This window comes from Cryptomeria japonica, chromosome 8, assembly GCF_030272615.1.
Source record: "Cryptomeria japonica chromosome 8, Sugi_1.0, whole genome shotgun sequence".
Lineage (NCBI taxonomy): Eukaryota > Viridiplantae > Streptophyta > Pinopsida > Cupressales > Cupressaceae > Cryptomeria > Cryptomeria japonica.
In genome coordinates this window covers 142583548-142655636 of record NC_081412.1, presented here as the reverse complement: position 1 = coordinate 142655636, position 72089 = coordinate 142583548, and the positions used below count along the sequence as shown (strand labels likewise).

The following is a 72089-nucleotide window of genomic DNA, read 5'->3' as shown; positions in this document are numbered from 1 at the left end:
GTCTCCTCAGTCGAACCAGAGTCTATGATTTTCTCAAAAATCTGAGCATTGAGAATTAAGGGGTCATCCTTTGTTGCCCTAGTCTTATCCTTCACATATTCATAAATCAACAGAATGAGACCCTGGTGCTGGGTTTTTTAATATGGTCAGCCAAGCTCTCGTTAAGAGAAGAAGCAAGATAGAAGGGCAAAGAAATTTTCACGCCATGGCAGAAGTGGTTCAAGATGGCGAAGTGATAATTGTAAATTTTCATAAACCTACCATCCACAGTTAAATATTCCATTAATGCCTTAAGAATTTTTTGCCAGAAAGGTTTTACCTGTTGGGGGGTGAAGTAAGATATATTATCCTTCTTCTCTAGGTTGCTCTTCTCCTCCTCTGTCTTAGGGAATTTTTTGAAGGCCTCAGCGGCGTACTTTCTATCCCTATAGAATTTGGTCCCCTCCATCTTGAGCCCTGTAACCTCCGAGATCAGACTTTCATCAATGTGCCAGATTTCCCCAAACAGGGTAGCCCTGTTATTGCTCTAGCTTTTTGCGAACCCTTGAGAAACAAAGCTTCTACTACCATGGAGCTTCTCCATATAATCCATGAACCCATGTCGGTGGAGCCTTCTCCACACCTTCCTTTCGCTCCTCCAGTGCTCACAGTCGGACGGTTCATTCCTATTAAGGATGCCTCCCATTCTGCTTTCCAGGTCACAATCACCTCTGTTACAACTCTCAGCCCACAATGCTGGGTCCTCTAGGTCTGAAATCATTGTCAGAAGTAATAGGACAACTAGCAATAACATGAAATCATCATTAGAAGTAACTTATGTGAATCACATAGAAATGGGGGGAACAACAGAGGGAACAACATTTGTAGGGGGAAATTTGAATTCGAGAAATGGAGGGAACAACAAAGCTGGGTCCTCTGGGTCTGAATCCACTGCAGCTCAAGGACATACAACTGATGATGAGGATGGAAGACATGATGGGAACCCACAAACATGGGACCCTCCTCCCGATCCTAAAAATTTAAAAAACATGCCAGATTCTTGCCCCGAGGTGATGCAGGTTGATTTAGGTACTACCAAGGAGGGGCGAATACCTAAACCATGGAATAGCCTCTTCGCTAGACATGCCTCTGGTAAACTGACAGGTAAATCTTCTCTCCCCTTTGTGAAAGATATATTAGACAATAGAATAGGTAAACTTGTGATTGAGGTTCCTGATTTGGTTATTGATCATAGCATTTCTTTAATGACTCTCTCTTTGGTGGGAAAATTTGTCGGACCCCAACCTAATATTGAGGATGTTAGATCCTTTGTTAAAAGAAAATGGAGAATGAAAGGATAAGCTGAAGTTTCTGCCCTGCCAAGGGGTTTTTTTGTGTTTTCTTTTTCATGTGGGGAAGATTTGGAAGCAGTTCTAAGTGGAGGCCCCTAGATGTTTGGTAAATCATCTCTTTCTATTAGAAAATGGACCCCTAACATGGAACTAAATGATTCCTTTTTTGAATCTGCCCTGGTGTGGGTTAGACTGCCTAGACTACCATTGGAATACTAGGTGGAGGATTTTTTCTCAGGAATTGCTAACTCCTTTGGGGAGCTTATTGTGATAGACCCAATGATTGCAGCTCACAAGAGACTTGTGTATGCATGCATCTGCGTCAACATTTCCTAGAATATGGATCTCCCAAGTACCGTTGATATAAATTCCAAACTTGGGTTATGGGAACAAACCATTGAATTTGAATCTCTCCCTTTTGTGTGCTTTTCTTGCAAAAAAGCAGGTCACTGGGCTAAGGCTTGTCCCAACAACCCTAAAAGACCTATGATTAAAGACAAAAATATTAATAAACCGGTATGGAAAGAAAAAAATAACAACAAAGTCTGCAATAAGGCAGAAGAAAAAAGTGGAAATCTGACTTCAGAAAATCAGGAAAATGAATTCAGTGACTTAACTAAAGACCCTACTATGAAGGGGAACAAGAAGAATGAAACTAAGGAGTTTGAGATCAAAATAGGTAATACCTTTGAAGCCCTTCAGTTGCAAGAAAAGGAGGATGAAATCAGTACAGAGACCCTTGAGGATGGTGAGATTGAGGATATCACTGACTCTCATCATGAGGAACGATATGAACCCATGTCAGAGAAAGAAGAACCCTATTTAGGGAAAGAGCTTCAGGAACAGGAAATAGAAATGAGAAGGAGAAACAAGTTTGGATCACCACAAGCAAACTTAAATGCCTTATTCCAGAACATAGAAGTAAATATGACCACTTCACCCCGGAAAAGAGAAAAGCTTTGGAGTAACATACAAGATGAATCCAGGGCAAAACAACAAGAAGAAAACATGATAGAAAATGAAAAGAAAATTAAGACCAAGAAAACAGGAGGTCCTAATGGAGTAAAAACCAGAACTAGATCTAAGGCAGATTTTGGGGCATCAAGATCCCCACCAGGACGCAAAACCATGAAATGGCACAGGGACTAGGAGAGTAAACAAAACATAGCTGATGGAAGGCAGAGAACTATCAAGGAGTCCTGCCCCTAGGTCTCAAAATGAAGGTAATATCATGGAACATCAAAGGCCTAAACGGTCTTAATAAATAGGATATATTAAGGAATCTTATTCGAGATAAAAATCCAGATATTATCCTGATTCAGGAAACTAAAATGAGCAAAGAGAAAGTGGAGAAACTTAAGTTTTTTAAAGATGGGGGAGTCTGTGGCAGTAGCTCAAATGGCACCTCTAGAGGAGTTGCTATATTCTGTAATAAAAGCACAACTTCTAGAGATATGATTGATGAGGATGGCAATATTCTATCCTTAAAAGCTAGAAATATTTTTGATGAGAAGGAATTTGTTATAACTAATATCTATGCCCCTAATTCCAAACATGCTAGAAGTAAATTTTGGGGAAAAGTTCAGCAAAAAAGGAAAAATTTCTCTATGAACAGTTGGATTGTAATGGGAGATTTCAATACTCCTTTGCAAGATAGAGAAAAATTTGGACGTAGTCAAGCTCAACCTGAAAGCAGATTTGACTTGATGGACTTTATCAATGACAATGCTCTCATTGACTTGGATCTCAGTGTTGCCTCCTACACTTGGTCAAACCAAAGAGATGGCGAAGATCTTATCCAGGTAAGACTTGATAGAGCTCTTCTCTCTAATGATTGGATTCTTTCTCATAGTTGTTCCCTTTCTATCATTAATAGAATTGGATCAGATCATTATCCCATTTCCTTTGTTGCTGAGAACTCTAAGCAAAATCAAAGATTCCCTTTTTGCTTCAAAAAGATGTGGATATCCCACCCCAATCTTGAAAAGTCCATTGCTGAATGGTGGAATCTTGATATTAATGGAACAACCATGTATAAAGTTGCCAAAAAACTTAAAAATGTCAAAACCAACATTAAGACTTGGAACAAAATGGTCTTTGGTGATATTTTTGATTCAAAGAAAAAGCTAAAGGAGGAACTAAACCAGATTCAAATCTCCATCCAGAAAGAGGGCTACACAAAGTATTCCAAAGCAATGGAAGATAAGGTCCTTGACAACATTCATACCATAATTTCAAGGGAAGAAATATATTGGAGACAAAGATCCAGGGCTATATGGCTGAAGGTAGGGGACATAAACACTAAGTTTTTCCATATGACTTCCCTAAAACATAAGGCAGCAAATAGAATCACCAAGTTAACTGTTGAGAACAACACTCTGACCAAATAAGGATGAAATCAAGGATGAAGTTGTTAGATTCTTCAAGAAGCTCTTATCTAGTAATGAGGATCTTGATCAGACCCATCAACTCAATCTGGTCAACAATATTCCTAATATTATAAACTCTTTTCAGAATAAAACCTTTGCTGCCATCCCGTCTGCTAAAGAAATAAAAAAAGTTGTCTTCTCCTTTCAAGGGGATAAAGCTCCGGGCCCTGATGGATTCCCTATGTTTTTCTTTCAAGAATTTTGGAATATTGTGGGGAAGGATACGGTTAATGCGGTAAAAGAATTTTTTGGATCCAGAAGAATCCTTAAGGATTTGAACTCCACTTTTATTGCCTTATTCCCCAAAGTTGCTGGGGCGGATTCTATGGGAAAATTTAGGCCTATTAGCCTATGCAACTCTTTCTATAAAATAATATCCAAAGTGATGACAACTAAAATGTTGGCGATTCTTCCCTTCATCATATCTGAAGAGAAAAAAGGATTTGTTCCTAGTAGACAGATTCTTGATTCAATCATTCTTGTTCATGAGAACATACACTCTCTCAGCCCTGCAAAGAAAGAAGGTTTCTTGATAAAGTTGGATTTGGCAAAGGCTTATGATAGAGTTGAATGGGATGTTCTATTTAAAATCATGGGGGCTTTTGGTTTTGATGGTAAGGTTATCAAAATAATCAGAGAACTAATCACTACTCCAATGTTCTCTATTTTGGTTAATGGATCTCCTACAATTTTTTTTAAAAACTCTAGAGGGCTAAGACAAGGAGACCAAATATCACCTATCCTTTTTACCATTCTGGCTGAAAGTATGAGTAGAATGATTCATAAATTGAAACAAAGCAAAATTATCAAAGGTCTTCAACCTTTTTCTGCCAATGTGTTTTGCACTCATCAACAGTTTGTTGATGATACTATCATCATGGGATATTCTTCAGTCAAGGAGGCTGAAGCCTTCAAAACTACTCTCAACTCCTATTCTTTGGCAACTGGTCAACTTGTTAATTAGGACAAATCAGCTATGTACTTTCTCAATACTCCAATTATAAGACAACAGAGAATAGCCAATATAATTGGTTGTAAAGTGGACTTGCTGCCTTCTACCTACCTGGGTCTTCCCTTAGGGATGGCTCCCCCAAATTCTTTTTGGAATATGATCATTGATAAAATTAATAAGAGGCTTGCAGGATGGAAAGGTTCAATGTTATCTCAAGCTGGGAAAATGCAGCTCCTCCAAGCAACTCTTCAAAATCTCCCTGTTTATGCCCTTAGTCCGTGTTAATGTTGCCTTGCTGAGTAAATATTTCAATGGATCAATTGTAGCAATCAAATTAATGGAGTGAGATAGTAGACATGGTCGTAATTTTTGAGAAGCAAAAACTACAACCAATAATGCTTTTTTTTATGGTGAATAGTTGATCTCGTATCCTACTAGTGTTATGTTGATGTATTAGATAGCTTGTTCTTTTCCTTCATTATCTTGTTGTGCAAAAAATACTCCTAATGATGCTTCTGATAGTTTTGATACTTAATATAAGTACATATCCAATAGCCAACAAGATGAGAGGGGGGGTGAATCATACAAACTTAATCTTCCATAAAAACATCAGATTCAACCTTGGTAACATATACTTCAGTAATAAAACCAAAACTGTTAAACATGCAAACTCAAAAGCATATAAACATCATAAACCTCTTAACACCAGATTTAACATGGAAACCCAATTAGGGAAAAACCACTGTGGGATTTCGGACCCACTAAGAAATATACTCTTCTAGAGTATGCTCAGTTAAAAGCAAATCTTGTTAAAGATTACAAACACATTGCTAGATGTGACCCGGTTAAGGGATTTCCCTTAGATCTGTTAGGATCTTCACCTTGTTAGAAGTGACCTTGTTAAAGGATTTCAAACACTCAATCAGAATGTCACCTTGCTAGAGGGTTTTACAAATAAGACTGTTAAGTCCACTCGGTTAAGAGATTTTCTATCATTTTCACAAAATAACAGTAATAAAATCTATCTACAACTTCACATCTAAAATGCTAAAGAAGATTCCTATTTGTTCAATACAATCTAGACATAGAACTAATCTTGTCTATCTGTTGGGCTTCTATACTTTGTTATTCTAATAGGTCTTCAAGCTTCTATGCTCGGTAATCACTATGTAGCATCCCTGTGCATACACTTGCCCACATACATTGTTTATCAACAGTTTCCTATTTATAAACAATTAGGTAACCGCTTAATCTCCTTGATCACATTTCCCATGATCAATCATAGCCATCAGATCTTTGATCTTGTCCAGGTTCAATGCATCTTTCGATCTAAAAATGTTTTACCCTGCCTTGGAACTTGTATATTAGTCTTGGAACTTGTGCCAGGGTATTGCAGTTCAATCTGAGCTATAGATCTTCATGTTGACTTTCCATTGCCTTAGATTCATTAACAAACTTCATCCACGGCTCACCAATCATTTAATTAGTTCCAGCTCATCACCTTCCTTCATTAAATACCGCATGTAAACATTTAATGCATTCTATTATAGTTCGGTTACAACTCGGTAAGAACTCGGTGAATACTAAACTTTACTCGGTAGACATTCTGCCTTCATTAACTGATATCAATAACCTTAGTGTTTACCGACTAGGTTCCTTAGGGTTTACCGACTAGGTTCTTTGCTTGATAACATAGTATAGTATTAACATTTGCAATTTACAACATATGTATGATGTTAAAACAATCTAAAACATCATGATCTCATCATTGTCTGACTCGGTACTAGTTGCCCATTGAATACCTTATTCATCATATTCTTTCCTATGTCTTTTGCCAACATCTATATATTCTTCAAATCATACTTCTCAAGATATGGCAACATCATACTGAATTAGAAAATCAATTTCTTGACATCAATGACAAAATAATAATATCAAGATAGTAAACATCCTTAATCAGTTATATCCATAATCATCAGCAACCTTCTCAATATCCTTATGAAATGCCAACAATCTTTCATTGTCTGTTATACTACTATATTGCCAATAGCTTCAGTGGTTGATACATAAAGTAACAATGGTTTTCCTGGAATTGGTGACATTAGAATGGGTGGTTGTATGAGATATGCCTTGATCTTGTTGAATGCGTCCTCACATTGATGGTCCCACTTTAAATGAACATTTTTGTGCAATAAATGAGTAAATGGTTGACATTTATTTGCTACTTGAGCAACAAATCTTCTGATTGATTGGAGTCTTTCTTGGAGTGATCTTAATTGATTGATATTTTTGGGAGATGCCATTTCCATGATTGCTTTTACCTTAGCTGGATCCACTTTGATACCTCTAGCTAAAACAATGTATCCCAATAGATTTCCGGAAGTGACACCAAAGGCACATTTCTTAGGGTTTAATCGTAGCTTGTATTGTTCTAACCGATCAAATATCTTTTCTAGTATCTCTATATGTTCTTCTCTATGGTATGATTTAGCCAATATGTCCTCCACATAGTCTTCCATGAATGTATGCATCATGGCATGAAATATAGTTGTCATAGTTCTTTGATATGTAGCACCTGCGTTCTTTAATCCAAAAGGCATGACGTTCCAACAGAAAGTACCCCATGGACATGTGAAAGTTGTTTTTTCTTGATCTTTGGGGGCTATTTTGATCTAATTGTATCCGAAGAAACCATCCATTAAAGAAAACATGGAGTATCCAACAATTAAATCTACAATGATGTCAATGTTAGGCAAAGGAAAATAATCCTTTGGACATGCGTTATTAAGATCTTTGAAGTCTATGCATATTCTGATGCTTTTATCTAGTTTTGAAATAGGAACGATGTTGGATACCCATTGAGGATAAGCTACAGGTCTGATGAATCCGACATCCAATAATTTCTTTAGTTCTTCTTTAACTAGGAGAGCAATATGTGGATGCATTTTCCTTAACTTCTGTTTAACTGGTTTGGCTCCTAGACTAACATTTAAGTGATGCATAATAAGCTTTGGATCTAACCCTAACATTTCTGCATAGGACTAGGTGAAACTAATTTGCCATCGTTTGAAGAATTCCACATATTGTTGCATTTCTTGCTCAGACAAAGAAGTCGCTGGATGAAGAATCTTTGGTTGCTCTATCGTGCCAATGTTAACTGCCTCTATTGGTTTGATCAAAATGGATGACCTTTCTTGATAGTGCTCAGGTAAAGTGTCAAATCTCCCATCTTCTGGCACCTTGAGGAGGTTTTCACCGTTAGATGCATCCTTTGTTTTTACTTTTTCCCGATCTAATGTTGCCAAGAAATGGTTTTCAGCATTAGACTAGATATTCTTTTCTTTATTTTCACTTTTGCGACTAGTAGATTTGGTACCCACTTGACTGGAAGATGCGTTGTTGAAATTCCTGGTGAAAGTTGTTACAGGTTTGATTGCATTAATATATATAGATATGGCATGGTTATTTGGAAAGGTATCAATGGCAGGATGTCCTTCATTTCCCAGTCCATAGGTTTAGGAGGAATTAAGGATAATGGATCCTCATGTTGAATTATGTCAAAGATATTAGGGGTCATGATAGAGATGTCAGAGCTTTCAATATGTATTTCCATGTCTAGAACGGTACTCATCAGAATGACCTATACAAGAAGCTCCTGATTGTCCTCAGTTAAGTCCATGTCAGCCGAATGTGATTTTGATTCAAGTAGGCCAGTTCCTAACATTTGTCCTGCATACGTGTGAACTATATAGACTCCTACATCTTCTTTTTCTCTTTCAATTTCAAGTTGCTCTTGTTTGTTTTTCCATGATAGAAAATATTCTTCGTTCCCTCAATGTTTTAGTGGCATTTGTTTTTCCATGTTTGATAAAATTGATGCAAATGATTGTTCCTCGGATTGTGTGCTTGAAGATGTTGCCTCTCTATTATGAGGAACAATGACTTCTTGAGCTGATTTCAGATTACTACAACACTGAAATAGATTTGAATCTGTTGAGATCGTGATTTCCTGCCCACTGTAGGGAAACTTTAAGCACTCATGGTATGCTGATGGAACAACTTGTATGTCATGTATCCAAGGTCTTCCCAAGAGTATGTTGTATGATAAATCTAAATCTATAACTTGGCATGTTGTATCTTTCTGCAAAGGTCCCACTCTGGTGGGTAACATCACAATTCCTTTAGAGGAACATTCTTCTTCATCATAGGCTTTAATGGTGATCTTTTTCCAGGGATCAACTGCATCTTCTGAATAACCTAGAGCATGGACAAGACTAAAAGAGAATATGTTTAAGCCAGCTCCTCCATCTATTAGGACACATTTAACTCACATCTTATGAATGATGACTTCGATATGCAAGGGAGCGCTATGGGGATGTTGCAAGGACACGTCGTCTTCTTCGGTGAATGATAAGCAATGAGGGGTTGTGAGGTGTCCCACCATGGTTTGGAATTGATCGATATCAAGATCTGTGGACACTGTCGTATCTACTAATGCTTGTTCAAGAATTTATTTGTGTGCAGGTGAAAGCTTTAAAAGTTCTAAGATGGATATTTGTGCAGGTGTTTTCTGTAATTGATCCACTAGATTGTATTGTTTGGTAGTGGATGATGTGTTTGTCGTAGGACCCGGAAAAACAACTTTTTCTTTGCTTCTTGTGATAGCATGAGCAGGTTCTTGATTTTGATTTTCTTTAACTACAATCACGTTTACCACATTATCATATGTATGAGCATAGTTTACCTTTTCTTTACCCTTGCCATTATTTGTCGTTGATGATTCACCTTTCTCATATTTTGGAAGTGGAGTTTTAAAAGTTGTATGAGATTCATTTGTTGTATGTCCATCCACAGTTATTACTCCATTATCAATCAAATCTTGGATGACATGTTTCAACCACTGACAACTATCTGTGTGATGTCCCTTGTTTCAATGGAAATCGCAATAATGGTTATCATTCCACCAAGGTGGTTTTATTTGAAGTTCATAGTTCCTTTCTTCTGTTAAAGTGATCAATTTGTTTGCAAGAAGTGTCTTTAGTGCTAACCCAAGGGGTTCACCAATGTTTGTAAATTGCCTTCGAAAGAAATTTTTAATAGTTGCTTTTTGGTGATGGTTGTTTCACTGAGCTGCTGCTGAGTGAGTGGATAAATTAAAAACCAGTTTCTTTGGTTTCACATTGTTTTGTTTTTTTTCAATAAAAGTGGATTATTCCACTAAACTTTTTTATAGTTATCCACTATTCCATCGTTGATGACATTGAGTGGATCAATTAATTAATCAAAGGGGACTATTGAAATGAACCTATTAAATAAATCCTTAGATTTATTAATAAGTAGATGAAAAGGGAGAATTTAATCAAATTGTTGATGAATTCAATTAAATTGGGGAGTAATTAAATAATTGCTTATTTAATTAATCATCTTCAGACCATTTTTAGGTGTATACAATAACTATTCAAATAGCATGCTAGCTTTTTCAAATTTCTTAAATATTATTAGGTCATGTGCAACAAGATGGGGCACAAAAAAGTGGCCAAATGGCAAAAAAAGCCCAAAGGTAAGAAAAACATGTACACGGTTTTAAGAAATTCAAATACAATGTACATGTTATGGCTTAGATTATACCAAGCCTTAACAAGTGCATGTTATTTGAATAAAAAATAGGTACATTTTTTTCCACATACATATTTTTTTGATGCAAAGTTTAAAGAAGAAAAAAAAATGTCATTTCTTCATACCCATGACCCACATTTTGTGTAGAGGTTTTCTCACCCTAAATTGAACAAAACACAAACCCAGTAAATGAATATTTGCACCATACCTTCAGGATACCATTTTGTAGATGAGATAAGCACTATTTTCTTGTCCATTAGATTAAAAATTGTTTGCATTTTAAAAAATTGGACTGTTATTGGTTAATTTCAATTTTTTTGGTGACACTAGATGATTAAATATACTACTTTGATTGATCTTTTTCTAAAAAATTAAGTAGTAATTAGGATGTGTATAGGGGTTCTTAATGCCATTGACACCAATCACTAGTTTATTTTAGGGTGGGATTCCTGTAATGGTAAAAACAGGTTTGAATTGCATTTGGGAATTCAGGATACCTTTCACAATTATAACACTTTTAAATTGTCATTGGAAACTATAAATTTTGTTCACCAGACCTTGATTAGGATCTTTATTCACCAATGCCCCATATCTAAAAGGGAGATCACTGAGAAAAGTGCTAGTAATCCATGCGTAGGACAAATTTGGGGATAGGGACAAGCATGATCCATTAATACTTCATCTCTAGAAGGGAGATCATTGGAATGAATAGAAGGTTATGTACTATAAACAAATATTTAAAGATATCTATCTCTTCTACTAAAATGTAGGACAATATTTAGGACATGGGCAATCATCAACCCCATCGTCATCTTTTAAAGCTTTTAAGAAAGCAAGGCATGACATAAACGTTTCTAATATTCCCATTATGACAGATAAATGATAGTATTTAAGAAGATGTAAACAACTACATGGACTAAATGTAAGTACACAAGCAATAAATTTTGGAAATGGTTGCAACTAGAATCTAAAATTTTAATCAAAAAGAACTTAGATCTAAAAATATAAATTAAAAATTATATAAAATATAAGAATATTGTTTCACAAAAATGATATGTATGGAAATGAGATCCTATGCCTATGGTTGTAAACTAAGATCTCAAATATCTCTATTACATAAACTTGGAACATGAATAGGCGTAATTGTAGTCCTAAAAGGAGAGCTAGACACTTAAATTTGGTTCATTTGTTGCAATGGAATTGAGATTGTGAAGTGTTTGTAAATGAACTAGATTAAATGATAATAAATTGACAACCCTCAACAATAACAATGAAATACTTTGTGTGTTTTTAACATTACTCCTAATAAGTATTTTAGGATCTTGCTAGTCCTAGATTTCATACTTGATGTTGTGTATGCTTCATGTGTGTTATCAACATTGATCATATTGCTCACTTTGTACTTTCCTTTTATCTTGATATTGTAAATTGATAATATCTTAAATCTTGGAGGCTACTGTCATGCAAATCTTGGAGTCATCTTGTCTCTTAAATGTCTTGATGAAATAATATTTGGCTTCTCTATACTTTATTGAGATTATGAGCATAGGTTGAGACTGTTGATAAAGTGTGGGCTATATGTGGTTTAGCAAATTATATCCTTTTACAATTTCACACCTATTTTGCACCCACTTTGGCAATTGTGGCTAATTTATCACAAATTGTTCTTAGTTTCAAGACCATTTTCCTAAACTTGGTGCATTTCCTATTCATGGCTTTTTTCATGGATAATTTTCCCTTGAATAGGGTGTTGGGCACCCCTATCTAGGAATTTTAGACTCAAAATTTAAAAGATGAATGTTAGCTATCATTGTAAAGAGTGAGAACTTTCCCTTCATTGTTAGCCTTCCCTAAAATTAAATATGAAAAGTTTAAGTTGAATATATATACAATTCCCTCTTTCATTTAAAAATTCAAGTCTTGAGAAGCATTCAAATATATCCTATGAGAACATTCAGTCAAATAATTCAAATATAGATATGTAATAAAAGAACAAAGTATTTAAGCATACAACTTAGTTACAACAATCATGGTCAACTTCATTGCATTTCTCCATGATGAAAGCATGCATTATTATTTTCTAGCAACCTCAAGCCTCGTGTGAGACTTCATATTAATGGTTTTATACTTGAAGTAATATTTATTGAATTTTAGCATTTTCATTACTATCTAACCCTTGTCTTTTTAAAGACATGCACTCTTTTTATCATCAAAATTGTTGTCGACATGGGAACACCAACATGAGGTTTGACTTAGGCAAGCCCTTACACAACACAACCCTTCTATCCTATTTTTAATTTGTGTAGGTTCAAATTTGATAGTGAAAGTGGTGCAATAGCTCAAAGTAGACTATTAATAGTTATAGGTGTGATGACTTTTAAATGAACAAAAAATCTCTAACTAAGGTGCTCAACACCCATGTATAGTTGTTTTAAGATAATTTTTTGGGAGATAGATTTATAGGGCCTCCTGATTACATTCCTACTCCTCTCTTTTAGTTTTAAACATATTTAGACTAGGTTGTCAACACCCATGTCTACCACTTTTGTCTTTTCATTTCATATCCAAGTTTCTTTCTACATTTCCTTTCTAGATTTGGTTTATCGTGTTTATTTTATTTTGTGTAAGTTACCATAATCATTAGAATCAATCATTTTGTTATCACTAACCCTAGATCTTATAGACACGTAAAATTGTCCTAGCCTAATTAAATAAATATTTTATTTATTTATTTCACTAATAATCTTCTAAACATTTCCCCATTTCAATAAATATTTTATTCATTTAATTGACCCCACCTCTTCTATTAATTAAATAATTTTTTATCTATTTAATTAATTCATTAGCTTTTTCCCTCCATGACACTTGTCATTTATCTCTTGATTTACCTTTAACCGCTTCTTTCATATTTTCCTATTGTATACACCTAAAAATGGTCTAAAGATAATTAATTGAATACGCAATTATTTAATTAATACTCCCCCTTCCCAAATAAATTGAATTCACTAAGCAATTTGATTAAATTTCCCCTTTCATCTACTTATTAATAGATCTAAGGATTTATTTAATAGGTTCATTTCAATAATCCCCTTTAATTAATTAATTCCCTCCATCCAAAAACATTCTTCTAATCCTAATTAATTAAAACAAATCAAATTCATGAGTTGTTGAAATTAATTATCCTTTTCCTATTATTTGAATTTTTAAATTCAAATTCTCCTAATTTCTACCAGTCCTAAATATAACCATTCCTAAACTTAACCCATTCTACCTACCACCATGTCCCCTTTCATCTAACATCTTCTAGAACCTTTGTGACACTTGTCACTAAGTGTTCCCTTTCATCTAACTCCTTCTAGAAGCCTCTTGACACTTGTCGCCATAGATATGACAGATGTTCCCTTTAATCCAACCCCCTTTGCCAACTTCCACCAATTTAACCATTGATATCTTCAAATCAATCTTGACCGTTGATTCTTTCCACCTCACCCCTAGCCTTGGAAAATCCTATAAGTAGACCTCATTTTGAGCAATATGGATCCCATCTCATTTTCATCTTATGCATTGTTACTATAGGCATCTAGCTTCTAGCTTATCATCTTTAGCAATGTTATCATGCTTAATATTAGCTTAATTGCATCTTAATCTTAGTTCATTTTATAGATCAATCATGAACTCATATAGCTTAATCATGCTATTCTTGCTAGATCATGCATTTTCATCATTCAAATCCTCCATCTAAGTGTAGTCAAGTCATTGGAATATGCATAATCAGATCTGAGAGCATTTTTCATACTCGCATTTACTAGGAGGCAATAAGTCGATTAGCTATGGTTTTACATTTCTTTGATTTAAATCTTCTAACCATTCTTTTAATGATTTATTGAGTGCATTGTGTTTGCAGGTACAACTACATTTCACAGAGCATGACATTTTAGCGCCCACCGTGGGGCCGGAATCATCTCTTTTGGCCTCTTAATCTTCAGCAAAATTCATCTCTATCCGACTTTGTTTCAGAAATTCGTACGAGTTACTTTTCCAGCTCGTACGAACTTCCTTTCAGCCTAGGACGACAGGCCATCCTAACTCGTACGAGGTGCTTCTTCTATCGTAGGAAACCCTTTTACTCATTGCAAATTGCTGATAATGTGTCGTACGAGATCATTTTTATTGTCGTACATGAGCTAAATATTTGTCGTACGAGTTTCTGCTTTAGAATTTTCTGATTCATTCTAACTCATTCCTATCTCGTATGAGCCTGTTTGTATTCCTGTGTGAAATCTAAATTTGTGTCGTACTAACTGGAAATTTGTGTCATACGAGTCTTTGGCTCTATGATTTTTAACAAGACTGCATGTTAGGGTTTTCTGATTTTAATCTGAACTTCACTAATGCTAACCGTGACTGATTTGTGAGATTTTTGGCAGCCTAACTCTTTTCTGTAGGACGCTTGTCAAAGACATAATTCAAAACATAAATGACTACTAATGGATCTATTTTGCAGGTTGCCTATGAATTCAACTAAACTTTGTGTATTCATTAAAGTTTTCTAGGCACACTTCAATTTTGCTAAAGGAAATGAACTATCATGTATTTCATGTATTTGATGATAGGCGAGTATGCTCTCACCTTTCTTAGGTGATCAGAAAGATAGACTCATCTTTTGCTTTCATTAGTGCATTTCTTTAGTAGGCTTGCCCTCCCGAGGACTAATAACTCTTAGCCCTTAAGGCTGGTGAGAGGGGAACGACCTAAGTGGGAACAGCTAACGCCAAGTAATCCAACCCACTATAAAATAAATGTGTTTTTGATGAAAATTAAAGCAACGACAGTGCTCGGGAATAGCTCTCCTCCGTACCTTTGGGTATATCAAACCTTGGTTTTCAAGGCTGGGAGACCTCTTAATTGACTTTATACCATGACACGTCGAATGGATCCCTTACTAGTGTTGGTTAAAATAGAAGCTACCTGATTCACCTCCAAAAGGGTGATAATCTTTGTGCAAGAGAGATAGTAACTCTCCCAAGACACTTTCCATATCGTGCCCCCATTAGCATTTGGAGTCGGATAATACGACATTGAGAATCCATTGCATAAGACTCAACAACCATACTTTGATTAGCTATTGGGTGTGTACCTAAGTTAGCAAGCAAAGGTTTTCATTCTCAGCTAACTTCCTTAGGGTTTAGCATGCTTGGAGTCACTTATCACATCATGCGTTTGTTGTGTATTCATCCCTAAATCAACAAATTAGATATCTAAAAAACTGGAAGACATAAGCAAAACATTAAACTTCAATTATCAAAATTTCAACCAAACAAACATTTTTTTATCTCTATCTGGTTATTTGTTGTACGAGTTAGGATCTCTATTGTACAAACCTATTTGTACAAAATATTGTGTCGTGCTATACAACATTTGGTGTCGTACGAGTCAGTTGTTTTGTCGTATGGTTCAGAAAAGTGTGTCATATGAGTTTCTTCTTTTTACATGAAAACTTCTTCTTTGTCGTACATACTCATATCTTGTGTCATTCTAAGTTGCATATCATGTCGTACGAAACTCTACATTTGTCAATCCAGAGTTGTGTCCTGCATGCTTGTTTCAGATTTATCATTTCTGCCTAATCAATTTGTAGTAAACATAAACACCTATTATTTGTTAGTCTGTGCTTAGATTGTCATCTTGGTTCACTTGGTCAAAGTTATCACCCATCAAAATCAGACTCTACAAGATAAATACCCCAATATTTTCAAGTGCTCTCCCCCAACAAGTTCAAGATCTAAACATCTCAAAGTGCATTATCACCCTCTTTGATAAACTGATCACTCAAACATAGTTTCTCATCAGGATCAATCATCCTTTATCACAAAACTGAAACATTTGGTCAGGATAATCTTGTCCCACATTGTAGGATATATTGTTCCTACTGGACTTGGTTCTTATCAAATCACCATCATTGCACTCCTAAACCGAAGATCGAAAAACTTGCAAACTTTTAAACACTTGAATTCTCTTTTAGAGTCATATCACGCTATCACACTCACCTTGATTGGTGATCACTTATCAAAATAACTTTTAGACAATCAAACCCCTAAAATGGAAACATAAACATTTGAAATAGCAAAAAATCATATCAACATGACATACCAAAGCAAAATACAATTAACAAGTCAACATATCAGAGCAATCAAACAAGTTCAAAATCAAAATCCAACTATGTTAAAACCTCACAAGGATTTAAATACATCTCAAAAGAAAGGTGGCTCTTTTATGCACCTCTTAAAGAGGTCCCTAAAGGATTTGGCTAAAGAATATCAAAATTGTGCACCCATGTCTAACAATGATCCATCCATCCATAAGAAAATTGACTCTCCAAAGGCATCTATTCCTACACCTCCTGAAAGCTTGCAAGAATCTTCCATAACATCATTACCAATTACATCCAAAGATGAAGTTCCCCAAGGGATATCCATAATTGCCATCAAACCTATTTCAGAGGATCCTATTCAAATCTCATCTCCTTCATATCCAAGCATTAATTCATTGCAGAATCCTCATAACATTTCCTTGCAAATTGAAGTCCTCATTCAAAGAACGCTTGTTAAACGTGTCTTGATAGATGGGGGAGTTGGCTTGAACATTTGCTCCATGAATCTTGTTTGTGCTCTAGGCTATTCAGAAGATGCAACTGATCCCGAGAAAAGGATAAAAATCAAAGCATCTAGTGAAGAAGAACATTACTCCAAGGGAATTGTGATAATACCTATTAGAGTGGGACCCTTGCAAAAAGATACAACATGTCAAGTTTTAGACTTGGACCTACCATACAACATACTCTTGGGGAGACCATGGATTCAGGACATACAAGCTATTACATCAACATGTCATCAATGCTAAAAATTCCCCTATAATGGATAGGAAATCACAATATTAGCAAACTCAAATCTATTGCAGTGTTGTAGTAATATGAAAACAACTCAAGAGGTTAGTGTTCCATATAATAGAGAGGCAGCATCTTCAAGCATACAATCCAAGGAACAATCATTTGCATCAATTTTGTCAAACATGGAAAAACAAATATAGCTAAGAGATCAAGGGACCAAAGAATATTTGCTATCAGGGAAAAACAAACAAGAGCAACTTCAAATTGAGAGGGATGAAGAAGCAGATATAGTAGTCAATGTAGTTCATGCGTATGCAGGACAAACATTAGGAGCTAGCCTACTTGAATCAGAATCACATTCTGTTGACATGGACTTAACCAAGGATGATCAAGAGTTTCTTATGCAAGGTCATTCTGACGAGAGTACCATTCTAGACATGGAAATACATACTAAAAGCTTTGACATCTTTATCATGACTACTAATATCTTTGAAACTATTCAACCTGAATATCCTTTATCCTTAAGCTATCCTAAACCTATGGACTAGGAAAATGAAGGACACACTGACATTGATACCTTCTTAATGACCATGCCATATCTTTATATCTTAATGCAATCGAACCCACAACAACTTTCACTAAGGATTCCACTAGGGTATGTTTAGGTCAAGTGGGTGTTAAATCTCCTAGTCGCAAAAGTGAAAATAAAGAAAACAATATCGAGTCTAATGTTGAAAACCATTTCTTGGCAACATTAGATCAGAAAAAAGAAAAAACAAAGGACGCATCTAACGGTGAAAACCTCCTCGAGGCACCAGAAGATAGGAGATTTGACACCTTACCTGAATGTTATCAAGAGAAGTTATCTATCATAATAGCACCAGCAAAGGCAATTATCATTGGCACAACTGATCTATATCCAACAATCTCTTTATCAGAACTAGCAAGGCAAAAATATGTGAAACCCTTCAAAAGGTGGCAAATCAATTTTACCTGTTCATATACAAACATTCCTGGGTTTGATCCATATCTTACAATACATCACCCAAATATCACTCTAGGAGCAGACATCAATAAAGGAACACCACATGGATTAGGAGTAGGAATTCTATTCATCACACCACAAGGTCATACAATCTCGAAAGCATACAAATTAAGCTTTCCGTGCACAAACAGTATAGCAAAATATGAAGCTTTAGTTATAGGTATCAAAATGGTTGTGGAATGGAACATAAAACAACTTCAGGTCTTTGGAGACTCTCAACTTGTCATTAATCAAATCAATGATGACTATCAAACAAAAGATGACAAACTCATGCCTTATAAAAAGATGGTTGATGATATCGAGAAGTACTTTGTAAAATAACTTTTGAACAGATTCCAAGAAATGACAACAAAGCAGTAGATGCCATGGCTACACTTGCTTTTGTATTACAGACATAAGAAAATCAACAGCGTTATGAATTCCTAGTTGAAGAGTTGTTTCATCCTGCCTTTAATTATCCTAATTCCCAAACCATCTGTCAACTTATTGGACACAATTCCTCCCGCTATGGCCAGACTTACACATACCTGAAAGATAACATCTTACCTCCAGATTTATCGAAGAACCAAAAGAGAAACTTTATTTGCCAATCCTCTCATTTTACTCTCATCGTGGATACCCTGTTTAAACGAGGTCTAGACGATACTCTCTTAAGATGTCTCGAACAAGAAGAATCTGAGAAGGCCTTACATGAAGTCCATAACGACATTTGTGGCACTCATTCAAGTGGTCTTACCCTTTCGAAAAAACTCATATGCTTGGGCTATTATTGGCCGACTATGGAACGAGATTCTTTTAAAATAGCAAGAACATGCAAACAATGTCAAATCCATGGGAACTTGATTCATGCACCAGCACAAGAACTTCACGCTTTAGCAACGTCCTGGCCTTTTTGTCAATGGGGTCTTGATCTGGTAAGAAAGATAAATCTTTCTTCATCAAATGGGCACAAATTCATCCTTGTAGCTACAAAATATTTTACAAAATGGATTGAAGCGGTACCTCTCACAAACATCACAGGAAAACAAATTGCTGCATTTATCTTGAATTATATCATCTGTCGCTATGGAATACCAATGACCATTATCACTGATAATGGGCGACCATTCAAGAATCGAGATGTACAAGAGCTATGTGAGAAGTTCAAAATCTAGCACAGATTCTCCACACCATATTATCCACAGGGAAATGGGCAGGTAGAAGCATCTAACAAAACTATTCTGAAAATCCTCAAAAAGATAGTGAATGATGATGGAAAAGATTGACATATTCAACTAAACCCTTCTCTATGGGCTTACCGCACCAGTATCCACACATTGACATGTGCCACACCTTTCTCTCTTTTATATGGATCAAAAGTCATGTTGTCAATCGAAGTAGAGATACCCTCTCTGCGTGTATCACTAAAAGGTCTCATCCCAGATTTAGAACAACGAGTATCTAGACTACAAGAGTTAGAAGTGATCCATGAACGAAGACAAAATGTCTTTGATCATCTAAAGGTATATCATCAAAGAATGTGCCGAAGCTATAATCATAGGGTTAAACCACAAATCTTTCAAGTTGGAGAACTAGTGCTGAAAGAAAATCCATGCAACTAGGCAGGTTGAGAAAAGAAAGGAAAATTTGAACCAAACTGGTTAGGTCCATTTATGGTCACAATAGTATTTGGATTAGGAGCATATCAGCTATCAACATAGGACCGCGACCAACTTGAGGAACCCATCAATAGCATGCACCTGAAGAAATTCTATGTCTGAAAAATCAAAAAAAATAAAAAACAGTGAAAAATCAAAAAAATAAAAAAAAGTGAAAAATAAGAAAAAATAAAAAATAGTGAAAAATCAGAAAAATAAAAAACAGTGAAAAATCAGAAAAAATCAAAAATAGTGAAAAATCAGAAAAATAAAAAATAGTGAAAAAAGTAGAAAAATAAAAAACAGTGAAAAAGCCGAAAAATAAAAAATAGTGAAAAATAAAAAATAAAAAACAATGAAAAATCAGGAAAAAAAAAAAAGAAAGAAAAAAATCAAATATCAGAAAAAGTGCAATAAAAACAGATGGTGAAAACTTGGCAAACATGCGCTATTTGTTAGCTGGATCTTCCATCTATCAGTTCATGCATTTTTCCGCTTGCATTCATTTTCCATCAGCGCTATCCATCATAAGCTTTTGTACATACTCAGGCATCGTAGCTACTCTCTCACCATGGTTTGGATCATTGGATATATCATAACAACTTTGTTTCTAGGCTTGGGGCAAAATCCTACACTTAGCTGGGGGCAAAAATCTGGATCATTTTGAGCTAAATCAAATAGGTAGAACAAATAGTTAGACAACTCTTATCAAGCAAAAATTGAGACACATCCAACATTGAACACGAGATCAAACTATCAACTATCAAGCTATCACAAAATCAATCTAAGCACATCACACATTTTTCAGTGGATGATATCTTTTTGGATAATGATTTTAACATGATTATTCAACTTTTCTATAATTGCTTTTCGCTATCATGATTTCTGAGTGACTCCAGGATGTCATTGACTAGAGGAACAAGGAAGAAACATGACATTTTTCTTATCTGTTGTCTGAAAATTAATCATTAATATGTGCAAATTTGTCTCGGGACATGATCATCGAAGTATCATTGAAGACATTTCCGATTTGCATATTGAAATGGTGAATACTGCCTGTTTTACACAAGCAACACTCAGGTCATCTCGGTTCAATTATACCTCGATGCTTGTGCTAACTAGCTATATCAAAAATCCAGGAAAGAAGTGCTCAGGTCATCATGGTTTGATTATACCATTGATGTTTGCACTCACTTCCCACATTTCAAAAGCTCAATGATGACAAAAAGGTAAAATAATCTAGTGACTAGTCCGGTAGTAGTTTGCATATCATTGCATTTTATTGCATTTCATTCTTGCATGCAATCCTGCATGCTCCTTTTATCCAAGGTTAAATCTATTGCAGGAATCATCAAGTATCATGACAAGTGTATACGCAATCAGAATGATGACTCATATATCTTCAGATATTGTCGACCCAACAAAAATCTTATGCTATCTTTCTCAACAGAATCAACAATCAACATATTCACAAATTTCTACATCTTGATATCAACAAACTGTCAATTCTTTATCTAATCAACCTTATCAAATCAAATCAATCAATCAAACCTAATCGATTCTGATCATGTCTTATATAGGATGTATCCTTCCTGAAACCAGACGATCTGATTCTAATTCATGTCTTATACAAGATATATCATTCCTGAAACCAGATGTTCTGATCATGTCTTATACAGGATGAATCCTTCTTGAAACCAGATGCTTTGATCATCATTGTCTTATACAGGATGAATCCTTCCTGAAACCATACTGAATCTCGATCTTATCAATCTAATCAATCAAGATTTTTCAATCTTACCAATCAAATCAATCAAGCTAATCGAAGAACTCGCATTTTTATCAAAACACAGTTGCAAAAATCAAATCAAATCTATCGGGATATCAATCTCACAAAAAATCCAACAATCAATTATCTCAATTGATCTCCCAAGGGGGCATCATCATACTGGAATTTAGCAATCAAGAGCTGGGGCATCCTATCAAACAAATATCAGTATCAAAATGAGATTATTCTTTGAATCAACATGTCATCGCACCCCACTTCAAAGAGGGGCAAAATGTATACACCTAAAAATGGTCTGAAGATAATTAATTGAATAAGCAATTATTTAATTAATACTCCCCCTTCCCAATTTAATTGAATTCACTAAGCAATTTGATTAAATTTCCCCTTTCATCTACTTATTAATAAATATAAGGATTTATTTAATAGGTTCATTTCAATAATCCCCTTTAATTAATTAATTCAAATTAATTAATTCCCTCCATCCAAAATCATTCTTCTAATCCTAATTAATTAAAACAAATCAAATTCATGAGTTGTTGAAATTAATTATCCTTTTCCTATTATTTGAATTTTTAAATTCAAATTCTCCTAAGTTCTACCACTCCTAAATCTAACCATTCCTAAACTTAACCCATTCTACCTACCACCATGTCCCTTTTCATTTAACATCTTCTAGAACCTTTGTGACACTTGTCACTAAGTGTTCCCTTTCATCTAACTCCTAGAAGCCTCTTGACACTTGTCACCAGGGTAAGTGCACCAAGTTGTGGTACCAAAAAGGTGCCACTTCTTACTTTTTCATAAAAATGCGTCATTGGCATGAAAAGGTCGTCTAAACCTATGGGTTGGATGCCCAAGGCAAATCCAACCCAAAGGGTTGGTATTCTCCCAAGCAAACCATTTGGCGAGCACCAAATATGGTGCTCGCCCTATTTGGCACTCGCCAAATGCAAAATTTTGAATTTTCACATTTGGCGTGTGCCAAATTTGGTGCTCACCAAATGTAAAATTTGAATTTTCACATTTGGTGCACACCAAATTTGGCACTCGCCAAATGTGAAAAGTCAATTTTTTGCATTTGGTGAGCGCCAAATGTTCAGCATTGTCCAATGTGAATATTTTGTGAGGTAGTAGATTTTTCAATCTTGGCACAAGTTAAATCCACCCCTGAAGGAGAATATATACATGAAATATAAAATTTAAGTATATCTCTATAGGACTTATAATGTAGATTCTAGTTTTTAGAGGATCATATAAAATTTCAAACTTAGTCAAATTTCAATAATTGACATGTCAAATTTCAGTAATCAACATGATCCCATTTGCATTCTTTAGCTATATATCTCACTCTCTTTATCTTCCCCAAACTCTAGACCTATCTCTCTCCCTCTCTTGTCTCTCTCGCTTCTTTATCCTCGACTCTCTCCCTCTCTCTTCTCTCTCACTCCCTTATTGTTTCTCTCCCCTCCCAATCCTTTCTCTTGGTCACTACCTATCCCTTTTATCCTCTCTCTCCCCATACCTAGGGTTGTCCCTCCCTCACTATTCACCTCACTGTCTCTCCCTCCCTATACTATTACCCACCTTTCTCTCCCCCTCTAGGTTTGTCACTTATCTAATTGTCCACCCTCTAGTTCTCTCCCTCCCTCTCCACCTTTCTTTTCCTTCTCCTTACCTCTATCTATTTATCAACTCTCTCCCTCTCTTATCTCTCTCTCTCTCCAAACCTTTTTATCTCCTCGTTCTCTAGGTCTCACAGTCCCTCCATGTCTACCTCTTTATCCATCTCCTCTTACTCATCTCTTTGTTCTTCTATCTCTTCTATTCTCCCTCCCCTCTCTAGGTCTATATCTTCCTTTCTTCCTCTCTCCCTCTCTATCTCCCTCTCCCACTCTCTCATCTTCTCTCTTCCTCTCTTATTATCTATCTTCATTGTCTAGGTCATTACCTCTCCATCCCACCCTATCTCCCCTCTGTATGTTTCTCCCTCCCTTCCTCTCCACCTATCTACCTCTACATATAGGTCTTGTTACCCACCTCTCTTTATCCCCCTCTATCTATCTCACTCCTCTCTGGCCATCTAGGTCTCTCACCTATCTATATTCCCCATCTATAGTTATCTATGTCCCTCTCTACCTCTCTCTCCCTCCTCCTTAACCCTATCTCTTTATGAACTCCCTCCTTTTCTCTTCCTCCCCTAACCTCTTTATCTCCTCCTTACATAGGTCTCTCACTCCCTCCATGTCTACCTCTCCATCCATCCCCTCTTACTCCTCTTTTTTTTTTTTTTTTCTATCTCTTCTATTCTCCCTCCCTCCCTTCTCTAGGTCTCTCCCTTCATAGAATACCATATGACCCCTTAGGACACCATATGCCCCTAACGACACCATATGACATGCACTAAGGGGTCATATGGTTTCTTAAGGGGTCATAGGGTTTCTTAAGGGGTCATAGACCACCATATGACCCCTAAGAACACCATATGACCCCTTAGGAAACCATATGGTGTCGTTAGGGGTTATATGGTTTCCTAAGGGGTCATTGAACACCATATGACCCATTAGGACACAATATGACCCCTAATGACACCATATGACCTTTAATGACACCACGACACCATATGACCCATTAGGACACCATATGGTGGTCTTGGGGGACATATGGTGCCCTAAGGGGTCATAGAACACCATATGACCCCTTAGGACACCATATGGTGGTCTTGGGGGACATATGGTGCCCTAAGGGGTCATAGAACACCATATGACCCCTAACGACACCATATGGTGTCATTAGGGGTCATATGGTGTCCTAAGGAGTCATATGGCATCCTAATGGGTCATAGAATACGATATGGCCGCTTAGGACACCATATGACCCCTAATGACACCATATAAGCCCTTAGGACACCATATGACCCCTAACGACACCATATGGTGTCCTAAAGGGTCATATGGTGTCCTGAGGGGTCATATGGTGTTCTATCGCACCCTAGGACACTATATGACCCATTTTAACATCCTAGTACATGACATGACCACTTGTGACACCATATGACCCCTCAAGACACAATATGGTGTTGTTAGGGGTCATATGGTATCCTAAGGGGTCATATGGTGTCGTTATGAATCATATGGTGTCCTAAGGGGTCATATGGTGTCATTAGGAATCATATGGTGTCCTAAGGGGTCATATGGTGTCGTTAGGAATCATATGGTGTCCTAAGGGGTCATATGATATTTTATTACCCATTAGGATACCATATGATCCCTTATGACACCATATGACCCCTAACGACACCATATGGTGTCATTAGGGGTCATATGGTACTATGGTGTCGTTAGGGGTCATATGGTATCCTAAGGGGTCATATGGTGTCGTTAGGGATCATATGGTGTTATATGACCCCTTAGGACACCATATTACCCCTAACAACACCATATGGTGTCCTAAGGGGTCATCTAATGTCGTTAGGGGTCATATGGTGTTCTATGACCCCTTAGGACACCATATGGTGTCGTGAGGCGTCATATGGTTTTGTATGGGGTCATATGGTGTCCTAAAGGGACATAGAACACCATATGACCCCTTAGGACACCATATGGTGTTTTTAGGGGTCATATGGTGTCTCGAGGGCTCATATAGTGTCCCAAGGGGTCACAAAACACCATATGACCACTTAGGACACCATATGTTGTCATTAAGGGTCATATGGTGTCCTAAGGGGTCATAAAACATCATATGACCCCTTAGGACACCATATGTTATTGTTAGAGATTATATGGTGTTGTATGGGGTCATATGGTGTCCTAAGGGGTCATAGAACACCATATGACCCCTTAGGAAACCATATGACCCCTTAGGACACCATATGATGATGTTAGGGGTCATATGGTGTCTTAAGGAGTCATAGAACACCATATGACCCTATAGGATACCATCTGACCCCTTAGGACACCATTTGGTGTTGTTAGGGGTCATATGGTGTCCTAAGGGGTTATAGAACACCATATGACCCCATGGGACACCATATAACCTCTAATGACACCATATGACCCCTTAGGACACCATATGGTGTCATTAGGGGTCATATGGTGTCATGTTGGGTCATGCGGTGTCCTAAGGGGTCACAAAACACCATATGACCCCTTAGGACATCATATGACCCCTTAGGAAACCATATGACCCCTTTGGACACCATATGGTGTAGTTAGGGGTCATATTGTGTTCTAAGGGGTCATAAAACACCATATGACTCTCTCATATATATTCCTTACTCTCTTATTGTCTCTCTCCATTCTCAAGGTCACCATCTCTCTCTCTATTCTTAAGGGGTCATATGGTGTCATATGACCCTTTAGGACATGATATGACCCCTTAAGACACCATATGGTGTTATTATGGGTCGTATGGTGTCATAAGCGGTCATTAGGTGTCTTATGACCCCTTAGGACACCATATGACCCCTTAGGTGTCTTTAGGAGTCATATTGTGTCCTAAGGGGTTATATGGTGTCCTATAAACCCCCAGGACACCATATGACCCCTTAGGTGTTGTTAGGGATCATATTATGTCCTAAGGGGTCATAGCGTGTCATATGAACCCTTAGGACACCATATGATCCCATAGGACACCATATGGTGTCTTTATGGGTCATATGGTGTCCTAAGGAGTCATATGGTGTCAGATGAAGGATACCATATGGTGTCCTTTATGGGTCGTATGGTGTGCTAAGGGTTCATATGGTGTTGTATGACCCCTTAGGACACCATATTGTGTTGTTATGGGCTATATAGTGTTTTAAGGGGTCATATGGTGTCCTATGACCCCCTAAGGGGTAGTTAGAGGTCATATTATGTCCTATGACCCTTTAGGACACCATATGACCCCTTAGGATACAATATGGTGTCGTTATGAGTTGTATGGTGTCCTAAGGGGTCATATGGTGTCTGATGACCACTTAGGGCACCATATGACCCCTTAGGATACAATATTGTGTCGTTATGGGTCATATGATGTCCTAAGGAGTCATATGGTGTTCTACACCATATGATGTCCTAAGGAGTCATATGGTGTAGGACACCATATGACCCCTCATATGGTGTTGTTATGGGTCGTATGGTGTCCTAAAGGGTCATATGGTGTCCTATTACCCCTTAGGACACCAAATTGTGTCATTATGGGTCTTATGGTGTGCTAAGGGGTCATATGGTGTTATATGGCCCATTAGGACACTATATGACCCCTTAGGACACCATATGGTGTCATTATAGATCGTATAGTGTGCTAAGGGGTCATATGGTGTCATATAACCCCCTAAGGGGTTGTTAGGAGTCATACTATGTCCTAAGGAGTCATATTGTATCCTATGATCCCTTAGGACACCATATGACCCCTTATGACACAATATGGTGTTGTTATGCATAGTATTGTGTCCTAAGGGGTCATATGGTGCCCTATGACCCCATAGGACACCATATGACCCCTCAGGTATCATTAGGGATCATATTGTGTATTAATGGGTCATATGGTATCCTATGACCCCTTAGGACACCATATGGTGTCATTATGGTTTGTATGGTGTCCTAAGGGGTCATATGGTGTCCTATGATCCCTTAGGACACCATGTGACCCTTTAGGATACCATATGGTGTCGTTATGGGTTATATGGTATCATAAGGGGTCATATAGTGTTCTATGACCCCTTAGGACACCATATAACTCCTTACGTGTCGTTAGGGTTCATATTGTGTCCTAAGGGGTCATATGGTGTCTTATGACCCCTTAGGACACCATATGACCCCTTAGGTGTTGTTAGGGGTCATATTGTGCTCTAAAGGGTCATATAGTGTCCTATGACCCCTTAGGACACCATATGACCCCTTAGCACACCATATAGTGTCAATATGGGTCATATATTGTCCTTAGGGGTCATCTGGTGTTCCGTGACCCCTTAGGACACCATATGGTGTTGTTATGGGTTGCATGGTGTCCTAAGAGGTCATATGGTGTCCTATGACCCCTTAGATGTTGTTAAGGGTCATATTAAGTCCTAAGGGGTCATATGGTGTCATATGACCCCTTAGGACACCATATGACCCCTTAGGTGCCATTAGGGGTCATATTGTATCCTAAGGGGTCATATGGTGTCCTATGACCATTTAGGACACCATATGACCCTTGAGGACATCATATGGTGTCGTTATGGGTTGTATTGTGTCCTAAGGTGTCATATGGTGTGCCCTTAGGGCACCATATGACTCCTTAGGTGTTGTCAGGGGTCATATTATGTCCTAAGGGGTCATATGGTGTCTTGTGACCCCTTAGGACATCACTTGGTGTTGTTGTGGGTTGTATGTTAAGTAGGAGGGGAGAGAGATAGAGAGGGAGAGAGAGAACTATAGAGGGGACATATAGATAGGCAAGAGACCTAGATTTAGAGAGGGGAGTGAGATTGATAGAGGGGGATAAAGAGAGGTGGGTAATGAGACCTATATGCAAAGGTATATAGGTGGAGAGGAAGGGAGGGAGAAACCTAGAGAGGGTGGGTTGGAGAGTTAATGAACTAGACAATGAAGAGAGAGAATAAGAGAGGAAGAGAGATAATGAGAGAGTGGGGAAGGATATATAAATGGAGAGGGGAAGAAAGGAAGGGAGAGATCTAGAGAGGGAAGGGAGAGAGAAGAGAAGAGATAGAAGAACAAAGAGATGAGTAAGAGGGGATGGATGGAGAGGTAGAAATGGAGGGAGTGAGAGACCTAGAGAATGAGGAGATGGATCCAGGTTTGGAGAGAGAGATAAGAGAGGGAGAGTGTTCATAAATAGATAGGGGCAAGGGAAAGGGGGAAAAAGGTGAAGAGGGAGGGAGATAACTAGAGGGTGGACAATTAGATAAGTGAGAAACCTAGAGGGGGAGAGAGAGGTGGGTAATAATATAGGGAGGGAGAGGTAGTGAGGTGAATAGGGAGGGAAGGAGAGCCCTAGATATGGGGAGAGAGATGATAGAAGGGATCGGTAGTGAACAAGAGAAATGAGTGGGAGGGGAGAGAAATAATAAGAGAGTGAGAGAGAAGAGAGAGGAAGGGAGTCAAAGATATAAATTAGGGTACAAGGAAGGGATGAAAGGTAGAGAGGGTGGGATATACCTAAAGAGGGGAGAGAGAAGTGAGAGAGATGCAAGAGGGAGAGAGATAGGTGTAGATTTTAGGGAAGATAAAGATAGTGAGATATGGATCTAAAGAGCGCTAATAGGAGAATGTTGATTACTGAAATTTGACTAAGTATGAAAGTCAATATGATCCTCTAAAAACAAGAATCTACATTACAACTCCTATAGAGTTGAAACCACTCTCAAACATCCTACCAATATATACATGAAATATAACTTAAAGTGACTTATACTTAAATATTATATTTCATGTATATATTCTCCTCTCATGATGGGTATAACTTGTGCCCAAGTTGAAAATTTTGCATCACAAAACCTTCAATTTGGACAATGCAAGACATTTGGCGCATGCCAAATTTGGGGCTCGCCAAATGAAAAAAGTTGACTTTTCTCATTTGGCGCACGCCAAATTTGGCGCGCGCCAAATGGGAAAAGTCAATTTTTTTCATTTGGCGAGCGCCATATTTGGCGCTCGCCAAATGGTTTGCATTGGTAACTACCAACCCTTTGGGTTGGACTGTACTTGGGCATCCAACCCAAAGGGTTGGATGACCATTTCAGGCCCGAGACATGTTTTTAACAGAGGATTAGAAAAATTTCACATATTTTTGGCCGTGCTCTCCATCAAGTTTGCATGTGTTTCAATAAAACTGAAAAAAAATACCATAGAGACCTCGATCTCTCTCTTAGCTATCCAAGCATGTAATTATTTTCACATTTTGATTTCGTTAAGGCTTTCATCTATAATTTCATTTGTTAGTGTGTTCGTTTTTGGTCAAAAACCAACATGCACTATTTTGGGTATAGTTTTTTTACACGTTCATCGGATTTTGAAGAAACTTACATTTTTAGAAACTAGACTCCATTCTACACAATTTTAAAAAAAAAAGTTTTGATTTTTGATTAGTTATCAATGATTTTAGGGGGGAGCACACTCAAATTTCTGTTTTTCAGGATGTGTCCACTTCAAAAATTAGTAAAAAATCATATACTCATTAAAAAATTAGCTGAAAAATCTGGCATAAACTACAAGGTGTTAGTTAATTTCTTACTGAAACGATTTTAAAAATTCAAAAAAAAAGTTAACATTTTAGGGGGGCCACAATAGATGCTATGTTATGTTTTTTGCATAAAAACAGGACCACTTTTTGTGGCCCCCTTTTTTGAAGCCCTTAATCTCCACCATTTTCAAAAAAAATTAGTAGTTTAGAAAGTAGACTCGAAGCACTCCGACTCTTGTTCTTGTTGCATCTTCAAATTTGGAGTCTAACTATCTTCAATTTGTCGTTGAAGTTCAAACTTTGTTGATTTCAGAAAAAAGTGGCATCTTAAGACCCCCTTTTGGTACCACAACTTGGTGCACATACCCACCATAGAGATGATAAATGTTCCCTTTAATCCAACCCCCTTTGCCAACTTCCCCTAATTTAACCATTGATATCTTCAAATCAATCTTGACCATTGATTCTTGCCACCTTACCCCTAGCCTTGGAAAATCCTATAAATAGACCTCATTTTGAGCAATATGGATCCCATCTCATTTCATCTTATGCATTGTTACTATAGGCATCTAGCTTCTAGCTTATCATCTTTAGCAATGTTATCATGCTCAATTTTAGCTTAATTGCATCTTAATCTTAGTTCATTTTATAGATCAATCATGAACTCATATAGCTTAATCATGTTATTCTTGCTAGATCATGCATTTTCATCATTCAAATCCTCCATCTAAGTGTAGTCAAGTCACTGGAATATGCATAATCAAATCTGTGAGCATTTTTCATACTCACATGTACTAGGAGGTAATAAGTCAATTAGTTATGGTTTTACATTTCTTTGATTTAAATCTTCTAACCATGCTTGTAATGATTTATTGAGTGCATTGTGTTTGAAGGTACAGGTACACTTCACAGAGCACGACACCTATTTCTTATACCTATCCTCTAATTTGAGCTAACCATTTATCCCTGTACCTCTTAATCCCAACCCTACATTTTTACGATGCTCTCTATAAAAGAGACCTCTTCCTCTCTCTTTTGATATGAATCAATCATGTGAAGCACCTACACTCTGCTGAATTGCATACACAACCACAATCAATTCTCTATTGAGATCTTGTGCACAATACAAAATCTGAAAGCAACCATAATCAATATCAAGCAAGATCAATGGAGATAGGAAACAATGGAGATCAAACCCTATGAGCATGTGAAGGTATGAAATTCTCATATTTTGTTGTTTGCATGTTTTTAAGTTCTTCATTGGTGTATGATGGATTGATTGTAGAACTAGGTTTAATGGTTGAATCCTTTGAGTTTTACAATATTTAAGTTTCCATTTCCAACATATACAAATCAATCACACACACACACACACACACACACACACACACACACACACTTTTCACAATCTCAATCTCATTGCAGCAAAGGAACAAAATTCCAAGTGTTTAGCTCTCCTATCAAAATTATAGTTGAACTTGTTCATTATCCAATGATATGCTATAGACTTTGAGATCTTAGTTTGCATCCATCTAGGACTAAGATCTCATTTTCATACAAATCACTAATACCAAATCTAATTCCCATAAGAACCAAACTTAGTAAATAAGACAAGATGTCTAATGTGGATCCAACAATATTCAAAAGACTTAGTTAAAGTTTGATTTACCTCACATCCATAAGACGAGATATCATGTATGGTGTCAGTATCATTATAATATTTATGGAGTCTTCCAAAAACACATATTACAAAGTTGCAAAGAGAATCTTGAGATATATAGTAAAAGAAGAGATACAATGCCATATTTTACAACTAATTTTTTTTATTTGATTAGTTTTACAAAAAGTGATATTATAGATAACATAGATGAGTGGAATAGCACTTCTAGAGATAAGTTTTAATTTGAATCATGAGTATTCTCATATGCATGAAAGAGGTAATCTGGAGCAACAATGTCATTGCTTAAAGTAAAGTATATAAATGCAACATTAACATGTTAAATAGTTTAAATGTGGAGAGTACTGATAGATTTATTACATAAATGAAAGAATCTAATTTTAATAAAAATCAGCCATTGTACCATCAAAGGATAATGTTTATAAGAGGATAAAGAAATGCCTATGTTTCATTTCATAGAGAATTAATGAATGATAAAAAAAAAATGTTTAGAATTTTATGGATTTGAAGACTCACAAAAGAATTAACAAAAGAGAATTCTTACCAGCTAAGATAGATCTTGATTATTGTTTAATAATCAAAATTGAAAAAAATAGTTGAAATTAAAATTCTAAATTGAGTTTTTCTCAAACAAACTCATTGTGAATGTTTATATTCAGGAAAAAATTATTCATTTTAACAAATCGAATTTTTTTATTTTTCGTAAATTTTGTTGAAGCCTCTATCTCCTACAATTGAACTTGCTCATGCAATGATTGTGCTCACAAGGCGCCATCATTGGGCAATGGAATGCCCTCCTAGATATTTATGAAACACTAGCTTGTTGGAGTCATTGATTCCAATGAAGACGTGGAAGCTATTTTGAAACCATAATCTAAGCAATGTCAATGTTTTCTTGCATAAATTTTGTTGAAGCCTCTATCTCCTACAATTGAACTTGCTCATGCAATGATTGTGCTCACAAGGTGCCATCATTGGGCAATGGAATGCCCTCCCAGAACATTTATGAAACACTAGCTTGTTGGAGTCATTGATTCCAATGAAGACGTGAAAGCTATTTTGAAACCATAATCTAAGCAATGTCAATGTTTTTTTGCGTTCATATTTTAAGAGATATGTATACATGTGTAAAGGTTTGCAAAGAATTCATGCAATATGAGTTGTTTGCCATATTAAATTCCTTTAATTGATTGCCTTTTCTATTTTTTAATATGGTGTTGAGATTGTTCGTTTCTTGTTTTATTGTGTGGCATTCTTAAATGTCATAAATATGTACGGTTTGATGAAATTTAACACTAGAATCAAGAGTAAGTTTAAAAAATATTTTTTAAGATTTGATTTGTTTAGATGGTTTTGAAAAAATCACACAAGCTTTTTCGGTAGGGTCTATCTATTATTGTGATTTTCATGACCCATTTATACAATCAAAGCTTAAATTGTGTTGTCTAATCTAAAAATACTTAAAATGCTGGAAGAATCAAATATATAACTCCTTTATAGTGTTTAATGTATATAGCACGCTTCACTTAATGTTTTGATCCATAATAGTGGTTAGATAGATAATGCATCTGCACTTATTGTTGGAATATGTAATTTTTTCCACCAATCATTCAATGCTATTCTAGAATAAAGAAGAGAGAATAATGAAGTAGAAACATATAAATATTTGTTAATGAGTTTTGTAGTGTAACAATGTCCTCCTAAATTATAGAATGATCTTGTATGTATCAAAGACCTTGATATAAAGAGGCATTTGTAATGGTTTTTAATCTAGTGTTTAAGTGATCAATATGTCTATATGATCAAGTGATCATGAGTGAGAGGATGTGAGTGTTGTAGCATTCAAGATGTACAAAATATGGATTTGTAATTGCTCAATGAATGGAGTAGGTATTGTAGTACTTAAGGAGTATGGAAATATTGTATCATTCAAGGTGTATGGATTTGTAATTGCTCAATAAATGTAAGATGTGTTGTAGCACCTAATAAGTATGCATTTGTATTTCTATGTGATTAAATTATTTTTCTAAGTTTGTGTGTTCATCTTTATGATCTATCTACATCCACCACAATCACTTATTATCATCTATTTGCAGAATTTTCAATCATGGGATCTCTCCTACATCAAGAGATGCCCAATTGGGCTCATAGAAAGATAATGCCTAACAAATATGAAGCACAATAAATTTTGTATATGAGATCCAAAAGCTCATAATGCAAATAAGCAACTTTAAATAGTTAAAAGAAAATATAGCACTAACATGAATTATTATTTAAAATTTTGTAAATCAAATGCATATAAAAACTATTAGAGGTGGATGGAGATGAATTAAATTACACAATATAGAGAAGCACAAACATGGAAACTTTAACAAATATTTTTATATTAACTCAACTTGAACATAAAACATTACAAATCTATATAGCTTGAATGGTATATCATTCACTACCTCTTCTTCTTGATATGACCATATGATCAATTAATTATAAACAACTTGATGATGAAAAATTACATGATATCTCATTATATACAGGTATTTAGACAATTCTACAATCTACATTGACTTGTCATTTTAGAACACTCATTATAAAGTATTTAATGCTTTTTTATTTTATTTTTTATATTAACCATCGAGAGTAACAGAGAAATACAAAAGAGAACCGGGAGGCTAAGCCTCAACCATCAAAGTCACAACAAAACACACCATATACAAACAAAGCAGTATCATAGAATGTAGTCCTGATTCTCAACCCACGTGGTCCAACCAGCCGGGCCTTCCATCCAAGCAATGTTCTTCTGGTCTTGAATCTGGGCAAGCATAGAAGCCTGAGCATAAGTAGGTTCTTTGTTGTCACTAATATCTTTGACCAGCTTCTTGAGATCCTTCTCAAAGGAGGAAAGATTCTCAACACACCTCATCTAGTTGCAACCATCCTTCATCTCGTAGGCAAACATAGTGGCAGACCCATCCTTCATAAACCTGAGAAGTTTATTCCTTTCCAAGTCCCTAACAATGTAGACCTGCACAACAATGTTATAAAAAGTTAGTCTTTGAAATGACTTAGTAAGGGCTCTGGTGTGGCCCTGATACCTATCATCATTCCTAATCTTCCAGATATACCAAAGCACATTAGTAGAAAGAATAGACCACAAGAGATTGGCTTCCTTATTAAGTCCATGAATAAAACTAGTAATAATTTCTAAAGTATCAACACAGTGAGGAATCAAAAAACCAAATAAAAGCTAGACTTCCTTAGCAATATGACAATCAAAGAAGATATGCCTGCAAGAATCTAGAACTTTACAGATAGAGCATAGATTAGGAGAATACATATCTCTTCTAAGAGGAAGACTATCAATAAGCATTAACCATTTAAAGCATTTAACTTTAGGAGCAATGGGATTTTTCCACAACTTATTAAGAAACTTTTGGCATTGAGAAACATCCAAATCAACATACCAGAGAGAATTAAGATGCTGGATAATAGAGTCATCAAAAGTAAGAACAAAATAAACATTGTGAGCTTTAATCTTATGGAGTAGAGTGTCATTCGACCATTTAAAGGAAAGAAACCTGTGAGAATCAACATGACAATCTTTAGGAAGGCCAAGATCTCTACAAGCAAGCTGGATTAATTTATAGTTCTCTTCTGAGAAAGGGGCAGGTCAAACTTGTTACTAAGATCCTCCCAGGAGATAAGAGAATTATTCTCCAGAATGTCCATAAAACAAGAAATACCCTTATGAGCCCAAGCTCTAAAAGAGCATCCCCTGGTGAGAGCGAGGGGTTTGGAGGAGTGAAGAAGATTCCACTAGATGGATCTTTTGCCATGCACCACACTATTAGAATGTAACTCAGTGTTAATCAAAAACCTTCTAACTGATTCCCAAGCCTTCCAAATAGATTTAAAAACACAAGTACCTTGAACGGAGACAGGGAAGTTCCCAGCTACAATGTCACTAAAGGGAAGGGACTTCCATGACTTAACACTCTTAGGGACAACCCTTTGAATGTTGTTCCTAACCAAAATCTTCCAAGGTTCCTACCCTTCAAGCACATGAAAGATCCATTTAGCAGCAAGGGAGATACTTTGGGGTTTAAGATCCTTAAGGCCAAGACCACCAAGCTTCTTATCAACAAAGCACCACTTCCACTTAACAACATGTTTCTTACTACCCCCTTTGCCATCAGACCATAAGAATCACCTAATGGCCTTTTGAATTTCATAGATTTGATAGTTACTAAACATCCAAGCCGAAGAATAATAAATGTTGTAGGATGAGAGGATTTTTTGGCACACTTGGACTCTACCAGCCAGGGAAAGAAACCTGTTATTCCACTTATATAGCTTCTTATCAATTTTTTCTCTAACCTAGAGCCACATATCTTTGAGCGAAGGAGATATAGAGAAAGGAAAACCAAGATATCTAACCAATTTGTTAGGGCCACCCCATTGAAAACCAAACTGTCGGATCCAGTCGGGAGGCTCATCCTTCCACCCTAGAAGGATAGATTTAGATTGTGACATCCTAGCCTCCGAGACCTCACCAAAGAATTTTCGTTTCTAGTTGCGAGCATCAAAGTTCTACCTATTGAGGTCAAGGAAAAGGGAAGTGTCATCAGAAAATTGAATGTTCACGAGTTGAGAGTCATCGGGAAGGACCGGACCATTAACTGTGGGGGAAAGAGAGTCATCCCTCAGAAGATAAAAAAGAGCATCTGAAGAAATAACAAAGAGAGCAGGGGCTAAAGGGCATCTCTGTCTGATGGATCGAGAAAGGTTAATGGGCGGAGAGAGAGCACCATTAACCTCAACAAGAGCATAAACATCTTTGAATAAAAATTTAACAAGGTTACAAAATTCTCTAGGGAAGCCGAAGGCTTCCAGCATCATGATGATAAAACCCCATTCAACCCTATCATAGGATTTTTCAAAGTCAAGGAGGAACATGGCAGGGTCTTCACCAGAAACTCTAGCCCATTCCATGGCCTCCCAGCTAGTAACCAAATTCTCAAGGATGTACCTACCTTTGATGAAGCTAGTTTGGGTAAAACAAATAAACTTAGGGAGAATTTTCTCAAGTCTGAAGGCAAGGACTTTGGCAAGAATTTTATAGGACACATTAAGGAGAATAATAGGTCTCCATTTTTTGATAAGGGCTTTGTCACCATCTTTAGGGATAAGTTTAATGGTTCCTTGATTAATATCACCACCTAAGGTCCCATTCTCTAAAGCTTCCAAATATAATTCATGCAAGTCTTTGCTAATCTAGGCAATGTTAGCTTTAGAAAACCCAACAGGGAGGCCGTCCGGTCCAAGGACTTTGCCATTTTTAAGAGAAGTGATAGCGTGCTCAAATCTCTCCAATTGAGATCCTTTGTTTGAGAAGAAGAGAGTCTTCAGTAGAAATCATACACGGGATAATGCCCTTACATCTAAGTCTCAAGTTTTTGGCATGGTCAAAGTCCTCAGAGGTAAAAAGGTTCTAATAAAAGAGGGAGAAAGCCTCGGTAATCCTGCCAATATCAACAATTTCTTGGTTATCTATGATCAACCTATCCACTCTCTCCCTGGTGTTTTTATGCTTAAGCAAATTAAAGAAAAACTTCGATCCTTTGTCTCCAAATTGGAGCCACTAATGACGAGCCCTAACTATGGCCCCTCTAATCTTAACATGTTGATGTCTTCTGAGAACATCTCTAGCCTTAGCCACTTTAGTAACCAAATCACTATTACTAGGGGAAAGCTGACATTCTTCCTCAAGCTTATGAAGATGACAAGTAAGAGATTTTTCAACAAATCTATAATCCTTATCCTTTTTTTTGCCCAATGGTTTGAATTTTTTTTTGCTAGGTAGAAACATTATAGTTCCATTTACTAACAAGGGAGGGGAGGTTCCTATTTTTATTATTAAGAAGTCTAATCATGTTGGTGGTAACAAGCACCACAAGATCTTTAAACAAGGCAACGTTAAGGAGGAACTTAGAGTTACAAACAGAGGTACAGGCTGAGGAGTTGGGGATTTTAAAATTGGAAATAATAGGGTGATGACCTGAGAGCATAACAGGCTAGACACCAACAAAATTACCTCTCTCATCCGACACAAAAGAGAAAAAATCCTTGTTAGCATAAAAACGGTCAAGTCTAGAGTAAATCCAAGAATCACTTTTCTAAAGGTTACACCAAGTGAACCAAATACCACTATCAACACCTTTATTACCCACTAGAGGGTCAAACAAGTTTTTTTGATGTTTAAACCTATCCCACTGGATCTTCTCAGGGCCTTTCCACTCAAAAGGGTTCCCACCAACTTTATCCTCTTGGTTCTCAATCATGTTAAAATTTCTCCCTATAATCCATGGTATATCATTCAAGGAGGCAAGGTAGTTCCACAACTCACATCTTTCCTTATAGTCATTGGAAGCATAGACAACACAAACCCTGAAAGAAGAGTTGTCAATACTGAAAAATGGCCCAAACAACCATATTATAGGGGGAAATGCCTTTCTGAATAAGGTACTTCTCCCATTTTTTATTAAAAAGCAGCCCAACACCCCCTCTACCTTTGGGGTGGTCCAAGCAAATTTTAGCAGAATCTCTCCAAATAAAATCTAGATTAACTTCAAGGGTGAAATTAGTGGATTTAAGCTCTTGAAGCATGAGGAAATTAATTTTTTTAATATTATTTAAAAATATTTTGATAACATGTCTCCTGTCTGGAGCTTCCAGACCTCTAATGTTCCAAGAAACAACATTCATGATCAACGAGAGTTAGGAGTCTTTAGTAGCCTTCAGGCTACTAGATTTGACAGTAGAACAATTTAGCTCCTTATTGTTTTTCTTGTGCAGGGGCCCCTTGTTTTTGGATCCCAATGGTGTTGGCAAAATGGTCAGTGCTCCCCTCGGGATTTGTGACAAGGGACTAACTACCTCCCATGCAATCCATATCTCTACGGTTTGTATCGGGCGTTGATAGATTGGTCCTTTGGCGCAACGACAAACTGGGCCAACAAATGGTATCAGAGCGTTGGGTCACGGGTTCGAATCCCCTCGGGTAACACTGAGGGGGAGATTGTTGGCAAAATGGTTAGCGCTCCCCTTGGGATTCGTGACAAGGGACTAACCGCCTCCCGTGCGATCCATATCTCTATGGTTTGTATCGGGCATTGATAGATCGGTCTTTTGATGCAACAACAAATTGGGCCAACAAATGGTCATCCCCTACTTTTAGCATTGGAGTCGGGGAGATCAAGATCATCCCCATCAGAGTCAAGATCCATATGTGACTCAACATAATGCAGTTTTGACTCATTATTCAGGTGAGAATAACATTCCTCATTCACCATGCAGGGAACTTGTGAAAAGAGAGTACTATCATCACATTTAGTAGGGATAACATGGATAACCGAATCATCACCAATTTTGTTAAGTCTACTAGGAATTGGAACCGAGGTCGAATGCACAGTGGTTTCAATACAGGGGAAGGGGCCAGACAGACCCCCAATCAATTTACCACTACGTTTGGGAGTGCCAAGAGTAACTGGAGGCCTACTTGGGACTCCTCCAATATTGGAATCACCATGCATCTGATCTAGGTTCTCAAAGGATTTAACAATGGATTTAACAACCGACTTGGAGCTAGATTTACTAGCAGAGGATCGGGTGACCATACCATGGTCTAAGAGGGCATCAGATTTTTTATTCTTACCTTGTTCTGGAGTTTTAATAGATTTTATTTTTTCCAAGGCAAGTTGTTGCACATTTTTTCTTCTGCGTTTCTTTGACTTACGGGTGACTAGCTAGGAATCATCCCCCTGATCATTTTTCAGTTACTTGAGGGCTTGCTCAATCGGGGAGCAGTGAGGGGGGTCCGCATTAAAACAACCAAAATCAGGGCAGGAAGTGGGCTTGCTAGAGTTGCTCACATCAACAGTAGGATTATTCTCAAAAGTTTTATTGTTAGCTTCAGTGGGGACAGGTTCACCAGAGGAGACCACATGAGTAGTATTCAAAGGAACAGAGGGCCTCGGGTTATCAACACATGGTTCTTTAACAGATTTCTTCCTTTTAATGATTAAACCTCCTAGGATTTCAATAGGACATAAGTAGATTTCTCCACCTATGCTAAGGTTAAGTGCTTTAGGGATGTCAATCCTAGGTTTCAAGGAAATTAGCACATGAGCATCAAGATGGGGGATGAGTCTGGAGGTGTCATCCATCCTAATGACCTTACCAATCGATTCAACTATATGGGGAATGAAGCACCATAAGAATGGCAGAATGTTTTTAAATCAGAATCCATCTAGGGCACGACAGAGCCAAGACCTCCTCACTAATAGCTTCAGGAGACCACCCAAGGGCAGGGAAGGAAGTCTTACCAACCGCCCAATATTGTTTTTTTAGAACCTCAACCTACATATCATGGCTATTAAAAAAGATAACAAACAATCCTTTCTGAATTTGCCTACAAAAAGAAATCCGAAAACCAAGCTTTAAGTTCTAGTAGTTATGAAACCAGTCATCCATGAATTTGCATGGAGGACATTTATCAATATCAACAAAAGCAAAGAAAATAGCAGTCTCTTTAAGTCTATTTTTTTCTAATGTAATTTCGTGAGCCATAGAATCATTAGGCAAGATAAGGATAGACTCAGGGTCATCACCAGAATCCTTACCTTCCGAACGACCACCTCCTTCGCCGCTGGTTGCCAGGAACTTCGCATGGTCAGAGATGGCCAAGGAAGCCCTAGATACAGTATCTCTAAACGAAGGTTTATCGGAAGGCATACTGGAATGATGATCCAATCGCGGGGAAATAGGGTTAGGCTGGGACGGTGCAGTGAATGCACCGTCCGATCCAGGCTCCATTAAAGAGCAAGAGCAGATCGCACAAGGGAGAGGCTACGGAAGATGCCTAAGAAATAAATGCGGCACGGAGACAACACACAAAGCGAAAACATAAAAAGAAAAACAAGCCCGGAAGGAAAAAAACAGGGGAGAGAAGAATCAAACCACGTGGAGGAGGGAGACCTCCTCCACAGTCCACTTGTCGCTCCCGCTCAGACCTTTAATCTAGTCAAATTCCTCGGTGCTCTCTCGTCTCCAATTGCTTCCAAAATCCTCCAAGAACAATCTATTTAATGCTTTTTCGCTTATCCTTCTGTTTTTTAAGTCTAAAACATATATATTTTCCTTTTTTAAGTTATTCATCACAATTGAAATGAGAGAAATTACAATACTCCAACGAAAACGGGTAGATATTAAAATAATTAAATCTGGAAATTCAAATGGCATATGAATTACATGTTTTTTTTTAATAAATTGTTTGAAATTTTATAAAGCTACAAAGATCTGTGCAATGCTAGAACTTGGAACTGGAATATGAAACGAAAACATAAATAATACATAATATGACCATCAATCCCTCTAATGCAAGGAGTTTGAATGAAAAAGAAAATAAAAACCATTCTAAAGAGGAATTGAGTTTTACAATCAATATAAATGTAAGATAAAGAGATGAGAACAACAGCTGGTATGAAATACAAGTTCTTTATGTGTAAATGCATTGCCTTTTAAGTTATTGGAGCTTTCAAAGTTTTTCCTCAAACGATAGATATGCTAATCAGAAATGGGTGTTCTACTCTATGCGAGGCTTTGCACATTTCTGCTTCACCTCCAGTGAGATGGCGCTCTGTGTTGAAGTTGTCAAAGATTTAGGGATAAGTCTTAATGGAAGTCCTTGCTTAGGAATGGGGAAGGGAGAATGTTCAATCCCATCCTCACTCCTCACTGTTTCCCACCTGAGATAGAAACACAAGCATATCAGCTAAAAATCTTTACTGCTACATATACAGATTTATCTCAGGAAAGAGAGAATGGCCCTTAAATCTCTGCCTCTTGGGGAAATCCATTGTGAAGGGATATGACTATGTACCTGTATTTGGTAGTAAGATGGTGGAGTAAAATGAGCATTTCTGTAAGTGCAAGTTGATTCCCAGGACATGAATGGGCTCCATTCCCGAATGGCATGAAAGTATTTGGCTTCAGAGGTACCTGTGATCCATTGCCCAGTCAAACATCAACATTCAGCATTTTTGTTTAGATAAATATTATTGAGTGTTGAAATCGGATTAGACAATGAACAGATTTTAATTCTGTTGAAAACCAAAAAGCTCAGGTGGCTATATATGTACCAACCTCGAATCTGGAAGGATCAAACTTGTGGGGATCTGGGAAAAATTCTGGGTTATGATGGATGTTTCTGAATATTGGCATTACCTTCCAACCCTTGGGAATCAAGTACCCTGCCAAATAACAATGATTATAATAAAGTGCTAATAAATATGCTAACCATTGTTTCTCTGAATATCTAGATCTTCAACTACATGTATTTAAAATATATTCATTTCAAAAGATTTTTAATAATACTTTTGGATGAAATATCAGCATTCTATTAATTAGAAATAAAAGTATATATATTCAAATAAAAGTGGGTGGACACAAGATCACACTTGAGAGTCCAATAGAACTAAGTCTGAAACAACATTGAATTACAGAAAATAAAACTACTAAGCAGCAAGAGCAACAGCAGTCTGAGGAAGTGGAGGGTCTGAGTCACCGGACCTACCCCAAACATCAGTGGGTCTGGAGTTCCTAGCCCTCATCAGTCTCCTTATCTTTGTCTTTGTCTTAGTTATCAGTATAAGATCTTTAGAAATATTAAGTTAGATTTATTAGATTGCCACAATAAATTATTGTAATTGTTTTCTGGATTCAACTGTGTAGGAGCTTTTATATCAATGTTTCAAGTTAATGTTTTAGGTCACATTCTGTGAGCCATCATCAGAATGAAAAAAAACAGCCAAAGAAAAATAATGATTTTGCAAAATATTAAGATTTGTGAAACAAATTAAATAGAATTTGAGATTAATAAAATATCTTTAAATAAATACATTTAAAATATCATATTAGTAATCTTGTTTTATTTTAAATGAAAACAATAGGACCAGCATCTACATCTTTCTGTAAAAGATTAAAATAGACATCTGAACCAGAAATCCTCAGAATAACTAGCCACATTTATTATTCACTAGCTCTTTAAAAAATGTGTATAATAAATTACACTAAATCTTACCTTTGTACTCAATATCTGCAACAGCTTCCCTGAATGTGAAGGATAACACAGTTGCTACCCTCAACGTCTCCCGTATAACCTAAGAAGATTCAGTTCATCATCAAAAAGACATGAATAATAGTTTACAGAAAGGTTTCAAGGAAAAGCTCTTTTACGCTGTATGCTTACTCTGGTTGTCAGGAACATTTTCTTCGTGTCTCCTAGTGTCAAGGACGATCCGTTTCCCTTAATTTCCTTAATGGCCTTTTGCTCTGCCTGTACTAGAGGAATTAATGTCAGCAAAAGAAATTCTAACATGAAAAGGGTAAAGGTTTTCAGTCAACTTGGTTCTCATTATATCTAGTGCTGTAGTCAATGTACGACATAACTGTAAAATATTTAAGCTAGGAATGCATTGAATCAATATGTTTTCAAATGAAAAATACACAAAAGAAAATGACAAGTAAGAACAAGCTTTTTCATTAGAAAAAGATTTATTTGTTAGCATATTTATTTTCAAGTAGTATCACATTACAATTTGATCGTTCTGCACATAATTAGGATAAGAATGATATTATGTACAAATATGGTTTATGCTTTCATGGTAGTTGAGATCATATATGCAGCTTTGGCTCTCACGTTATGGCTTCATGAGTTTGATTTAGAATCCTGCCTGTATGATTGAAAAAATGGGGAAATGCAGAGTTTCAGCATAAGATTTATATACAATATTTTTATAATTTATTTAATTGAAAGAAGATTTAAGTAGACTCTTACAAATCAATATTTCTAATTCTTGACATTAAATCTCAATTCTGTTGAAAGGTCCATACAAAATAAATATAAATAAAATTTTGAATACAGGCTCGATAAATCAAATAGTTTTTTCTGGTTCAGTTCATGGACTATGGGGTGATTACCTGTTCAATGTTCGCTCCTATACATACGGTGAGTTTGACATGGGAATTTTTCTTCGTACACAAAACAATTGTGTTTTGCTCACTGTTTTAGCCTTACAATTTAGTAGTGAAATGTGGAAGCTTATGAATCAGGCTTAAAATTGAAGATATGATCGCTGATAACAATAGCACCAACCACCATCTATTGTGATAACAATAGCACTATTTCCATGACAAAGAATCCTGTGTTTCATGTCAGAATGAAATACATAGAGATCCGGCATCATTACATTCGTGACTTGATTCAAGATGGGCAAATGGAGTTACAGTTATGTCCTTCATCTGAACAAGTTACTGATATCTTCACCAAAACTCTTCAAGTATCAACTTTTGTTGCTTTCCAAAATCAGTTAGGTCTCACTTCCATTCATCATTCGGGGGAGATTGAAGATATGATCGCTGAGCTGAAGCTGAGAATGAAGCTTTCAGGATTTTTTTATTTTATTTTTCTCAGTTTTTTGTGCTTTAAGAGAATCAGCAGTTTTACGAACTGCTATGCTAGCTTGATTTAAGTTTTATAGTTTTAATTCTTGTTACCACTGCTGTCAACGCAGTAAGACGGCTAATAAAACTGTTTTTTTAGTTTTTTTGTTTTATTCTGATCGGTAATGATGAGATCTCTGTCTATTTATTAGAGATTATTAGAGATTATGTAATTATTCATTCAATATTTTTTTTAAATATATTTCTCAGCTCTAAGAAATTAACAGCAGTCTTCTTCTTTTCAGTTTAGTTTTTCTGTTTGTTAAATTGATAATCTTTCAAAATCAATGTGGCAACTTTCTATTATCATCAACTAGTAAAGAAGAAAGGTGTGATGAGAGCATTCCAGTCAGGTCAAAAAATTTAGAGTCGTACATATGAGGCAGGGCTTGCTGCTTGGTCAAGGTTGTTATGAAAAAAAGCAGACAAATAAATGTGACTGTAATATGTTATCTGAAAACTTAAGAATTGAGTCATCAAAAGTCGACGGAGGTTTCAGCAATCCATGTGTATATAGGTTGTACTTCAAAGATCTAAGGCTTTTTAAGTCCATATAGGAAGGTTTTTTCAAAAACTGTTAAAAAATCTTGTAGACAGTTTATCCAAAAGCCTTTACCTCGATAGTTGAGGATACATACAATTCAACCTATTTTTTTATATTGAAGATTGTCTTAATCATATTCTTGTCTACTTTCTTCGAGCAAACTTTATATATTTTATTAGTCGACAACTTTTTTCATTATAATACTTTGACCTTTATGATAGATTTTTTTTGTCATATTAATTATGTTTATTATAGAATGTGTATGCTTGTGTACTTCGACCATTGGATTGAATGCCCCTGGTTTTCATGGTGCTTGCAGCTGCATTCTCCATGCTGTTACTAGAACTTTGATGTTTGCACCTTTAAAGGGAAATGCAAGGCCTGATCTGTGTGTTATATCGTTTTAGATTTAAGTCCTCTATGTGTACACTCTCTTTTTCCCCGAGCGGAGGATTAGATGGATTGATATGCCATCCAAGTTAACTAGATGGGTTTCATGGTCTTATAAACATGATAGCTTTGCAATAAAAACAAATTTCAACTTTTGAAGTATTAGATGACATGACTTTTTTTTCAACTTTTGCAGATTTTGAGGTATCCAATGACATGACTGTTTTTTAACTTTCTTGCATTTGCAACATGGCATGTGTATTAATTCTGCATTTCCTGCGGGTAATTCTAAAACATGATCTTTATAAGGAGCTCTGAAGAAAGTGCTAGAGGACACCCAATGATGTGTTAAGTTAATTTTGCTCGCTGTTGTACAACTTTAATATATTGTCTCTTTTTTTTTAGTATATAAATTTCTAGTGAAAAAGATTATTTTTAGTATTATTAATTATAGAAAATATTATGTTTTAGAGATTGAATTTTGCATGCTTCTATCACAATTTGATTCAATTATGTTTTTAGTTTCATTCATTTATTCTACAAACAATTTTTTTTTTTTGTTTGACAGATATCCATTTAATTTAATTGAACTTTGATGTTTACACCTATAAAGGGAAATGCAAGACCTGATCTGTGTGTTACACCGTTTTAGATTTAAGCCCTCTATGTGTGTAGTCTCTTTTTACCCGAGCAGAGAATTAGATGGATTGATATGCCATCCAAGTTAACTAGATGGGTTTCACAGTCTTATAAATTTGATAGCTTTGCAATAAAAACAAATTTCAAACTTCTGAAGTATTAGATGACATGACTTTTTTTTTCAACTTTTGCAAATTCTGAGGTATCACATGATATGATTTTTTTTAAGCTTCTTGCATTTGCAACATGGTATGTGTATTAATTAATTTGGTATTCCTTCACGTAATTCTAAAACATGATCTTTATAAGAAGCTTTGAAGAAAGTTCTAGAGGACACCTAACGATGTCTGTTAAGTTAATTTTGTTTGCTATTTGACAACTTCAATATTTTGTTAAAAATCTTTAAACATAAAGGGGTAAAAATATTATTAAACCAAGGAGACATTACAAAGCAAGGCCATTAAATGGCCCTATCAAGATCAACCAAGTGATCCAATTGATGAGACAAATCCGGGGGCAGATGGCCCCGATCCACCAAATTCCAATCATGCATATGATCGGAAGCCCATTTAGCCAAGCAATCAGCCACACCATTCCATTCACGGGGAATATGGTTGAAAGTAACATGCTCCAGAGATGCACAGAGAGTGAGAATTTGTTCAACAATCAAGGCCAGCTGCCAGCTCACATTATCCATATACTGCCTTTTCAGTAAGTTCACCACAACCTGGGAGTCAGACTCACATATGATCCTTCGCCAACCCAACTGATTGGCCCGCTCCATAGCCACTAAAATAGCCTGAGCCTCCATAAGATTATTCGTATGAAGATTTAAGAGAATTAATAGACTCACCTATCTAATATTGAATGAGACTCTTAGTGCAATCACTTCAAAAATAAAAATAAAAATTAGATTATGCCTGATCTACTAGAGCTATGAACTAGAAAGTGTTGTTTTTAAAGGGTCCCACCCTCTTTTGAATATTGAGAGAGAAAATTCACAATGAACAATATAACCACATGGAACATCAACAAGGAGGGTACAAGATACAAAGAAATAACAAAAAGAAATAGTATATCCAACACTTAAAGATGACTTTGAGTTTAAATCTTTTAAGAAACTTTGATCCCAACAAATAACCTTATCCTTGAATTCAATTTAGTGCTTCTTATCCTTAATCATCTTGCTATTTTCCTTAATAAATACAAGAACTATAATATGGAAGAAAACCACATTTTAGTTGTCCTAACCCACCACCTTCTTTGAATCACATTTCACCAAACTTCTTTCAATAAATTGAGATGTATAACGACATCTATATTTTTCATGTCCACAACATGACCAACCACCTCCTCTTAATTCCTTAAGGGAACCTAATCTAGAGCCTTAGGAAGAGACAACTCCCATTTTTTTTTCAAGTTGCATGCTTATTAATTCATTCATTGATGTTATCATATAATTTACTTTGTTACTAGATAGTGCCATAACCGATCTATTTCTTATTATTCTATGATATAAAAAACATTATTAAAGATAACATAATCTATGCAGTGGTTATTTTTCAGCTTAGAACATTTTTTTTAAAATTAGAATAAAATTATTGTCTAATTCACAATTTGTCATCATAATACTAGAAAAAAAAATTATAATACTTTTAGCATACCTAAATACTTTCTTTATGGAAATCCAATGAGTTGATCTTATGTTCAATGTGTATTAGCTCAAAGAAATTATTGCATAAGCTAAATCAGTTATGTTGTAGACCATAGCATAATGTTGCTTATAACAAAATTCATATATATGGAACATTTTTAATTTCTTTCTTTATGCCTTGAAATTTGGAGAACATCTTATTTAAAAAATATTATAGATTTTCTTCCAATAGTTTTACAATCAAATTGTAGTCCATATTATTAAAAAATTCAAACATTCTAGAACTTCTACTACAAATAGAAAATTTTCATTTCTTACTTGCCATGATTTGTCATAACTCCACCTATTACTAATGTAGATATTTATAATCTCCTATTTCAAATTTAGTATGTAACAAGATACTATTTAGATGCATTTTGATCAACGACTAATGGATTTTTTTCCTTTTCATACTAGGACATCTACTGACCGTCTTTGAATTTGGATAATGTAATAAGAAGACTTGTAGATCGATCTTCTTGTGAGTGGTCATTTGCATATTTAACTTAATTTTATACTTCAAAAATTACCATGTGACTTTGGAAGAGAAAGAGCATGAAATAAAACCTACATAATATATTATTTGTATTATTTATTTATTTATTTATTTTGGGCAAAAACTAACTTTTGAATGCTTCATCATTGAAGTACAAAATTGCTAAGTATAGCACATGTTGTTGGTCAATAATTGCATACATTACTAAATATAAATACACATAAGGTAAATATTCTAATTGATTATATTTCCACCTTAAAATTGATATTGTTATGTTGCTACCATTTTGAATTTTTTAATAGGAAAGTGTTGAATAAATTTCTTATCACAAAATGTGACATGACCACTGAAAAAGGCCATATATTGATCTATTAAAGTTTCATGTATGTCTCGGCTATACTATATACCATTTTAGTTGTGTCATATATATTTAATAAAATTCTAATTATATCATTTTATAAAAAGATTTTTTATTTAATTAATGAATATATTGGATATAGATATAATAATTGAATCACGAAAGGAGAAGAATATTTGGGCCAGATAAAGTCCAACAATAAAAGGAGAAGGTCATAATAACCAATAAAGGAAGTAGTTGCTAAAGTATAAAAATGCTTGAGATGAGTTGAGTGATAATGAAGAAGAATTCTTCCATTGGTCGTTATGTCAACAAGAATTAAGTTTTTAACAATACGATGATTCAATCTAAGAGAAAATTTATGAAGTTGGAGATGAACATGGGTGAAAATATTTTTAATAAATATTTGGCTTAATAATCACCTTGGAATTCCCATAAATGGTCAATGCCCTTAATATTTTCCTTGGCTACATGGTGAAGGCAATACTTGTAGCACAGTAGCTCAACAACCTTGTAGGAGGTTTATCTATGGTTTATGTGTAAATATAAGCTCAACCATTTAATAAAAGTTTAGGATGGTTGAAGTGTGATTTGGTGGTGGGAAAAATGACAAGGGAATTATTGGAGAGGTAGTTCAATACTAGATAGAACATTTTCAATTTATTTATATCCTTGAAATAAGTCTTACAATTTTTCATAGTAATCATCTAAAATTTGTGGATCAAAGTATTGTTAAAATTAGAAGGAAAATAATTGATAAGTATTCTTTAGCATAGTAATATAGTAAATCCAAATAAATAACATACATAAGAAAGGTATGAAAGATCATAAAAAAATAATTAGAAGATTTCATTTGAATAGGATAGTGTAACAAGAGTTCTATTTTCTAGGTGTAGAGTTCAAGACTCAATCTATTTAAAAAATGGTAGTCCAAAGAAAGATAGAGAAAAATCTAGATTGATGATACTTCTTCATAGTTGTAGAGAAGGTGAGATTAGGTTTCACAAATGTTGAAACATCTTGTGTAGTATCATCAACGATCTCTAATTCCAAGATCACTCTAACTTCACTATATGTAGTCATTTGAACCAATAAATGTTACAAGTTTGTCCATTATCTAAACACCTAGTAACTATTGCAAGTGAATATTTTTAGAAAGGATTATCTTTTTAATTTATATAGATGGTGTTTCTTGGTATTGCATTCTTACCCCTATTATTGTAGCCAACAAGAACATTCACATATAACAAGCGTACACAAATTTTATAACATACAAATTAAGAAACAACTACCAACATTATTAAGTAGAAAAGTTTAAATAACTCTAAACAACCTCAAATGAAATAACATCACATAGATAAAGTAGAGAAATGTATTGTAAGCATGTTTATTTTTCTTTCTTTAACTAGAAAGTAAAAGATTTATAAATAAGGCTCTTTATAACATGATATAAATAATTGGGGTCTTACAACTTCACCTAGTTTACACTACACTCAACTTGGTTTTTCTCCAAATATATATTTATATATGATGCAAGACAAAATATAGCTTTGGTTACCAAGTCTTCAAACTTATATACTATCATTCACCTCTTCCTTCCCCTCAAATTAATATCTTATTCCTCATAGGACAAATACAAATTTTGGTATTTCAACAAATAGGATGCCTTAATTGGAATGAAATTTTTGGTTCTTCCTTCTCTCACATTTAGCTGGAATTCCACAGATAACCCTTGTCTCTTCTATTCTTTTTAGTGACAATCGTTCATTGCTTGGCAATTACTTTATTCTTCTCTATACATGACACTTTGGTTGTTTCAATACAATACTTTGTAGCTTTCCCCACCTCTATCTTTCTCCTCTATTGTTTTAATTATTCAAAAAATTCCTCTTGAAACCCTCACAAAATATCCTTTCAATTTTTTCAAACATTCCCATTTCATTCTTGAGTGCTAAAACAAGGGTCTTCCCAAAAACAAAAACAAAAAAATCTCCAAAATCATCTAAATTCTCTTCCAAATTTCTAATTTAGACACCAAAATAGATGATGTGAATTGGACAAGTAATTCAAATATGATTTAAACTTATCCAATTTTCATATTTTTTCTAACTAGGAATTTATGCAGTCAACAATACATAAAATAATTAACCCAAAATAGGTTGAAAAATGTCAACTTTTTTTTTTGAAGAATATGTTTGTTGGTAAAATCCTGTAGTTGGATGCCTCTACATCATACATTTAATGTAAAAAAATCTAAACTCCTACTTACTATCAAAAATATATTTGTATATATCTAATAGAATGTGTAGTTGTATGTAAAATTCTATTTGAACTTCCATACCCTCATTTCCCTTTATGTGTCTTTAATACAACTAATTCATTTCATTTATTATCCAACCTAAGCTGTATCTAAAACAATTGTTGAATTTTTCAGCACAAGAACTTACAAGATCAAACAACAAACAAAGAATGTCTTCCACAAAGGAGAGCAACAAGAAATATATGTTATATTGTTCAAGAGAAAAAAGATACCGAATGGATAATACAATGCATAATGACTTTCTTTATATAAAGCATGAGAATCCCTAATCTAATATTAGGAGAACTAAAAAATCATAAAGGATCTAAATTAATCTCAACTAAAGCTCAACTAAAGATCATCTAAGTGAAATTAAGCTAAAACTCTTAACTCGAAAATAGAATTTTCTAGCACCCCCCCTTAAGTGAAACTTAGTGAGAAGTAAAAAACCTCTAAATGAATGAAATGCAAGAATGGGTTATAGCAACTAAAGGCTTGATGAGGTACCCATGTACAAAAAAAGGTCTCTCAAAGTGGAGAAAAGGAGAAAAAATGCATGGGAAGAAAACCCTCATCAAAATTGAGAGATGCAAAGCATAAATTTTTTTTTACTACTGATGGAAGGAAGCCCTCATAAAGACACTCCAAGGAGAACTTCCTTCACCACAAGCATCGACCGCAACTAATGGTAACATGGGGATGCCAAAGGTTTAGCGAGGATGTTTGCAACCTGCTTCTCTATAGTTATACAATCCAAGGTTAGAAGAGCATCCTGAATCAACTACCACATGATGTGCATGCAGATATTAGTATGCTTAGATCTCTAATCCTCCATTGGGTTGCAAGAAATATGAATAGCACTTTGATTGTCACACCAAAGAATAGTGGGACCATTAGGAGGAAAACCAAACTCTGTCAACAACTAACAAAGCTATAGATCCTCTTGGCTAGCAAGAACAAGTGCTTGATACTTAGCCTTAGTACATGATAATGCAATAGTAGATTGCTTCTTGCAAGACTATGCTATAGGGCTAGAACCAAGACAAAATACAAAGCTAGAAGTAGACTTCCAATCATCAACATCACCAACTCAATTTGAGCTAATGAATCCAACAACTCAAGAGTCTCCTAATGAACAATGGGTGCGAAAATGAGATGAGCCTTGAAAATATTGCAAGATAAGTTTGGGAGCTTTCTAGTGACTCTTATCTAGATTGTGAAAGAAACAAGAGACTAGAACAATGAAAAAGGAAAGATCAGGATGCAAGTGTGTTAGGTGCAAAATAGTGCTAACCAACTACCTATATAATGTAGCATTCATTGAAGGAGAACAACTAGAAGACATCATAACGCTTGACAAAAATGGTGTGGGGGTGGGCTTGCAATCAAGCATGCCAAATATGTGAATCATGTCAATAGAATACTTCTACTAACAAAGAGGAATGTCACCTAAAGATTAAATAACCTGAAGACCAAGTAAGTAATATAGAAAACCAATATCTATCATGTCAAACTGCTCCATCAATGCTCTTTAAACACTCTGAATCATAGAAGGAGAGCCACATGTAAGAATCAAATCATCTACATACAAGACCAACATCAAAAGATCCCCCTCTTGTTGTTGAGTGTAAACTGTGGGATCAAACTGGCAACATGTGAAATCAGAAGATAGAATCTAATATTATCTTACATCCTAGAAGATTGGTAGAGCGCACAAGCTTCAACCCTTGGACCAAGTCACAACAATAAAGCTAAGTCAATTCAACTATATTACTTTTTCATTAGAATACAATTAGACAATCTTTTATTATCTTACAATCCAAAAGATTGGTGAAACCCACAAGCTGCAATCCTAAAAATAAATTACAATAAAAAGAATAAATCAAGCTTAACTACATTACCTTTTCATTAGAATACAATTCCAGAATCTATTATTATCTTGCAAACTAGAAGATTTGTGAACACACAAGCTCCTCTTAGACTAAGTCACAACCAAAGAATTAAGTCAAATTTAACTATATTACTTCTAGAATTTACTATTATTTTACAATGAAGAAGATTCATAAAACCCACAAACTTATTGAATCGAATTTAAGAGAATTATCAAGGTCGGAGAAACTTATCCTTTTTCATGCCGATCATGTAACATCAATCGACAAAGCCGTTGGTTACCACTCTACTTTAAATGATTATAAGCTAACGGGAAGTTCCACAGCCATTATGCTTTACAAAGCAAAGGAATGTGATTTAGTCGAGTTTGTTTCTGATGTTGGGTGTGTCTTCCTTGTGGGAACTCGATTCAATGTGAAAGTGGCTTAGTTTTCAGATATTCTGAACCTTTATCAGAAAAAACTTGTTTCTAATCTTAAATCAAATCCGTTGAGAAATCAAAGGTGATTCAACTGGTTATAATTTGTATCAATTATTTTAATTGAATCGAACTGGACCATCAGTTAGGGTTGCCGATAAAACTAAATCTACAGTTAAATGGATTCTGTGAAGCTAAATTGTAATTGCATTACCAGTATTTTGGGTTGTTAAATTTTTAACTCTTCTATGCAATTGGAGCTTGTTTTATAATTTTTAGTACTCTTTTATTTGCCCGGGAAGCTTTTCAGTCTAGATTATTCAAACCGTTGATATAAAGGGAGGAATTTATTGAGATTCACTTTAATTTCCATTTGCATTGGTAAAATTATGTAAAGTTACTGTTTAGGGCAGCGTTTAGGATGCGTAAAAGGAAAAATAAATTGTTGGCTAGTTTCAGATGTGTTATCTTAGGCAACAACAGTCGACATTGTAGGATAGGATTATAAGAGCTGTTTTAGGAATTGGAAAAGGAAGATAAATGGAAGTTCCTACTTTCCAAATACTTAGAAAAATTGTGTCTTATAGACATTGATGAATGCTTTAAGAGAGAATAGATTTAAAAGGAATAAAAATGGCAGATGCGAAGTTGAAAGGTCACACCAATCTTATGGGAAGGAATGATTCTTAATTTGAAAGAAATAAAAGAGTAGAGGAATGATTAATTGTTTGGATTAAATGATTATAATAAAAAAAAAATTTAATTGATTATAATTTGGAATTGTTGAAATTGTTGAAATTGTAAAATTTCAAAATTGAAAATTCATTCAAGTAAACATATTATTTATTTCAAAATTGAAAAAAATTGAGCAATAATGGGAGCATCAGTGAGGGTTTCTTTTCTAAAGGGGGGATGGAGATTGTGATGTGGATGATGATGATGTGCGCATGTAGGCTCTCTAGGATGTTGAGGAATATGATATGCTCTTATTAGAAATCCTTCTTAAGGCTAGACTTTTTGTCACTTGTTCTGATGTCACTAAAACTACTCTGGTGCTAGATGAACTTGCCCTCTCTTTCAATTTTGGTTTGTGTAGGGCTTTCCTTCCCTTGGGGACTTCCTTTGAACCTCGTTATTAACTTCCCATACGCTTGTAGAGGTTATGTGCTATGCAGTATTTGTTAGAGACTACAACTAGGTGATTCCCTCTCTACATGTTATGTCTTAGCAAGAATGCAATACTAGGGATGCCATTATTTCTCTGCATGTTGAGGTCTAGGAACTTGATCATTCTTATCTAGTTGTTGGTGTGACTACGATGAATAGTGATTCCTCTTCTCATTTCAAAGATATCCTATGTAAGGGGCTCCCTACCTAGGAGTTGGCCATTATTACTTTCCCTTCTTCTTAGGCTATTGAGGTTCTGAACCCTTATAGACCTTCTATGGAGCTTTAGATATTGATTTTGTTTCTTTACAACAATATCCTTATTGATCTTGATGTATGGGTGGGAAAAGATTCAACAAGATTTCACTTCTCTATTATTAGGAGGTTCTTGGGTCATAGAAAAAAAATAGATCATATTCATTGTTAGGTATCTAATTGTTGGGTTGCTTTAGGTTTGGTTCGTATGATGGCTATATTGAATGATTTCCTTTTATTCTCCTTCCATTCCATCAAGGAATACACCAAATATCTTTAGGGAAGGCCCTCATCTCTTTGTGATGTGTTTTTGAATTTAAAAATTGGGTTTCTTAGTTTTGATGCTATCAAGATTAATTTGGTTTCTACTTGGGTTCATCTTCTCAATTTCACTCTAAAGTCTTAGGATGAAAGTATCATTCATGTTATTTATAATGCTGTTGGTCAGTTTACTACCATTGGTTTTGGTGCTACCAAGATTATTTTGGTTAATTTGTGCTCTAGGTTGGTGTTTGAGAATAGGAGCTTCATTATGAGACCTCTAAGTTGTACCACTTCTCTCTACTAGGAATTTCTCCTTGTTATTCCACTGTGGTTAAGTAGACTAATGATGCATGTACTCAACCTCATTATAATGGAAGGGTGTTAGATACTCTTGGGAGATAGGATTTAGTTTCCTAATGGACAAGAAACAAGCTATGTTTGTAAGCCCCTCTTTTGAGAATAATTTTTCTTCCAAGTTTGTTGGGACAACCTTTGGTTATCATCCACCTTTGGTGGATGGGAAGAAGCTAGAAACTATGCAGAATGACCACATTGGTTTAGGTATAAGACCCCCTTACCAGGTTAAGGGAAAAATCACAAATATGTTTGAGAGTTCTTCAATTGAATTTTCTCCTCAAAAAATTCAAAAGAAATTCCATCCCCATCCCCTTCCCACCAAACCTATTTGGAGACCTTGGGTGAATTTTGGGTTCAAACCACCTTGATCAAAAAACTATTTTCTATTATTGGTCCTTTCTATTCCTCTTGTCTTTGTGGATTTCTATCTCTTTTGTGAAACACGTTTTATTCTCCTTTTTGGCTATTCTATCTATTGATCTAGGCCTTGTTCCATTTCCTTATTGATCTTGTTGTAAAAGTATTTGAGGTGTTTCCAAAACCCATTTTTGGTTTATAACTCTAATCAAAAGTTCTTACATGAACCAAAACAAGAAGAAATATTCTTTGTGACCATGGAAAGAAAGTGAAGATGAAGTGATTGATAGTTCTAAAGTTTTGATGGTTTCTAGAAATCAATTTGAAATAATGATGACTATAAATAAATTTTTATTTTCATCCCAACATCAATTCAAGTTGGAACAATAAAAAAGGAGAATGGAACACCAATAAAAGTTAGAAATTTTTGAATGAATATAAATATATTGCGACCAATGAACTCTTAGATATATTAAAATGAACCTTTTCATTAGAATACAATTCCAGAATCTATTATTATCTTACAAACTAGAAGATTTGTGAAACACACAAGCTCCACTTAGACTAAGTCGCAACAAAAAAATTAAGTCAAATTTAACTTTATTACTTCTAGAATCTACTATTATTTTATAACGAAGAAGATAGATAGAACCCACAAACTTCAACCCTTGAAACTAAATCACAACACAAGAATTAACTCGAATTTAACAATTTAGTTATGTGTGAGAAACTTATCACACCTTTTTCATGCCGATAATGTAACGGCAATGGATAAACCCGTTGGTAACCACTCTACTTTAAATGCTTAAAAGTTAACGGGAGCTTCCACAATCATTATGCTCAGCTCTGATTTCCTTTTGCTTTGGTAAAATTATGTAAAGTTACTGTTTAAGGCAAAATTTTGGATGCGTAAAAAGAAAAACAAATTGCAGGCTAGTTTCAGATGTGTTATCTTGGGCGACAACATTGGACATTGTAGGATAGGATTATTAGAGCTATTTTAGGAATTGGAAGAGGAACATAAATGGAAGTTCCTACTTTCCAAATACTTCAAGCGAATCATTGTTTTGCGTTATAAGAATTGACGAATACTCTAAGTTTTAAGAGATAATATATTTAAAAGCAATAAAAATGGCTCATACAAGTTTGAAATGTCACAGCAATCGTATGGGAAGGAAGGGTGCTTAATTTGAAAGAAATAAAAAGAGTAAAGGAATGATTAATGATTAAGGAGTAAAGGAATATCACGCCACTGTTATGCGGCTTTAAGCATTTACTAGGAGAAACTGGGACATCTTCCACATTGCCTCAGAAAACTGCTTCCATATTCCTTAACGTTTTGGAAATCATGCCCAACATAAAAGGTTGCTCTGATACCAAATGAGAGCGAGATAGTTGAATGTTCGATTTATATTATTTCATATGCAAAACGGGTAGTTAAGGTTACACCATCGTTGGTGTTACAAATCTAGAACATGTAATTTTTGTTATATTTTTTTGAGTTATGCTCTAGGTTGGTGTTTGGGAGTCGGAACATCATTATGAGACCACTTAGTTGTACCACTTCAACTTTGCTAATAATTTGTTCTTGTTACTTCATTGAGGTTCAGAAGACTGATGACGCATGTACTCAACCTTATTATCATTGGAGGATATTGCATACTCTTGGGAGACAGCATTTAGAATGCAAGGAACCAGCTATGTTTGTAAGCCTCTCTTTTGAAAATAATTTTTCTTTCAAGTTGGTTGGGACAATCCTTGGTTATCATCTATCTTTGATGGATAGAAGAAACTAGAAATTATGGAGAATGAACACATTGTTATGGGTAAGGATCTCTTTAAAAGGTTAAGAAAAAATCACAATTATATTTAAGAGTACTGTACTTGATTTTTATCTTAAAAATTTTAAAAAGAATTTTTTATTTGGAGGGATTGGATGAAGTTTAAGTTCAAACCAATTCAATTAGATACTAGTTTCTATTATTGGTCCCTTTTATTCCTATTTTCTTTGTGAATTTTTGTCTCTTTTGTGAAACATATTTTATTTCTGTCTCTTTTGTGGGACATATTTTATTCTCCTTTTTTGGCTATTTCATCTTTGGATCTTCCCTTATTCCATTTCCTTATTGATCTTGTTTTTAAAGGTTTTGGGGCCTTTTAAAATCCTATCTCTAGTTTGTAACCCTAATCAAAAGTGCTTACATCAATCAAAACAAGAAGGAATATGCTTTGTGACCATGGAAAGAAAATGAGAAAGTTATTTATAGTTCTAAAGTTTTGATGGTTTCTAGAAACCAATTGAAAATAATGATGAATATGGAAAATTTTACATTTCATCACAAAATCAATTCAAGCTGGAAAAATAGAAAAGGAGGCGGGAATGCTAATAAAAGTTAAGAATTTTTGAATGAATATAAATATATTGTGACCAATGAAATCTTAGATATATTAAAATGAATTTGGAGCATTATTCAATGTGGTTTGGGTTCTTGAATCATGTTTTCCAACCAAGAAAATTATAGAGTGACACTCATAAAAATTAAATTTTATACATCAAGACCTATCAAAGAATTGTTGGAAAGTAAGTTTAATCATTGATGATATTTAAGCTTCTTTGTATTTCTATTAGTATGGGCACCTAACAAGGGTAGGGAATAGTGGGTTTGCAAATATTCTAAGGAGTCAAATGAAACCATAATCAAGTGTATATTTATTTTACATTGAAAATATATCATCTCATAGAGCAATGGAGTGGAGTGAAAAATTAAAAATTTGTTGGGTAATTTGCAGAACCTTGTGATAGTTATTAGGTATTAAAATAAGGTTTAACTTACCATATTAGACAAATATATGGTAAAATCGAGGCATTCAATCAAAGCAATGGAAATATATTGACATTTCTAATAGGAGAGGAAACTAAACAATAAATTTGACATTGATTAAGATGAGATTGAACATAATAATTTGTTGAACAAAATCATGAAAATTTCCCCTTTGAAATACTACAGGTTCTAATCCAAAGGGTATTATAGGATATAGTCATAAAAAAATCAAGGGAAAATTATTATGAAGAAAATTATCTCAAATATTATTTGTATGGAATACATTATTGATTGAAGAGGAAGTTATGGAAACAAACAAAATTTTGATCTTAATAGGGAATAGAAATAATTTCAGAATAGAGATCTAACAAAGAATCAATTGATGATAAAAATATTTGTAGAATATAAATACAATTAATATATATTAGAAAAATCAAGCATTAGAAACAAGAAAAATGAACACATGAAATTGATATATTTGAGAGAATGTATATTTCTATCATTTTTCATGTAGTAAAAAATATGATTTTAATGACAGATAGATTCTTTGTGATCATGATATTGACTTTGTAAGTTCACTATTGGAAACATCAAGTTTTAGAGAAGGTGAGAGGATATTTAGACCAATTTTGATTCTAGAATTGTCTAACAGACAAGACATAAGAAAATTTCTAATATTTGATTAATTTTAATAGTAACATAAAAAAGGAATTCACAAAGTTGAATCCCACAAATATTAGTTGCTTTGTCACACTATTGCAATTGTTAAAATATGATTACCAATCAAGAGTTCATAACACATTGTTTAATTACTTAGAGAATTTAACATTAACACCATGATTTACCTATAGACGAACCAAAAGCTACAAGACAAAAAATAATATAGTTTCTCTCCTATTTTTCTAATTTTTGAAATCATTCACAAAAATGAATAAAAGAATGTGAAAGGGTGGATAAATCATTAACTTTGTATTTTTTTTATCATAAAATAAATTAAATTGAAACCTCATTATGCTTAATTTATTTTAAAAAATGGTAAGTGAATGAATACAAGTTTTGGAAGGTCTTTTATACATTTTAAAATTTATGTGACTTTTGGAATAAATTTTATGTATATTTAAATTTGAAATGATATTATAAAAAATATTTTTACTATAGATAAGGAATATATATTTATCAAATGTAATTTTTAACTGTAAGGACAAAGTCAACATGAATTAGGCTCCCTATTATCAACTTAAACAACACTTTCTAAACTTTAAGATACATTTATATATAATCTCTTAAGAATTTGTAGGTTTAGAATGTGTCACTTCTACAATTCTTTGTAACCCCTTTTCCTTCAAAAATTTAAAGAACTTATAACTCCATAATCCAAAATATTCTACATTATATTTATTATCTATAATGTCTATCATATTTACATTAATGACAAAGCTCATGTTGTAGACACCTACCTGATGTTGAGCTCAAATCTTCTACAATATCAAAAAAGTTAAAAAATTAAATCTAATTATTTTGAAAAGTAGAAGAATGTTCATAATAACTATCCAATAAAGAATCTATTTAAAATGATTTAATCTATAATATAATATAAACTAAACTAGTAATACATTTAATCCACTTCAAAAATATTATACTTCAAAAAAAAATTCCAACACTTAAACACAAGCTTACAAGAAAATAAGTTAAAAAAAATAACACATAAGGGAAGAGCACCAGTAGCTGCCATAGCTAACTTGTTGCACCCACAGATCTAAACGGTACATCGGATTTTGATTTATTTATTTTAGTTGTCTTCATATGCGACTTAACTGACGTTGTGGAATAAGTTATGCGCACAAAGATCAAAAAGTACACATCAAAAAGTGTCCCGTGATACCTAACTAAAGATGTTCCAGTAACCGTCAAATCAAAGTCGCTAGTACTTGTTGACAAATGTTCCAATAGTGGTACACAAATGAGACAAATGAAATAAATTTAGAAAATACATTGAATGGATCATTTTTTCATATAAAGGGTAAAATAAAATAAAAACGAGAAAAAATAAAAAAATAAAAAATAAAAAAGAAAGAGAGAAGGGTATTCATGTTGGTTGCAAACGGTAGTCTAATAGAAATTTCCTTACCTTGGTGGCTTTCCATTCATGTGATTGGACAGAGCTATTAGACTATCAAGCCGTGCTAAATGTAGTTTGGGAACAACAGCTATATGACTGCAATGCTAAGAACGAGTAGTTTTAAGTGTTACTAACCGTCACAGCCTCCAGAAGCATTGGATAATCTGTCAAGAATTTTAAGAGCCATGTGAGGACAGTGGCTGTGGTATCCTGTGCTGCAAACAGAACACCAACTACATTGTCCTCTATTTGTCCATTCGCTAGGGGTCGGCCACTTTCATCTTTGAACACCATTAATGACTGTAGTAGATCCTTGTGAGTCACATTCCTATTGGCTTCACGCTCTGCCATTATTGTTCTCAGTATTAAGCCAATCTTCTTTCTTGCCTTCAATCACCCACAAGAGAAGTTTAAACAAGTGTACTATAAAGTAAAATTTTGTTCAGATCTACAAACACAAGATATGTAAGTACAACTAACCTTAATGGACCTGTTATAACGAGTTCCAGGGAAATTTATGGGAAATGAATTGTAACCCTTCTCCAAAATGCGATAGTATTTGTTGAGATCTTCGAGGGATCCATCATTTACTCCATTGAATATGGAGTGAGTTGCCACATCAAAAGCATACTGTAAAATAATGCAAATAGAAATCATATTCAATCATACAATTTTATAGGCAAAAATATAAGATATACAGATAAAATAATCTACATCCAATTGCAACATATAGATTAGAACTATAAAAAAATCACATAATACCCATCTAACAGAAAACATTCAATGAATCAGAAAAGTCTCAAACCCTAAAAAACTTCATAAGAAATATATTAGATCTCGTTATTATGAATAAAATTTCTTAGTAATGTATTCTTCCTATAAAGAAAATATATACATTTAACATGCATTTTTCTAGGTATATAGAGGATAAATGAGTAGAACCTTTCTCAATGCAGACCCACCTTTTTCATCCCCTGAAAAGTAATAATGGTGCGATCCTCCCACAAGTTCAAGTTATGGAGAGCTATGCTCTCAATGTCTGGAACAATGCCTGCAATAGCCTCTGGCTGGAATGAAGATTCAACAGTTTTTTTGAGGCGTGCATGGTGTTTTCCTTGTTGGAAAAACAAAGCATTAGGGCCAAGAAGGGACTCTTTGCTTGAAGGAAAAGTGGGCTTGAAAAGGTGAGCTTTCTTCTCCAGAACAAATTTTGCAGCGTCTGGGCTTGATATCATTATGCAAGGACATCCTAGAATATGCGTTTTCACTATGTCACCATATCTGCAATATAATATTCCATATAAACAAAACGTGAGAATTGTTGGTCAATTACTAATAATGTGGGTATGTTGTCCCGTCTTTGAATTGAGCTCCAGCTAATTCACCTTTTGACTATGAATGTACATAACATTAAAGCTTCTTGGGTTTTGAAAGATATTATTATATTGAGTATTTTCTTTGAAAAATATTGGGTATTAATAATTAGATGGACATCAATGTTAACTTTGTAGTTTGGGAGAATGTTTGTTTGTTGGGTTCGAAATAAGTTATTTGTGTGATGATTTCTATGATTTTGGTTTTTCTTTCGAATAAAGGAAATTTTGATGATTCTTCTTTGTGATCCATATCTTTTGTGGAGCAGATTCTCCACCATTCTCGAAATTTTGATTCTATCTCTTTTGTTCATAATTCGCATTAATAGACAGATGATGTGGATTTTCTTGTCGAATGTTCTAAACCTAATTGTAAATAGAATGTTTTAGACTGTGAATTCCTCTCTCTTATTCAATCTTCATTATTCCTTCAGCTTCTTCAAAATGATGTGGGTTCACCATTGCTACTATTTCTTTAAGATTGTTTGGTTTGCTTATTTTCGAATTTTCTTTAGATCTTGGAGATTGAATCATGCTTGATCGGTCAGGAATGAGGGATCATTTCATGAGTAAGGTGGGGATCAAAAGATTATGATATTTCAAAAGAATGAGAAAGAATTCATTGATAAACCTCTTTAAATTTTGATTATTTAGATTTTAATAATAATCATTATTATTTAGAAATCTTTGTATAATTTTTTTTTGACTTCTTAATTAATATAAACATCTTTGTATTAAAAATGAAAATAAACACTTTATATATTTTTTCATGCAATTCTGGAATAATATTATAACTATTTTTCCTGACACGACAGGAAACAAAGGAAAGATCAACATACTAATTTAAATAGAGTTTAACTATCTATAATGAGAGCCAGCCTAACACCCTCCATTTTCACTTTTCCTATTAAGTCACAAACTATATATTAAACAAGTTTTCATATACATATACATGAGAGCTACATTAGACAATACAGAATGAGAAAGTTGGTTGAGATTAAGGTGCAGAGAATTATAAAATAACTAATCACCTTTTCTGTTTACCAGAGAAAAAGATGTTTGGATTCTCTGAGTAGACCTGCAATGTTTCTCCAATATATGGCCATCCCATGGAGCCTGGAGGCAGTTTCTTCGCTCTGAAGAAAACTGGATGATACCATAGTCTCACAACCATAAAACCTCCCACAATGATCAGAATTGCTAACATAAAGAAATCCATTGTCACAGAAAATGAAATGTTTTCCTAGATAACAGAAAAACTTATCCAAATCCAATTGCTAACAAAACCCAGAAGAAAACAAAGAGCATGAAAATATAAAGGAAAAGAGTACAACATAGCGAAGGGATGATTAGGAATTTATAGTTATAAGATCAGTAGAGCTAAACAAAAAATTGTCATGATGGATTATAGAAAATTAGTGCAAAATGGTTGAAAATTTTGCATATTATGCTTTTCTTTTGTCAAAAGAACATATGATTTGCCCAATAGTTATATATAATGTTTTCAATCACCACATTTTCATGCTTCCAATGATGTTTGAATTCACTCTCTTTACCTTTCGTCAAAATTTCACAATTATGGACTTAATAGTGGGCAAATCAAACTGTATTTGGCCTAAAAGTAGTACGGCCACAATTTTTGTGGTAGGTGTATTTGTTCATCCTCTTTGAACTTCCTCTATCATACGCTGAGAATAAAATAAAATAAATGGTTTACCAACTTTACACAACTCACTCAGCCAATAATTGAACACCATCTGAATTTAATGTATATTAATATGGGCCACTGATTTCTTGAAATAGGTTTTTAGATTTTTCAAAACATATCTCTTATATATAAGATTTTTAAAAGTCTTATATATACCTCTTGAAAACAAACGTCTTATCTATGAAGGAACAAAACACAGATTAGAAACTCAAAACTATATGGGTCTTTTTGCATTTGATATTTTCATTTGACTTTGGTTGTTTGGATGATTTCCTTCTTGCAATTGTTTGTCTTTATTTTGTATTTAGAAGGGATTTTGAGTTTTTAGTCATTGTGTTTTGTTTTTTTTTGGCTTATTTTCTAGTTATTTGTGGGCCTTCCATATCATATCTGATTTAGTTTGTCTATAGAAATTTGGACTCTTTCATAAATTCCATCTTTATTTAATAAAAATAAAATATTTTTATTCAAACTAGAAAAAAGATTAATGATTGTTAAAAGTTTTAGTGCCTTCTTTTAGTCAAACATGTAGGACCTTCAAAAAAGAGAAATGTATATTACATCGTATTTTAACAAAAGACACAATTTTAAAATGATTAAAACTAAATGTTGAAAACTACACATAAAAAAATTACATTCAAAATACTTAAAAACAAATTTGCATTCAAAATTGCACTAAAAATAAAAATAATGCTTGTCTATGTAGAAGAGTTAAGTATATAACTTTTAATTAATTTCTTACATTTAGATTGGCATATTCTTAAAATATATTGTTTAGGCATTTATTTTTGTTTATATGGTATCTAAATTGTCATGAATCTAAATTCAATCTTCTTTCAACTTATTTTTGTTCACTAACTTAGGTTGACATTTACTGTTTTTATTCTCACTTTTTAGATCAAATTGTATATGTGATTCCATCCTTCAAATAAAACTTTACCTATGGTCGTATCCATCAAATTTAAGTATCTTTTCTATTTATCATAAGTTAGCCCTTTCACCAAATTAAGCATTGTTATTGATTATTTATCATAAGTTCGTCCTTTCACCAAACTAAGCATTATTATTGATTGTCTTGTGTGCCAAAATATTATAATTAAGCACCTAAGGTTGTGTATTTGAAGATTAGCCCTAGGAAACTAGAAATCATCAAAAGTCATCGAAGAATCATAAGACATTTTTAGAAATACTTATACAATTTTGTTAAAGTAGAAAAATGAATGTTACACATTCAAGGATGGATACTACATTACATCTATTTATACTTTAATATTCACATCTTCCATCTTGTAATATTGATAGATGAGGTTTGAGTTAGACTCAGGGATTTTCATACTTCAATTGTCCGATAGAAAATCCATAAGCCATGTAGTAGAACTATATTATTTGGAAGGAAAATGTATCCACATGTGCATGTGTTTCAAGACTGTGTGACAATAGAGAGTGTAGTTGTCAAATGGAAAAGGTATGAGACAAGTCTAGATAGTATAATGTATGACAAAATTTAACTATAGATTTGTAAATATAATATTTAAAACATATATACAACTATTGTATGTGTTGAATTTGAATCCTAAATATTGCAAACCCTACTATCAACCACAAAACCCTAGATCTACAATTTAATTCAACAACATATCAATGAAGAACCATCAAATATGCAAGATCATACAATTAACCAAATGGTACCTTATCACATTTAAATGGGTTTGATCTTCATTGTTCTCCTATCTCCATTGATCTTGATTTGATATGGTTTCTCTCAGATTTTTATGCTTGCAAAAGGGCTCAATGGGAAATGGATGTGGTTTTGATGATGCAAAGATAGAAACTAGAAAGAATGCTCCAAATGATTGATTGCTTGATGGATTGATATGATGAATTACTATGATGAAATGAAAGTGAGAGACTCCTTTGATAGAGATCCTCTAAGAAATGGATGGTTGAGATTAAGAGGAAAAAAGGATAAATGAAGGGTCATGATCACAGAGGTAAATGGGATCAATAAGAGAAAAGGGTAGGTAAAGATGAAGGGAGGAGATTACGAGATTGAAAGATAAAAGATATGGCTGTATAAGATTAAGAGGTTAAATAAGATTAAGAGGTTAAATTAAAATGGAGAGCTAAGAAGAAAAATCTACATTAACTAATTAAATAAACAAATTATTTATTTAATTATTAATAGAAGAAAGGACACCTAAATTAAATAAATTAAATATTTGTTTAATGTGGGAAAGAGGGAAGGTACCATTAAATAAATAATAAATATTTATTAAATTTAGAAAGAAGAGGACAATGAGTTTATAAATAAATAAAAATATTCATTTAATTAAACAAGAAATAAGCCAAATAAATTGAATAAATAAAATATCTATTTAATTTGGGAAAGAGGGAACGAACCATTAACTGTATAATAAATATTTATTTAATTAAAGGATAATTTGAGGTGTCTACATTTTGCCCCTCTTTGAGACAATGTAATTTATCGCGTTGTTTCAAAGAAGATAAATTAATCGATACAAGATTTTGCCCCAGGTTGAAAGGTGATGGTATGCCCACAAGGGCTTCACTTAGTGAGCCTGGTTCATATCGCGTGCATTCATGTCATACTAAAGAATCCCCCTATTTTAAAAAATATTGCCCTAAACTCCTTTTTGCCACCCCCTCTCAATACACAACCCTAGATAGGCAATATATTATTTTTAATTTTTTTGATATTAAACCCCCAAATATTAACGCACTTGATATAATATTGCCTATCCATTCAAACCCTCGTGAGTATTCCCCCTTGAGAGATTGGGTGAAAAAGTAGCTAAAAGTTTCATACAATCTCTTAACAAGAGAGAACTTGGGTAAATGCACAAAGATGGTGGTAAAAAAGGGAGGTATAAGTGGACACTTTTTTTCTGAAATCAGGTGAACCTGAACTTGGAGGAAAAATTTGAAAGTCATCCACTCAAGATACGAAGATAATCAAATAACAAATATTTTAGTACTCTGAATCTAGCTTCCAAAATACTAAACATTTTCAAAATTGGATAAGATTAAGGGGGTCAAATCCTTTGCGCATGAAAAACTGACCCTGATTTTTTCTGAAAAGCATAACATAGTGTCTGACGTGCGCATCAAAAAAGTCATAGTTAGATTTAGTATTTTAAAAAATCATTTGCAGAAACATAGTTAAGAGTGAGCACTAGAAGATGTGTATTTGTTTGTAGTTTTTTGTTGAGTATTTGTTTTTATATGATTTTTCCAATCGGAAACATCCTGGAAATTAGGTACCTATTCGTGTGCGAAGCATAAGTTGCACTAAACAAATCGAAAATACAATTTTTTAAAAAAAATTTGTAAAGAATAAAGTGTACTACAGTAATATATAAAGGTTTTAAAATTTGGATAAGTATATCAAAAGTTATTCAAAAAATGGTGCACCTATGTCTTTGAGAACTATGGAGACACTGGTAAAAGAAATGCAATAATAATATGTTACCGTTGTTCAAATTGAAAAAAAATTATATGGAGAAAGCTTAGAAGATGGGTGAAAATATGGTGGCAATTTTATAAATACCCACTTGATGAAGTGTAAACTTGATGATGACAAAGTTGATAAACCAAGTTGATAAAATAAAACATGTCAAAAATGAGAGAAATGGAGGGAAATCAAACTTCCAAACCGTAGCTTTGTCATCCAGGCCTATTTCCAAACCTAAAAAGTCAAAAGTGCGTACGGGGTACTACAAGTTTAAAAAGTGTGTACGGGGTACTTATGGTGTAAGAAGTGTGTACACACTCATTTTCCTATAAACAACGTGTGCGCACTCTTTTTACTATAAACATCACGTATGCGCTATTGTATAATATGATATTCTATATATAATATGTGTATATACATATAATATATGTATAATATGATATTGTATATATAATATGTGTATATACATATAATATATAATATATCTATATATATAATATATTAAACAGATATATACACATGTAAGTGTATTGTCTCCCCCTCTCAAACACATACAAGGTGCCTCTCTCTCTCTCTCTCTCCCTCTCTCTCTCTCTCTCTCTCTCTCTCTCTCTCTCTCTCTCTCTCCCTTCCTCCATACCCCATCCCTCTCTCTCCCTTGCTCTCTCCCCTTCTCCCTTCATCCATACCCCATCCCTCCCTCTCTCCCCTTATCCCTTCCTCCATACCCCATCCCTCTCTCTCTCTCTCTCTCTCTCCCCCCCCTTATCCCTTCCTCCATACCCCATCCCTCTTTCTCTTCTTCTCTCCCTCCCTCCCTCCATACCCCACTACAACTGTGTCTGCACTTCTATAGAAGTAAGTGAATTTATTTCTTGTCTACAACTTCCTCTTTGATTTTTATCATGTATGCTCTCCTAAGAAAATTGACTGATGGATTTTTGTTTGTATATTGAATAGGAGGAATAGGGTTTGAAATTGAACCATGGGTGTATTACCATGACAAACAAGGAAACCTGCAACAATATTCTTCTCGAATGTGTTTTTAATGAGCAGAGCAGATGTGGAAAATAGTATCAACAAAGCAACATGATGAGTCAGAGTACCTGCAATATTTTTTTAAGAAGGAAACAACAGGTAGGAAGAGAAAGAGGGAGAGTAACACAGATGATGTCCTATAGAATGATAGTGGTGGGTATGCAAGAGTTCCCATGTTGTTACTCAATGCCTGTCGCCTAAAGAAATTAAAGTTTGTTGTATGCATGGCAGTGGTAGTATATGATGATCATCACTTGTCAAACAGCTTGGAATAGTACATACCCATGAAAGAAATCAAGTGTGTAATTCCTATAGTCACAATCGAGATCAGTCTTATAACCTTGCAAATTTAATAGCATCATATGTTTTATAACTTAGGCAGTAATCTTAGGGTTAGGTCAAGCTCTTATACTTGCTTTTTAGCAAAGTCTCGTTGTTTGTTTTCTTGGAGTCTCATTGTATGTTCTATTCATAACTTTAAATTTAATATATCATTTTATTAGCCTACCATATGATCCCTTAGGTGTCATTAGAGGTCATATTGTTTCCTAAGAGGTCATATGGAGTCCTGTGACCCCTTAAGACCCCTTGGGACACCATATGGTGTTCTAAAGGGTCGTATGGTGTTCTATGACCCCTTAGGACATTATTTGGTGTCGTTATAGGTCCCATGGTGTGATAAGGGAAAATATAGTGTCATATGACCCCTTAGGACACCCTATGACCCCTTAGATGTTGTTAGGGGTCATATTGTGTTCTAAGGGTCATATTGTGTCCTAGATTCGGTATCTCTTCCTCTCCCTCCCTCCCTCCCCCTCCTTCCTCTCTCTCTCTCTCTCTCTCTCTCGCTCTCTCTCTCTCTCTCTCTCCCCTTCTCCCTTCCTCCATACCCCATCCCTCTCTCTCTTTCTCTCTTCCCTTCTCCCTTCATCCATACCCCATCCCTCTTTCTCTTCTTCTCTCCCTCCCTCTTTCTCTTCTTTTGTAATTCTTATAGTCACAATCGAGATCAGTCATATAGTGTCATGTGTCCTTTCTCTCTCCCTCTCCCTCCTTCCCTCCCCACTCTTCTCTCCCTCTATCCCTCCCTCTACCTCTCTCCCTCTCTCTAGGGTATGTGCAAGATCAAGGGGGGCCAAAAAGTGGCAATAGAGAAAAAAATATGCTTTCAACCTTTCCAAACACTCCAAAATCCGCTTTGACTTTTTGTTTGGGTCAGGCGAAATTTGAATTTGGCTTGGTAATACCAAACCAAATCGGATATCCAATTTGTGATGTCACTATTGTGATGTCACCATTGTGATGTCACTAGTGTGTCACCATTGTGATGTCACTAGTGTGACATCATACTTTTTTATCAACATAAAAAATATAGTTTAGTAAAATGGCCATAATGTTTGCGTTTCTTATCGAAATTTTGATTTTTTACAAGCATTGGAAAGGTAATTCATAGACCTAGAAAATGGATGAGGTATTTTGATGATGTTATAGACCAAAAATTAATTATAATCATTTAAAGTTAGTCCTTCAATTTTAAAACTTTAAATACTCACAAATTTTGCATACAAAGTCTCATTTTGTTTTCCTATCACCTCCTTTATCTATCACTTGTCTATCTATACTTATATAATATATTTTATATATCTCTTTGTTCTCTGCTTATATAACTTATTTTCTCATTCCATGTAGATAAATAAATTCCCAAGCTACATGCATCTCTGCATATATCTCCATCTTTCTATTCATATCTCTTCCTCTCCCACTCCATCATTGTCACTCCTTATTTCTATATTTCTCTCTAATAATCTCTCTTCTCTCTATTTATCTCCCTCCTTTACCTTATCCTACCTATACTTATATATTACTTGTCTCTATCACCTCCTTTCTCTCCCTATCTTGTCCCCTCTCTCTATATCCCTATAGATCTATCTTCATGTATATTTATATTTCATTATCTCTAAATCTCACTTATTCACTCCATCTCTCCCTCCATTTATCTTACTCTCTCTATCATGTTCTATCCATATCTATCTCTATCTCCATCTTCACATCTCCATCTCTTTCCCTATCAATATCTCTTTTTATATGTTCCTCTATCTTTATATATATTCCTCTATACATGATTAATCTACTTCTCTGTCTCTTCCTCTATCACCCTCTTGAAGTATCTTTCCCTTTCTCTACTTTTATCTCTTTATTTACTTGATCTTTATATATCTTTTTCTCTCTTCCCACATCCTTCTCTATAGTGCCTTTAAATATCTCTATATCTTCCTCTTTTTCTCTCTCCCTCTCTATCTATCTTTCTCACTCCCTTGCACTATCTATATATCTCTATCTATCGATATTTCTCTTCCTTTATATCTCTCTATCTCTTCCTTTTCTTATCTCTCTCTTTACCCCCCTCTGTCCATTTTTCTCCATCTCTTCATATATTTATCTTTGTCTTTACCTCTCTCTTTCTCTATATCTATTCACCTCCCTCTCCCTTTATCTTCATCTTTTATCTCTATCTTCCTCTCTCCTTTTCAATATCTAGATATGTCTACCTCTTTCTATCCATCCTTGTCCTTTAGTTTTTCTCCCTCTCACTTCATACTCCTTAATATCTATATCTCTATTTATGTCCTAGTCCTTTAGTTCTTTTCCCTCTCTTTAGTTCTTCATCTCTCTTCACCTTTATATCTCTCCTTATTTGGAAATTAGTATATATGGTCTCCTATGGGGTTATATCGTGTCCTAAGTGGTCATAGAACATCATATGACCCCTTAGGACACAATATGACCCCTAACGACACCATATGGTCTCCTAAGGGGTCATATGGTGTCATAAGGGGTCATAAAACACCATATGACCCCTGAAGACACAATAAGACTCCTAATGACACCATATGGTGTCCTAAGGGGTCATAAGACACCAAATGACCCCTTAGGACACCATACAACCCCTAATGACACAATGTGGCATCCTCAATAGTCATATTGTGTCCTAAGGGGTCATAGGACACCATATGACCCCTTAGGACACCATATGACCCATAGCACCATATAGTGTCCCAATGGGTCATATGGTGTCTTAAGGGGTCAAAGAATGTCATATGACCAATTAGGACACAATACAACTCATGACACCACCTAAGGGGTCATGTACTATCATAAGGGGTCATAGGACACCATATGACCCCTTATAACACCATACGATCCCTTACGACACCATATGGTGTCCTAAGGGGTCATATAACACCATATGACCCCTTATAACACAAGAAGACCCATAACGACATGATATGGTGTCCTTAGGGGTCATATGGTGTCAAGAGACACCATATGACCCCTTAGGACACAATATGATCCCTAACGATACCTAAGGGGTCATATGGTGTCCTAAGGGGTTCTATGATGTCCTAAGAACCTATAGGACACAATTTCACCCCTTAGCACACCATACAACCCCTAATGACACCATATGGTGTCCTAAGGGGTCGTAGGACACCATATGACCCGTTACGACACAATATGACCCCTAACAACACCTAAGGGGTCATAGTGTGTCCTAAGGGGTCATAGGACACCATATGACCCCTAACGACACTATATGGTGTCTTAAGGGGTCATATTGTGTCCTAAGGGTTCATAGGAGACCATATGACCTGTAACAACACAAAATGACACCTAATGATACCTAAGGGATTATATGGTGTCCTAAGGGGTCATAGGACACCATATGACCCCTTAGCACACCATACAACCCCTAATGACACCATATGGTGTCCTAAGGGCTCATAGAACACCATATGACCCCTTAGGACACCATACGATACATACTAATACTATATGGTGTCCTAACGCGTCATAGGATACCATGTGACCCCTTAGGAGACCATATGATGCATAAAAACATAATATGGTGTCCTAGGGGGTCATAGAACACCATACGACCCCTTAGAACTATTAGGTCCTAGAGACAACTGAGAGGGGGGGGTGAATCAGTTGTCTAATAAATTTAAACCAAAACCATTTAACCAACTTAATGCTTAATACCGGTAAACCAGTTAAGTATGCTGATAGATAGTGTTAACAATAAATTGCTATACCGGTAAAGATTAATGCATGAAACATAAACATAAAGTCATCCACAACGCATGACACCAATATTTGTACGTGGAAACCCTGTAAGGGGAAAAACCATGGTGGGAAACCTTACCCACAATTAGATGATACTACTGTAGATAGTAAGTGTACATAAATGGGGTCTGCACATGCAGAAAGGCCAACAGCCTAGAGCTCACTACTCAATCACAAAATGGGAGTCACACTGACTACAGTTGGATGATTAAATCCAA

General features: G+C 34.9%; 1 protein-coding gene across 1 annotated transcript; it reads right to left on the bottom strand.

The window, feature by feature from the left end:
- Positions 1–41027: 41027 nt before the first annotated feature.
- LOC131032300 (abscisic acid 8'-hydroxylase 1-like) lies at positions 41028–62701 on the bottom strand. The gene is made up of 9 exons (XM_057963235.2): positions 62560–62701; positions 61118–61436; positions 60636–60785; positions 60291–60542; positions 42835–42921; positions 42667–42745; positions 41730–41836; positions 41467–41585; positions 41028–41332 (listed from the first exon to the last, which is right to left on the bottom strand). Exons 1-9 carry the CDS (start codon positions 62637–62639, stop codon positions 41170–41172), a joined length of 1356 nt encoding a protein of 451 aa, XP_057819218.2. The 5' UTR covers positions 62640–62701; the 3' UTR covers positions 41028–41169.
- Positions 62702–72089: the final 9388 nt, after the last annotated feature.

Coding starts and splice junctions, on each gene's coding strand:
- LOC131032300 (XM_057963235.2), bottom strand. CDS start 62,639: ATGGGATGGCCATATATTGGAGAAACATTGCAGGTCTACTCAGAGAAT. Junction 61,437..62,559: donor TTCTCTGGTAAACAGAAAAG/GTGATTAGTTAT, acceptor ATTATATTGCAG/ATATGGTGACATAGTGAAAA. Junction 60,543..60,635: donor GTTATAACAGGTCCATTAAG/GTTAGTTGTACT, acceptor GGGTGATTGAAG/GCAAGAAAGAAGATTGGCTT.